The sequence below is a fragment of the Zosterops lateralis genome (genome assembly GCF_965231275.1).
Source record: "Zosterops lateralis genome assembly, chromosome: 12".
NCBI lineage: Eukaryota > Metazoa > Chordata > Aves > Passeriformes > Zosteropidae > Zosterops > Zosterops lateralis.
This window is the reverse complement of record NC_139772.1, coordinates 15974674-16046762: the sequence shown is the minus strand read 5'-3', so window position 1 is coordinate 16046762 and position 72089 is coordinate 15974674.

Below are 72089 nucleotides of genomic sequence, written 5' to 3'. Positions count from 1 at the left end.
AAGGCAAAGTATAAAACCCCTCACAGCAGTGAATACATCCAGCTGGGAATATACAGACAGAGATAATTCTGGATTTTTGAAAACCCTTGGGTCTTAGGGGAAAAAATTTCCCTATAGTTAATTTAATCTATGGATCATGTTCTGTTCCCCAGGTTTTGGTTAATTTGGTAGGTTCATATGTGATTTTGAGGCTGTGAAAACATTCAAAGATAAAAATTGAAGTATTAGTAACTGATTTGAATGAAGGGATGCTCTGGATGTAGCAGCCTGGCAGGAGACTGGAGTCCAGGTGATGGTGTTGTGGTGTCCTTCAGGAGAAGCAACTGGGTTCAGATAAAATCTCTGGAAATTCTGTCTTCTAGGTGGTCTCAACATATACCTGAGTACTGCAGCTTCTGCTGTTGGAAAAGTCATCTTTACTCTGAATTTTTCCAGCATGGTCAGAAAAATGTGGCTATAAATCTGTTTGGAATTTGGAAGAATTAGAATAAGGTAGTGGAGATGTTTAGCTTAGATTCACTCTCTCATTATTGAATACATTCTGTTGGTAGATTTACAAGTATTTGGTGGTGTGGGGTTTTTATTCTGCTATTAAGGTGTGATAAGCAGTATTTAAGGACTGATGTTTGCACAAGGATGAGTTATACTTAGCCTGGGACAACAGACTCTGATAAGAAACTTGATGTCTTCATGACTCTACAGATAACCTTGGAACCTCATGATCTGTTCTAATTATACAGATTATTCTAATTCTAGTTAGCTAAAGGGATGACATTAGCATTTCAGGGTACACAAAGTAGGCCTTCCTGACTGCAGCTCTCAGGAGTTTTGGGGTAAAAATAAAGCAGTTCCTGTGTTCTGAGCTGGGGTTCAGACCACACTATGGCAGCATCGTGCACTAAAGCAGAGAGGAGCAGCAGTAAAAAACACCCTTCTCCTTCCTGTGTAGTCAGCAATGAAGGAAGTTGTTAATTATCAGCTATAGATTTGCTTCTCATTTTTCAAAGCTTACACTAGCTGGTAACTTTGATTATAGAGTATTTGGGGCTTTACATACATTGCCTCATTAGGGAGACAATAAACCAATTTTAATGTGTCTCAGTCTGCTATTTTCAGATGAAACTGTCATCATGGGCCTTTTTTGTTACACTTCACAGCCTGGAATATTTTTTCCTTTAGTTTAGCATGTTTTAGTCTCCCTATATATTGTAGTCTAGATATTAGCATTTGTGGCATTTCACTTAATGACTCTGTGCAATATGTCTTTGGGTAAAATACACAGTATATAATGCAAACTAAGCAGATATTCCATGAGATATCTTAGGAGTGGTACCTGAACGGGCTCTGAGTTACTCCATTCTGTAGGCACAGTGGGTCATAAATGGTGTAAATGTGGAATAATGAGAATTTATCACACTGGAGTTGAGTTCAGTGAGCATTAATGAAATAAATAAAAGCATAATATTTTAACATTAAAATATAGCTTAATTTATAGCTTAGATTCAGAACAGATATAGATACAGATATTGCCTTTTCTACTGGGTCTTGACTTCCAGGAAACATTTTTAGGAGAAATAGGGAGACAGAAGCCTTGCCCATAGCAAATATCTGAACAGGTGACTCTCCCTGACACCCACTGCTCTCCATGGATTTGTGTGGAGTTCTGTTAGCTGACACTTGGATGTTGCATGTTGAAATAACTGCAATTTAAATTAGCTTAATCCTCCTCTTAATACTCCTTCATATCTGAAGTATTATTTTTGGGTCTAATCTTTAGGTCAGGGAAGTCAGAGCAAACCATGGTGGTTACTGCTGGTGATTAATGTCACTTACACAGGACTCCAGAGGGCTGGTGGTTTGCCATACCTGGCAGCTCCAGCTAATTGCTCTGTTAATGGAGCCCCCACTGAATGCAGAAGGGCCCTGTGTACATGGCCAGGAGTAGGGGAGGAGGAGGGTCATTTTAGCATTGCATTACATGGCTTTTTAATGATTACTGGGAACTCCCTTTTTGCTACTCCTGGCCTGTCACTGCCATCAATGGAGTTCAGATGCTTTGTTGTTGCAATAGCCATAGGTAGTTGTGTTTACTGCTGAATTTTAGCTGCTCTTCACACTTAACATAAAACTCTTCAGAGAATTTTTGTGGTTTTTTTTTTTTATTGCTTGAGCGCTTTGTGCTTTTTCCATTTGACAAGTTGTGGAGAGACAAGTATTGGTGAGATTAGGAAAAAAACCCCGTGTTTCTCAGGCACAAAATGCACGTGGCATGAAATTGAGGAGCTGGAAACCTCCGAGTGGAGTGGGTGGTGAGATCCTATCCTTGCACCAGCCATTCCCATGGAATTCCCGTGGTGAGCTGCTGCCCTGAGCTTTCCTGCCACAATGGGCTTAAAAAGAGAGGGCAGCCAGCAAAGGGTCCCAGCTTAGAAGTTGCAATAATTTAAATACAAGCTTAAGTTCCTCTGAAGCTGTAATGTATAGTTTGGGTGTATCCTAAACATTTGAAGATTTTACAGCTCTATTTTGATGTCTAATTATGGATTTAGAAACTAATTTTAGGCACATGAGTCTAAATATGTATGTCATGGTAATTCCAGTAAAACTTCCTGAACTTTCCTGAAATACCTCTTGCAAATAAACTTATAGGCTGTGATTGAGTGGATTACTTCAATGTGCTTTTGGGAAAACTTGCATATTTAAAGGTAATGAACACTGGAGGATTGTGTGTGTGTGTGATCATCTGTTCAAACACTTTAAACCAGAGTTCAAGCTCTGAAAGTTTTGCATTCTGTTTGTTCTGGTGACCCTTATGAAGAAAATATGGAACCTGCAACTAAAGCCACAGCAGCTGATGCTAAATGCAGCTCCTTTTATGCATTTATGTGTAAGAGCTGGATTTTGTTATAAACAAGCAATGATTTACAGTGATTTAGACCAGAGATAAGGACCAGTTCAGTCTTATTTGACAGAGGTTACCATGTTACAAAATTTACAACCACTAAAGCTGTTGGGGGGAAAAATGAATGGAAATAGGAGGAGGAAATTTACCTTATATTTAAAATATGACAGCTTTTTATCGAATTGAAAAGGCATTATTAGTATTTTTTGGAGTTGTTGAGGAAGAAATCCATCTGTGTTACATGTTCATTAAAAGATTATGGTTAGTTGCTTGGCACCTATGTGCAAAAATATTAGTAAATTTTGAGTTTTCTGATGTTTTTGGGTAAAAAGTGTAATTTTCCTTTTGCATCAGTTTAAGGAATCTGAGTGAATGTGAGCAGTTTATATTAGGAATTATAGCTGGAATAGAGAGTAAATTTTCTAGAGTGAAAGCCTGCATTGAAGTATACAGTGATAATAATTTTTAATATAATTTCTGGTTGCCAAAGGTAGTAATTTAGTAAAGGCCCTTTGACACCAGTAAGATATTCCAGTATCTAGCTGGTAAGGGGATAATGCCAAAAGATATAAAAATACCCAATAAACACCAAAAATTTTTAATCTTTCTGCATAAAAATCTAGAAATGTTTAACTTCTGACTCATCAATAGAAATTTGATTCTTTTGTATAGCCTTGGATTACATATTTCTGGCTTTTTAATTTTTTTTGTGGAAACAAAACCAAACACACATAAACTTTTGTTCCATTAGCCAGTAGGTACAATTTTGGATTGCTGTACCACATTTATTCTTCTATATTTATAATATATATCCATCTCTAAAAAAAAGTGGACTGTAAGTCATGGTTGTTTAAGCAAGAGAAAAAACATCAGAATCACTGAACCAAAGAATTGTATTTTCTATTATATTTGCACCGAAAATGGATTCAGGTTTAAAGGTATACATTAATAGATTGTGTAAATAAGTGTATGCTGACCTGAAAGAGAACTTCTTCTGTGCAATGAGTTAATCCATTTGGATGAGGTGAAATTTCATTAAATGTAGCATCCCTCATTTGATTGTTTGAATCTTTATTATTACTGCTGTTTCTATTATTATTCCTGCTCTTTCTCTCCAAAAGGAAATAGGATCAACACAGTTGGGTCCTGGGCATGCCAATAAATTTGGAGTACAGCAGCAAGGCTGGCACTTCTCCCTTGTATTCTGACTGTGCAAATGCTGCACAAAATGCTGTGCTACTACTTCTGGTTTATTTTTTAGCAGAGAAAAGGCTTCTCTAGTTTCAAATACAGCATTTCCAGCTGTATTGCTGAGCAGAGAGGAGGTGAGCTTGTAACAACAGCAGACAGATTTTGAGAACCCTTTGTGCATATACACGGTGCAGGAAACCCTTGTTGTGCTGTCATTGTCACTGCCTGTGACACAATTTGCTTCCTAGGTTGTGTTTCTCAGCTCAGAGCTGCTTGAGGCTGCTAAATAGTGAACACAGCATTGCTGGGAGGCTGAAAAAAGCTTGGAGAGAAAGATGTGCAGCTTTTGGGTAACTTGGGACAGAAGTTCCATCACGAAGCATTTATTTAAATGTAGCTTGGACTCAGTGGAGGGAAAATAAATCCATTTAGAATAACTTTATATAACCTTAGTGGGAAAAATATTGAACAGAATGAAAACAAGATGGTCTGATGTACCTTTTCTGACTCCAATTCCTGACAGCACAAACATTAAAAACCCCACAACCAAACAGTCCAAACAAAACTTGAACTGAGATTCTCATGGTGGTCTCTGCAACTGCCAGAGCCTTTTATCCCGTGAAATTACTGAGAAATTTTATGTTCCTGAAGTGAGAAGCTTCAGGTATTGACAATTTAAATGAAAGATGGATTATGACTCAGTGCATGTGTGCAGTTTAAATTGTGAGTTATGTGGAGTACAAAAAGAGCTTTAGGTGGTTCTAAGGGCAGACGAATTTACCTTATTTCCCCTCTAGAACAGAATTTATAGTGTAAAGAGTCCTGTCCTTGGAGGAAAACATTCACATCAAAGCAGGGAATAGGCGGGCCACAGTTTTTAAAACTGTGCTATTAATTTGAGAAAAGTCAGATTTGTGAAAGTATTCCCACTCAACTTTATTTTTTTAAACTTTTTTATTTTTATTTTTAATTTATGTGTTGTTTTTATTAACGTAAGTTTCCAAATACGCCAGTGTTAGAAACTGTCTGCTCTTCTGGTCAAATCTATATCACTTGAGCCAGAATCTGCATAGTGGCAATGATGACAGTGTAGACCAGCAGATAAATAAGTAAAATGGCAAAACAAAAATCCCTTCCACATCCATCAACAGCCAAACTTAAAACAGGAATTTGTGACTCTTCAAACTCTTTTAATAGATTAATGTCGTTGGGATATTAATCTTCTTTACCCTACAGGAAGGTTCAATACTAGTTAATAATGGTTAATCCCATGGTTACACCTGTTTCCCCCTCCCACTTTTAAAAAGGTTTTAAGGAAATTCTTCTGTTTAAACATCCCATAAGCACGAGCTGGAGTTTATTACTATACTGTGATACTCTTTTGTAATGCCCTTTCTTAAGGTTACCATAGCAGTGTAATACTAAACAGAGATTGAGTTTTACATAGTTCCAGGTCTAAGAGGTCAGCTGAAACTAAAAAGACTCTTATTGCAAATTAGAAAATGCCTTTGAGGTGGGCAAAGGGTTCTTAGGAAGAAAAGAGGTTGTTTAAAATTTCTTTCAGTTTGTTACCTCAGATTACCTGTGGTCATAATCATTGTAGTGATGGAGAAAGTTTGACAAAGTTGCTGAAAACCAGGTTTCTTTAACGAAACTGTAGTAAAAAGGGCTGGAAATAATAACAAAAATCACCCTATTTCTGAAAGAGGCCAGTGAAAAAATGCTGGAGTCAGTGAATGAAACATGGAATCAGAAATGTCACTGACTTGGGCAAGTCTTTTTCCTCCTGGTTCCTTTTCTCTCCATGGGTCCTCAAGTCAGAGCTGAACCCTGTATCCCAGCCTGAGCATGCATTGGCTCACCCCCTTTTCACTCTGTCCTTATACAGCTTTTGGGATATGTTTGACTGAAATGTTCTGGAGAAAAAATTACCCAGGGCCAAAGGAAAGTGTTTTTGTCAACTTGTTATCACATTTGAGCCCTGAAAGTTCATTTTATTCCAGATGAAACCATTAATTGGAAATCACCAGCAATATGTTTCACCTAAAACAAGATTTTGATGTGTCTTTGACAGAATGAAGTGTGGGAAATAAATTAGGAAAGAGATGCCTAAATATGGAAAAAATAATTAAAAAATAATATTCATACTTTCCCCAGTAAAACAAACTTCTCAAAATCTGAGTCACTATTTTAAAGCAAGGAAAATCCCTTGTGTGGGTTGGTTTGGTTGGTGTTTCTGTGACACTTGAAGACTTTAAAGTATCTTCCCTCCTCCCAGTAATAACAGGGCCCTAAACCAGGCACTTTACATAACTCTGTCTCTGACCCAGGTGGATGAAAACTGCAGGAAGGTGAGTGGTGTCGGTGCCAAGTCGAGCTGCACTGCTCAGATCAGAGTCAGGAAGGAAGTGAATGCTCCTGTCAGGGTTGAATTTAGATGCTCTGAGGATTTCCAGTTTGAGAAAGCTGAAGAATGCAGTCACAAAAGGACAAATTCTGCCATTGTACCTTAGTTCAGATGCAAACTAAAAACTTACTCCTGTCGCCACCAATCCAGGAGGATTTGCAAACCTGACATTTTAAAGAGATTTTGTCCATTGGGCTAAGTAATGTAGGAAATTATTACATCAAAAAGTTTATTTGTCTTACAGGGGAACTTTGACATGAATTTGCTATTTCATGTGTAGGTTTTAAAGTGCCACAATATGTTCATTGCTTCCAAGGTTCTGCCAGCAGTCATAGTGAGGCAAGAGCTCATTTTAATTATTTTGTTTACCTTGTTCTTGTTGTTGAAGCACAATGTTTCAATTTTTTCACTGCTGGGTTTGCAGGCTACTTGAAAACCTCTTGATTTTGGGAATGGTAGTTGCATTTTAAAGCTGTTGATTAATATAATTTATTTTTACCAAGTATGCCAAAGTAATTCCAATTTTATATTTCTATCATCTGTGTTGTTCAAGGGTCTGTTCACATAATTATTTTGTGCCCAGTGCCTGAGGCAGGACCCAGTGTGTTAGGCACATACTCACATATGTAAAAATCCTTGTTGAAGGACCTTGGAAAAAAAAAGTGTTATTTTATCATTCTGATTGTCAGAGTGGAGCAAATAGATTTGGACCACTGTCTCTTATAACTGCTGTGTTATTTTTGGCCTTTAATTCTTATGAAGGACACATGAGATGGTCAGCAGCTTCTCTGGGCAGTGTTGTCTGTCCCCTGGTGTTGTCCCAGCCTGGCTCAGCCAGGTTTCTTCAAGGTGTGGAAATTTGGGCCAACCTGGGCAAGGTGCTCAAGGGGAGGTGAAAGGGAAATGAAGGATCTCATGGAAGTTTGGAGATGGTCATCTTAAGTCATCTTAAATTTCAGTTGTGCTCTGCATGGTGTCTAAAAGTACATACCTAGAGAATATTGTTGTTTATTTAGAATCAACGTTTTGAATGTGAATAGTCAAAAGTAATTTTAAATATTTTTTTCAAGATGAGAGTCACAGCTTCCACCTCAGATTTATGGCCCTCAGAGGTCACATTTTCCTGGGCTTCTTAGGATTTCTGTTTGTTTTTCATGATGGGCAAAGAGTGAGAAGGAACATCTTGACAAAATGGTTCTTTTTATGGGAGAAATAAGAGTTTATATATATATATATATTTTTTTTTTTTTTTTTTTCCTCTCAGAACTCTTCCAGTATTTATACCTAGTCTCCATTTAAAAACCAATGATCTTTATTCATGTGAAGAATTTCTGTGAGAAAAATCAGCAGTATCAGTGTTATCTGGCAGGTCTCTACTCTGCAATTCTCCAGCAAGTCCTGTTTTGAATTGGCAGTATCAGAAGAGATGACGTTATCTTTATATGGCTTTGAAAAAAGAAAACAAAAAGTGTCATCAGTGTGAAGGTGAACTTTGGTTGTGATGCCTGTAGGAGGAGTTTTCATGCCATTTTATCTTTGTTCAGCAACTCAGATTGTGTGAACACTGTCTGAAGACAGATCTGCCTGGCATGAGAGTGTAACAAATGGATATCTCATAATTCTGTTTTTTGTTTGGTTTCTTTTTTTTCCCAGCCAAACAGTGTGGCTTCCTTCTGTAGTGAAATATATTTTTTTTCCTGCTGAGATTCATAAATTTTACTAGCTTATTCAGAAAGAGCCTTGGTAGTGATAGGAATAGACCTTACATTTGTGTTTTTTTTTTTTTTTTTCCTTGTGTTCTTTCATTAGAAATAACATCCCTTAAAGTCAATTTTTTGGAGTTTTCTGTGTATAGCATCCTCTTGCTGAAATGTGTTTTTATTTCACAGTGCAAATGTTTAATTTATGTATTTAACTTTCTTAGATAAGAATTGTGGGATTGTGTGGTCCGGTTGGATTCTGTTTCTAATTGAGGAAACACTGGGCTGCCTTTGCAGTGGGCTGTGCTGGCTCTGTTGGGGAGGGTTGGGAGCAATGTCTGTGTGTGTGGGGGTTTTGCTTTCCAGCACCTTTGCTGCTTCCCTGGTTTGTATTTCCCAGAGCTGGAGGCACAGGAGAGCCTTGCTGTGACTCTGATGTCCTTGTACAACTTTCCTTGTGACAGCCTTGTTACCTTTCCAGTGAAATGGTCTTGTCTCCCCAAAAGTTTGAGTGCTTTTTGATTAGGAGCATGAAATATTGCCATAAATCACTTTGAGATTAAAAAGGGGACCTTCTTTAATTCAGTTCTGATGATAAATAAGTCTTGGGGAAAATTGATGAAGTCACTCCTTCAGCTGGATTTTGTCTTTGATTGGATGGACTAGGCAGAATGATAACGAAAAAAAATATACTTTATACCATAAATGCTTATATGTATCAGATCTACTTTTATATCTGTGTTGTTGTATTTGTCTTTCATCTTTTATTCATGTCTCTTATACATGTGGATATAAACGTTTGTTGATTGCCATATCAAAAGGCAGAAGTAACATCATAACAGTCTGGATGATATGCACAGTAAGACTTTATGATACTCAGAAATTTGCAAGAATTATGCTCTTGATATTTCCCTGCTTGAGCCTAGATCTGGTATGTGAGATCACAACGACTCGCAAAGCACAAAAGGGGTTGGTTTAGGAAGATGTTAGTTGGAACCTTTCATGCTTTTCACTCTTGACAGTGATTATAATGAAGATAATGAAGTGGTTGACAATGGAGTTTGGAGGAATGAAATACGATAAGAAAGGAACTGCACAGTAGATGTAGGAATGGTAGCTCCACTGGTAGGATGTGGATAACCAAAAGAGTGATTTGGAGAGACAGATGATGTCTCAGAATCCCAAAGTCCTCAGATATCTTTCCTTATAGTTCTGTGACAGAACTCTGTTCTGTATATTTGAACTAAAACTACAGGCTTAAATCTCAGCAGGTCAGCTCTTTTAATCCTTTTAGAATAGAGAGAAATGGTTGCAATGCACCTTCCTGGGTGAGATAGTGCAGAATTAAGAGCTGCAATCATCGAACTTCCTGACTTCTGTGATCTGGAAGCTGTCAGGGTTAACATCTGGGTTTATTTATGTTGTTTATGGAGGAGGAAGTGTCTTTTCTCTGTTGGGGGTAGGAGCTGGCTGAGACAAGGTGAGCAACAGACACACCTGAAGGTTTTTTTGGGTTTTTTTTTAGGCTATGAGAATTATCTTATTATACTTGAACAAATGTCTCAGTAGATCGGCCCTTGATAAGTATCTGCTAGAACTAACAAAAATATTTTTGAGAGGAGAAAAACCTTAAAAATATGGGTAGAGAAAATGGCAAACCAAGTTTTACTTTTAAGAGTAAATGAAGCAGAATTATTTCTCCATTCAGGGAAGTGGTATGTGTTTCAAACCAAAAATATGTGTCTCCTTTTGTCCTGGAACAACCCCTAGTGCACAGGCAGGTGGAGTGTACAGGAGCTTGATTGCAGCTCCAAGGAATCAGGATTGGGCAGGTTCAGTGGCACTTCCCAGGCTGCAGACAGGCCAGAGCATATTTGGAAGATTCTGACATTGTGTAGGTGCTGTGGAGGCTGAAGTTGGGACTGGAAAACCTCTGAGTGGTGGCAAGGGGAACAGGAAAAGGATCCCAGCCTTGCTTTCAGATTCCAGATCCTTTGCAAAATGTGTGATGAATACAACAGGTTATTTTATGTTTATACTGAGTGTGTTTCTTAGGAGAGGGAGTCAGAAACTCAGACCCTCAGTAGGTTGATTTTTTTACAATATAGTCTTTTGAGAATAGAGTAATTTTTTTTTTTTTTATACCTCCCCACCCTACAGTATTGTACTTTTGTGTGCTTAGAACTTTAGGGAAATAGAATTTAATTCCTTCTGCTTCTGGTATAAAAAATTTGTCCAGCTTGGTACTTGTCAGGGGCTTTAAATGTGACTTTGATTTTGAGAAGAACCAAAGTTGTATTTGGCATCTATGGAAATCAAGCAGCTTATATTTAGCCATTTAATTTTTATATCCAAAGCTCTTGGTTTCTAATCCTGAAGTAGAACTTAAAATCATGGCATGGTTTCTCTCTTCGTCCCCCTTCACAGGTATATGTGGCTATTATTTTAATCCTGAAATAGTTAAGCTGCAAATAGTTCTGACTCAAGTAATTGTGAAATACTTTGATATTTGGGGATTTTTGTAGTTACTTATGTTGCTTCTTATATTGATGGTCAGAGTTTTATCTGGTGGGTTCCCTGTTAAAGTTACCCACTTGGCCAAGTCCTGCAGAACAGATACCCCCTAACTTGTGAGTGAAAAGCTCTCAGGGACCCCAGCAAGAGAGGTAACAGCTTGTGACAGAGCAGTGGTGTTTGGGGAGAGCTTGGGGCTGGTGCACAGCTGGAAAACACAGTCCTGCCTCAGAACTGCACACTTGGCTCCAGAAATCACCCCCTGCTTGATTCCTCCCCAAATCAGGGACTTGGATTAAAGTCCTGCTGCTGACCACATGATATAGCCCCAGCTAAAGCTGCACAAATTGAGAATAACTGGACAAGGAACCCTCTCGTTCTATGGTTGAGAGCTTTGTGTTCCCTTTAACCTGGTGTTTTACTAACAAGGGTTCCTTTAATTGCCCATAAAATGCATGACTTTTGCTGAATGAGGGACAGGTACTTCATTACCCTGCACACAAATGAGGGGAGTGGCAGTGACACTGGGCAGGGAGTGCCATGGGTTTATTTGCAAATGGAAATAAACCCTGGGCACAGGGTGCTGCTCTGGGGAAATGGAAAACTACAGTGGAAATTCTGGGTTTTGGAGGCTGCTGATGAATTTGCCATGACACATTCCTTTGTCCCCAAGGTTTTTGAGTCGGCTGCAGGTGTGTGGGCAATTCTCCTGCAGGCAGCTGCTGTCCCAAAGGCAGCACTGTCTTGCCAGCCAGCCTGATTGTGTTAGGGCTCACTTCTGTATGGCTCTGCTGTAGCTCCTCTTTACTGAACCCAATAAAATCAACAGGCTCCCTGCAGATCATTTCATCCCCTTCTATTGCCACTGCTACCAGCTGAAAAACTTTTTTCAAGTACAATTTTGAAACCAATAATTAAGGTACACAGAGCTGGCTCCTCGTTGATTGAGAAACAGACACTGATTTTTTTTCCCTCCCCTTCCCTGCAATCCACATCCCCAGGTAATTGTCTGGATACCTGAAATGTGTTCATAAGTGCAAAAAAACTGTCACTGCAAGTTCCTGTTTAGTTTCTGGCAGAACAAATGGTTGCTAATGGATTAATTCTTTCCTTTGGAATCTATGCTACATAAGGAAATATCCCATCTTTTTAAACTGATTTTAAGTAACGGAATTAACCTTAAATGTGGAAATATAGATACATTTTTACGAGACCTGTGAGTACTGGAATGTTGATGTATATTTTACTAATTTTAAGAAGTCTTTCTAGTTAGAATTTAGATTAGTGATATTTTCAATCAATTTGATATTTAAATAATTTGTTAATGCATGAAAATAATTCAAAGAATTTTCAAAATTATATTGTCTCCAAAATAAAGAACAGAAGCATAGAGGAATTGTTTTCTTTCCCTTGAGGTAACAGGGTCTCATGAGTTCATGGAAGGCAAAATTGGCCTGTTTGGTCAAATGCATTTTTTGATAATCCATCAGATATGAAAGGGAGTTCTATGATGTTCTCCAAAAGCTTACAAAATGAGGCTTTATCAAAGGGCAGAGTGAGTTTCAAAAGCAATAATCTGCTTTCAGTGGCAACCTGCGTTAGTTAGGCTGTGAACTGACTTTAAATTCCTGGTGGCACAGAAGGATGTGAATCCAGCTTCCAGCTCCAGTTGTGTAGCAATTTTAAGGTACAGACTATTCTGCAGGAATGAATCACTAACTCCAGCATGTAGAAATATGCCTTCTGTCATAGGTCACATCCCGATCATTTGAAACAGGAAAAACTTGGCTGTGCAGATCAAATCCTGCCTGGCTGTAAAGGGGCAGGTTTGCCATGAGATCAGCAAAATTAAGGATGTGAGTGGTGGACAATTTCATGGCACAGCACCCACATAATGGCTCAGTCATCACAGCTGGAAGTAACAAACAAGTGTGTGAGAGGAACAAGGAAGGCTGGCATCAGAGAGGGCTTTGGTGATTAAGGAGCACACACTGGGAATTAATTATAACTCAGAAAAGTTCCAAGCCTGTTCTCATTAAAACCAATGGAAGCTGACAGGCAGCAAGGTTGAGCTCATGGGTTTAGTGCTGCCATTCCAACTCCCCACTTGGACCCAGAACAAGTCCAGTGTAAGCCCCATAAAGAGCAGAGCCATGTCCCATCACCAGACTGGCTCAGGGGTGGCACAGGGACTCATCTCCTGCTGCAAGAATGAATTTGTTCTCTCTGTGCTCTCTGAGCTGATCCCCTGGGGTGTGATTCAGAGAATTGTTCTGCAGGAGCCGGGCTGAACACACCAGGGGGTCTGTAACCACTTGTGGTGTTTGCACTCCAAAGCTGCAGTCACAAGTTTGCTGGTGGCTGCTCTCAGTTCAGGGGTGGATGTTGGAATATGTGCTACAAGCTGTCATGCAGTTAAATTTTCAATATGGCGAAGCAATTCAGAGTCTGCCTAACCTCTCTGCATGCTCTTTACCTGCTCTGGAGGAAAAGTTTTTGGAGGTCAGGACTGACCCATCAGAATGTACATTCCAAGCAGCCAATAAGCAATCCTTTATTATTTATAGCACCATCATTCATAAATGTATTTAAGAAAAGGGGTGATCTATTCTCTACATGTTCCTTAAAGGGATTCCATTTTAGCTTCCATTGTAATTTTTACCTTTTCCAGTAGAATTTATTGACACAATGCCTAGCACAAGCCCTAGATTTTGCATCATCCTTTTGTCTGCAAGCATATTCACCAGCCGCTTAATTTGTCATAGCCCTGGAGGTATCAAAACTAATGAGCTTTGTTTGAATAGACTTTTTCCAGTTCATCTAGCACACTTTGGGGTAATCATTCAGTTTCTGTTTGCTTCTGATGTGAAGCATTGTGGGAAATATAAGAAAATAATGGTTAAAAAAAAGGCAGTATAAATTGTTAACAGCCACATTCTCTGAAAAGCCCTAAAGATGTTATATTTTTAATTTCTCTATTTATTGAAGTATTGTGAGTACCTTAAGTACAATCATTACAAGATAATATCAAAGGAGAATCTGATAAAAAGCTATTTTTCAATTAGCTCTGAGCTTAATACTTTGCTTTTTTAAGTATTTCACAGCTAACAAATCTTTAAACAATCTAACCTTTCAGGGTTTGGAAGTGGACAAGATAATAACTATGAATACATAATACTGCAGCAGTGCTAAGGGTTTAAAAATCTATTACTGGGATTACATACAGGAATACCTTTTATTGGTCAGACAATTGCATTTTCATTTTTAGAAAAGCATTTCCCTATACCCAGTATTATACCACAGAGATACACAAAAATGGAATGCAGAGGTGTGCACTGCATAAGTAATTTCTGAAAGTGTCAGATACTCTGTACAACATATGCTTTTGATCTCAAATTCCTGGGAAGGTTTGTCCTTCTTGCTGATTAGGACAACGTTTGGCTTATATGCTTTAGAATGATGTATCTTTAACTCGTAGCAAGTTTCAAATTATTGCATAAGGTATTTCAAATTATTTTTCAAGTTAGGGCAATGAGGAATGATGCCCTAGAACTTTTGATTAATTTCTTCTGAAAGAAAAAAAAGAGAAGACCCTGGTAGGCCAAGCTCTAAATTAAGCAGCTCAGTGAGTCATTATTTTCAACAGGATATAATAAGCAACTGAAACTTAACTGTGCTAAGTGCATCAGTAAAGCATAACACTTTGAAATAGTCCATTACAGTCCAAAAAGGGCTGTTTCATATGAACAGTCCCAGTACCTTTTAGTATATTTTCACTTTTCTTATTATAAATTACTTGCTGAAGAGCTTTTCTGTTTTCTACTTTTTCAAAGCAGAGTCAGGAAGAGAAGGAATGGCAGGAGTTATTTGCTTTTTAAATCAATCTCCTTTGGAGCTTTTTTGGTAATGTGTTGTCATACTAAGATGACTTGGATAAACCACTAGCAGGAGAGAGAACAAAGTAAGTTAGAGACTCAACCTACTAAAACTGAAGTAAGTAGGAACTGTGGTAAGGGTTGTACCTTTCTTTATTAACAGATTATTTTATATCAGTGCAGTGCACTATGGAGATGCCCATGCTGCTGTTGAATACCACACCCTGAGTATCAAAAGCTGTTTAAGTTCCTCACGAGTTCATGTTCCTAAGGTTTATTTTACATCTCAGTTGGTGCTCGTGGAGTTTTCCATGAGGCAGCTGCAGTGTTTCTGTAGCTGCTCTGGGTCTCCTGGCTTTGAGCCCTGCCAAGCTGCCCTGAGCTGTGCAGACATGCACTTAGTGACACAAATCAGTTTGCAATGCGGGGCTCCTGCAGGTTCCATGTGTGATATTGAGCTCTTAGGTGGCATTGACAAGCAGTGTTTGTCTTCTCAGAGATAGAGCTATAACTTGTGCTCGTTGCCTTCACTGTCCTATTGAGGCTTTCATCACTGGTGAATTGGATTGCTGCTGTGAAATCTCCCCTCCTGGAGGTCACTGGGGAGGCAGCTCAGAATACAGAATGTGAAACATCTGCTGGAGGTGGCTAAGTCAGGTTCAACAAGTGCAGTATTTCACACAGGTAAGAGAAAAAGCTTCTGATTTGTACATTACTTTATGGCTTTGCAACACTTCCATCCCCTTACCCTGGGGGAAGGCACCATCCCTTCTCCTCCCTTACTGTTGTTTAAATGTTCAGGCCTAAGTTGGGATTTTAGGTCACTCTCTTCTTACTGCAGCTTTTTTGAACTTTTTGTTCTAAACAGTGGCCTGCTCACAAATCTCAGTCATTTAAACCAGAGCTTGGAGGGGCTGCATTCAGAGTGGACCAAAATGTGTCTAGAACTTCTTGAAATGCTTTGTCTGAGAAGAATGAGATGCTGGATCAAGCTAACAAATAACCCTGAAAAACAAAACAAAACAAAAACAAAAACAAAAACAAACAAACAAAAAAAGTTTTTGAGGCAAACTGTGTTCTGTACTAATTGTTTTCAGAATTATATATTTTTTTCTGCTCTCTTCCCCCCATAAACTCTGCTCTTCATTATTTTTCCCTCTTGTTTATTTTTCTTATACTTGATTCTTTTCATTTACTTATTAATTTAGTATCTCTCTACTATGTCTGGTATATTCTCAATGATAAATTCATTCAGGTAATCCATGTGGTTTTTCATATTCTAAACTGTTTATGTAATTTCTTGGGATTAAACTGCTGATTTATAGGTTGGGTTATAAAGTGGAACTCCAAGTACAGGGTTATGAAACATGTCTTGAAAATACATCCATGTTATAAATAATAAAATAGTAGTTTTATGAGAAAGGGTGCTAAAATATTAAATGAGGCTGTCTATTCTCTATCATGACATGTATTTAATGCACTTTTTATTGTCTCCACCACTTTAAAAAAATGGCTTGCTTGAAACTTTTAATTACAGCACAAGACCAGTTTTCTTGTTGTAATTGTAAATTTGGACTCTTTCTTTAGTTCCCAGTGTTCTATAAACCCTTGCCCACTAGTTAAAGCTTATGCAAAATTTTTGGGACCCCTTAAGGTATTGTTGAAGCTTTCAGACAGATTTCTGTTACTTCTCCAGAAGTTTGTCACAGGAAGAATGTTAAAAGGTTTGTTTTTATAGTTTGCTTGATATGTAGAATGTTATTGAGCTTCAGTGCTAGGCAGATACTTTAGTTTATTGTAAAAAAACTGCATGTTTCTTTCTAAAGCACATAGCTGGGATAAGAGCAAGGCTCATCCCAAGCAGAGGGACTTGTCCTCACTGTGCCCTCAGGGATTTAGGGGACACTGGCTGGAGCTGCTCTGGGGGAGTGGCTGAAATCCAAGGAGGCAACACAGCCACAGGGACCAAAAAGCCAAGGGATGGGGTAGAACCTTGTTGGATCCTTAATATTTCCAAATAATGGTACAGGACTGCTGGGAAATGTTCCTTGTTTCCTTTTCCCACAGAACTTGACTCTGAGAGATGCTGAAAAAGCAATTCTGAGCTTTGCTACAGTTAGACAGGAGATGGGGACTGAGAATAAAGACTTCTGTGTTCCTTGTAGATAAACAGAACTGCAGCAGAGTAACTCTGTCATCAGAGTGTGCTTCTAAAAGAAAGAGTCTGCTGGAACTTTAGCTGAGCACTCCAGGAAGGGGAAAATAAATTACATTTGGAGAAGTATGTACTCCCTGTTTTGAGGGAGTGCCAGGCAGTGTTGGGTCACACAAAGCATTTATTCCTCAGGAGACCATGATGACTGTGTGAAGTATTTACCTGTCCTTTTGGGCTTCAGAGAGGTCACTGTTTTTGTCAAACACTTGCTCTACCCTTCCTCCTCCTTTGGTAGATGATGCTTGTGGCATTTAGTCTTTTGGGGTTTATTATGGTAACTTAATTTTTGTACCAGTGGGTGCAGCAATTGTTTTTGATACACTTGTGTGAACCTCAGGATGGGTATTTCTGAGGGGTTTGGCAGTCTGAAGTAGCTCACGTTCCTAAATGCTTCTGTACTGATGAGTTTGAATAATCTGTTGAGTGCAACAAACAAATTTGGTCAAATTGACTATCTGTCAGCTTATGTTAGAAATTTGGAATATCTGTTTTGGCATATCTAGGACAAAGTTGCTGAAAAATGCTGGTAAATGCACCAAACCTTTTCTGATTAGAAGCCTGGGTTTCAAGAGCAACAGAAAAAGTCCCCAAAAGGAACAAATTAAAGGCTGCAGTTGACCTTAGCTTGAATTGGTACCTGGATTAATTATTTTTACAATGACTGAATGGGGCAGATAAGATTAAGTATTTTTGATGACTTTGCTTAAAGCTCTAGATGGGTCCCCTTCGCTTTCAACATTTGTATTTTTCTGCTACAAAATAAATTTTTGTTTCAGTACCCCAGAATGTTTATATCTTCTGTGACTGGATGGTTCTGCCTCAATCATGCTTTAATTTTATGTTTGTTCAGTGAATAAATTTCCGCAGCTCTAAGTAGACAATTGCTTTACTGTTAAAATATGTAAGGTTTTACAGACTTTAATTAAAGTTTTCTGATTAGTATAAAATTAATTCCAACTTTTAAAATTAGAAATATATATATATATTTAAATTATGCTGGTGGGATCAGTGGGGTTAGTGAGAGGTGATCCAGGTATGGGCTGTTTCCTGGAACTGATGCAGAGGTGCAGCCCTGGGGGCTGGGGGTTGGATTGCTGTATATTTGGACATACAGTGGTATAATACTTGCTAGAGCAATTTGTACCTCCCCTAAAGATGTAAAGCAGCATTGGATCATCCTCCAGAGCAGCCTGGAAAGCTGTGGGCACGTGGAAATGTGTTCATTGGAGAGAAGCAGCCGAAGAATGGCTGAAGGGAAATATTTATTTGTTTATTTAAAATGAACTTGCTGTGAGATGTGAATGTTTGACAAGGCAGTGGACTTAAATCCTATAAAAAAGAAACAGTTTATAGCAACATTGTTTAGCTGACAAAAATGTATCGAGCACGGTGGACACTGACTCACATTGGCAGGAATCAGCTTTAGGGAATTCTGCTTCACCAAACAGATCTCCTCACTCCTGATGTTTGACAGCAGAGCCATTCAGAGGAATCAAAGATGAGAAATATGAACAGGGAGGGGTCACTTTGGAGTAACTACCTTCATCTGGAAATGAAATCAGATATTAATTCTTAGAGAAACAGAAAAGTCAAAACCTCTGAAAGAAGGGAAAAATACAAATGTATTTTTTATGAAGACTTGTGCTAAAGCCTTGGAGGTCTTCCTTCATTCTAACATCTAAAGGTGAATATGAAATTTGTTGCTAGAAAATTATGGATCATTGTGGAACTCATATAAGATGCACTCAACAGTTAAATGGATTTTTTTAATCTGTAATCTTACAGAAGATTTATATAAATTAGCTTATAAAAACATGGTAATGGAGAGGGAAAGGGGGAAAGGGTATCAAAAAGTAATAGTAGAATTGTCAGAAGGCAAGAGGAGGCTTGAATAGTATGTCAGATGTATTCTGAGTTTTGATTATGCTACATGTGTTTTAAAAAATTCAAGCATGCCTGGCTACATGCATTGTGTAATTTCTGGTGCTAGAGGGAATGCTCAAGGAGGAAGGAATCCACTGCTCTGTATTTGATGCCAATTTAATAAAAGAAGTTTAGAGTTCCTGAAGATTTTTCAGCCTTTGTGTTTCTTTTATAATTTGAGGCATTTGTTCTCATACCTTATTTATTCAGGAACAATGAGCTTCCTAACAGCAATTTGTGAGAAGGAGTGGGAAGGTTTCTGGTAAAATACAGGTGTGTCATAGCTGGGTTGCAGCAGGTTGTGGACAGTTGTTTCCTGTTCTGCTACAAGAACTCACTGCATGTTCTGTGCTCTGTGGACTTTGGGTTTCCCATCAGGTTGACACAGTTTTGCCATCCTCTCTTAAATTTGCCATTTCAGCAGTGGTTTCTAGCATTTAGTTTGGTTTTCTAGTAAGAAATAACAATGCTCCCACTATGCAGCTCAGCAAGAGGACATCAGCAAGAGCACCAAAATAAAGTTCCTCTGGATCTTGCAGTAGAACTATTGATTGCATCTCTACTGCTCGTGGTGCTTCATTAAACAGTTACAGACAGATTTCCCTGACTGGTGTCACTCTGGGGGCCTGCTGAAGACACAGAGCCTCAGAAGTGCCATCATTGCACCTTTCTCTGGTCCTATTTTCTGGTGATCTGGCTAGAGTGGCTCTTTAGTGAAGAGGGTTTGATCTCTTGCTGCTGGAAGTACCTTCTTTTACTTGTTCATCCCAGAGGAAGAGCACTGATTTGAAGAGGGGAATATCAGTGTTTGAATAACATTTCCTTGCATCTTTATAGATTTATTTACACAAGAGCCAGGGTTAGAATTGTCACCTGTGGGAGCTGGAGTTACCTCTGATATGGATGTCCTCTTCAATAGTTGACTTTTCTGCACAGTTCATTGGGAATCCTCCATGGATTTTTTTTTTTTTCTAAGAATGGATACTGGACATATTATCCACTGAAAAACTAGTGGAGCAGCTTCCCTCCAGGCTGGAATGTAACTGAGTTCCAGCAGTGCTTGTGCTAACGGAGAATCCAAGTAGGGCCAAATCCTGGTTATAGTTTGGGTCAGAGTGTGTTTGTTCTTGTGGTACAGGAGCTGTTTGGTGCTGTTTTGTTCACACTCACTTGGAAGAAAAGGGAATCTTTATATCCTTGTTGGAACTGGTAGGTAAAATCAAGTAGCTGTTTTTGTTATAGTTAGTTGCGTGTTTTTGTTTTCCTTTTACATGTTTGAATTTAATCTGTAAGGATGTAAGGTCTTGTTTCTATTGAATTATGTTAAACTACACTGAAATGGATGTATTTTTTGACTATTGATATTCAAATTAAGTCAAAAGAAAAAATGGCTTTTGGCTATATATACATGTAAAATAAAGCAAGATTTTTGGGGAAGCTTGAATAGAAAGTTAAAATGTGTGTTTGAAATAGTCTCAATCTATTGCATTAGACAGTTCTAGATGCAAATGAAAAGAGATTAGAATTGTAATATTTTAGACACCTGGGCAGCTTTGCCTTGGTTATCCTGCTGGAATGGCAGTGTTCAGTTGTTGTCACACTGGAATTTGATTTCAGTTGAAGCATGGCTGAGGGATGTCACCCATCCAGGTGCTGCTCATGTTCTGTAGTGTTTGTTTGGGGTGTAAGCTCCTCTCTGATCTAGGAGATAGACATTAAGTTGTCAATAATGAAATGAACTGGCTGATGCCATCACCTCTCTCAATGACACTGGAGCTTGGGAATTGCAGAGATGGAAGTTCTTGCTGTGATGCCCAGCACCCAGGTGCTGCAAAGCTGCAGAGATGGCTCTCCTGGATGTTTGGCTACAGAACCTGGTGTTATCAGTGTCTTCCAAATTGTATTTAAATGTGTGCATGCTCTTGATCCACGTGGGATTTTTGTTTATTTTTTTCCTGGGAGAATCAGGATAAGCATTGAATCTACTTTCCCCCCCACTTTTCTTTGTTTTGCCATCCTGTTCACTCTCAGGTATGTTTTCATAGGGGAGTTTAAAATGAGCCTTATGACATATGTATTCTTTACCTAATTCTGAACATGACATAAAAAGGAATCTTCTTCTGCTACAGTAAATATTTTTATAGTACAGAATGCTTATTTAATGTAAGTAGGTTTCTGAGATACCGTGCAAAATGGGACCCAATTCTATTAGAGTAGCCTAAAGAACAGAATAAATCCTTTAAGCCAATTGTATAAAAATGCAAATTTAAGTCAAGCAATTAAAAACAGATAGAAATTAGAGATTTGGATTTTGCAGAGCAAGCTTTCCACAGCCACTGCCAGATTACTGTGCAATTTATCTGGATTCTGTCAGCGATAGTCGGAGCAGATTTTGATAAAGAGCAGCAAATCTGTCCCTCCGTAGCTCCTGTGACTTGCCGCAAATTTCATTCAAGTTGAAGCGTCTGTACAATCCCTTGAATAATTTGGAGTTAATCATTTGTACTTCACAGCCTCTGATAGGCCTTAGACTTGGGGGGTGGGAACAGATTTGGCTTTTTAATCGCCTTGTATATTGTAGAGCGTGAGATAAATGACACGGACTGTCTGAAATCTACATTCTTGCTTCTGATGCAAAACTGTAATTAATTTTGTGCAGTGTTTCAGAATTGATCGTGGTCACTTGAATTTCTAATTTTTCATTCACTTCAAAGACCTTTTTTTACAAAGAATGTGCTTAGAGTGTGTGAATGCTGTGTGATGCTAGTGTACTAAATGACTATTTTACGCCTCTTTTTCAATAAGGTGAAACAGAGGTCAAGGCGTGTGGCTCGTGTTTATCTCTGTCCCAGCCTGCTTCAGGATGTATTTTCTGACTTATAGGAAATGCAATCAAACTTAGGAAATTACATCTAAATACTTAGGCTGCAGTGTGTTCACTTCTGTGCCTTATAGAAATCCAAAAGACTTCTTTCAGAAATCCTTTTCAGTATAAAACAATTAAGTACAATTTAGGCAATAATTACCCTAATTAACTACACTATAATGTTTGTATTCAAGATTATAGAAACATTGTATCTGTTCTCCGCTGCAATAACAACAAGTCTTCCTAATTTCTCTGTATTGATAGTACTTGTATGTGCTTCTTTGTTTGGTATATTTCACTGTAAAAATATTTGTCAGTGAAAGATTGAACAATATGAATGAATTTGATTATGCCATTGTCAAAAACCCCATGCATCACAATTTCTTGTTTTTAATCACTACTGTAAACCTCACAGCCTGAGGGCATAGTTTTAATTTGGGTGCCTTACTAATGAAAAGAAAAAAATAATTGTTTTGCCTGGATTTAATAATAAGCAATAAAATCAGCCAACCAGATTTTACCTCTGCATTCAATCTCTTTTTTATTATAAAACATTTTTGTCCTTTTTTTTAGATTACAGGCGTAGATACCGAACATTTTACTAATAAATATTTCAGTTTGCTTATGAAGGCTAATGCTGTCATCTGAATATGGAATTATATTTCTTTCATGCTTCATTATCATTTCATGGTAGTAATGACAGTGAGGCGATGGAATATTTACAGGCTTTTCAGAAGACATTTATCCAATACATTTCCCTGAAGGGCACCTAGGCTTAAAGATACATTATCCTTTTATAAAACACTGCCCAGAATCCCAATTTCTGAATCAACCAATCAGAACTTGTTTTGCAGCAGTTACTGCTAAAACCCTCAAGCCAGTCTCATATTAATCCTGTGAATCTGGTGGTGGGGGGGTGTGAGTGGAGGGCTGGGGAGAGGGGGAAGAGGGAGCACTCACTCCTTAATCATCAGGCTTGGTACTTTAAGTAAAATATGTTATTTCTTCTGTACTGATCCAGTTTTTCAAACCTGTACTTGGAACATTTCATTGAGATTGGGTGAACTGCAGCAGTGAAGGCTAGTTGTTCAAATTTGGGGTGATTTTTTTTTTTAATTTCAAATTTATTAGGCTTAATTTGTGTTAATTGATGGCGTCTTTGTCTGTTGGACTGTTTCATGAGCAAGATTCTTTGGATCTCTGTTCTGGTACATAAATACATCACACAAATCCATCTCAGGTTAAACTCAGGCATTCATTCAATCTGTTGCTCAGTAGTTTGGGCTTTCTCTGAGAGTGCCTTTGTACTTTGTGGTAAAGCAGCACTTATTTGTGTCTATGTAAGGGTTCTTATTTTTAAATAAGAGAAGAAAGCAGAAGTTTTACACTGCTCTGACAGCAGTGATTAGTGATTAGTTGTTGGAAGAGGTAATGGAATCAGGGTTTTGCTTCTGCTGCTGGCCCTCTGCATTTGGCAGAGAGATTTCTTTTGATATTCCAGAAGAACTCGAGCTGAGGTACTGCAGAGCTCTGTAGGAGCTGATGGACTCTGTGCCCTTTGTTAAAGCTAACCTGAGGATCTCTGCTGTATGGCAGTAAGTGATTTAGACATAACATGCACTGCACTGAAATTAATACAGTGGAAAGATCCCTGTACTGGCAGTCCCTGGTGCTCAACGTACTCCAAGGTAGACAAAGGTGAGGTTTTTTTAGTGAAAGCTGTAGAACAAAACCTTTATTAGAAAAAACCCCTGTGTAATAACAATGAAGAATTATCTAATCTGAGAGATGCACATCCTGAGCTGCATGCAGCTTATGTTATCCTCCTCAAAAGTGATGATTTTAAATTTCTCTGTCCAGGAGTTCTAACTTACAGCTTCAAAATCCTAAGGTATTTTGAAGTGTGTGCAATATTTGCCACTAAACCAATTGGCATATACCATCTGTTACCACATGCACGTATCCAAGATACTGCATTTTATCCCCAGAAGGGGTGTAGAAAATCCATGTCTGCCAAAAAAGTTGAGTGGCTGTGGTGAAGGAGTCTGCAGTTATGTTTATGCTCTTTGGCAGCCACTCTCAGTGCCTCTGGTAGTCCTGGGAGCAGGCACTTCTTCTCCTTTTCTGTCTTTCCTAAAATGTGAGTTTTTAAATTCACATGGGCAAGTCACTTTGGGGCATGTTTTTAGTGGGCTTGAGACTTGGTTCTCTTTCTGACAACTTGATCTTCATTTTTGCATACAAATTTCTGAGCAAGAGCAACATGAAATAAATACCTGTGTATTTTCTGCTCTAACTGCTTGTTTTGTGCCTGAGAATAGATAATTAGAGGAAAATGTGCTCAGATGTGCACCTGCATATCAATTTGGCTGCAAAAATAATTTCAGTTGTTCAGTTCTTAGTGTCTATCAATGTAACAGCCACTACACAAAGAGGACTGACCAGGTCTTGAGCCGCAGCTGTTATTAAAATAAAAGCAAAATTCTACATACACAGAGTGAAGATCTTCAGATAAGACTGATACACTCCCTCTGACTGGATTACAAAATATGCATATCATAAACTGACCACTGATTTGCAAATTAAAAGTGATTCTTGTGCTAAAGTCAGCATAGTTTAGAATATTCTTTTGCTTCTGCAGTCACTGAGCCTTTTTTTCTCTCTATCAATATGGGACCAGTCATGCCCAACATTGTTCTGGTAAAATGAGAATTCCCCGAGTCCCTTTTGTTGGCACTAAGCACTTCCACTTATTTTCACAACATTAGGAAAGAAGATGCCTGACGTATTTGAGCAGAAATCAGTCCTGGTGGCTGTTAATCTCAGCAAAACCACAAAGCTGTTCTACAGTACAATTAAATTCCCAGTTAACAATCGTGTGTATATCTTCACTAATGCCGTTGTTTCCTCTGTAATCTCCACTGAAATGCTTTAATGATTTCTAATGACTTCTAGATCTAAAGCAAGATTTATCTTGTAGACTGTGCATACTTGTTGATGCTCTGTCTGAAGCTGTAGATACAAACATAATGGTGAGTCACCGTTGTGCACAGGCTGTTGGTGCTGGTTTGGAGGATTTCAGCACTGCTGACATTCCAGTGATAGTAAAGTTGGTGTTTTGCATATCTGCCTTTGTCTGGAATGCCTGTGGCTGTGGTTGTTTGGGCTGTTCACCTCTTGCTGCTGGATAACAGGTCTAGAGAGTGGTGGCTGTGCTGCTGTACGTCAACATTGGAAGAAACTGCTGGAGGTGTTTGGAGCAGTGTCTGAGGAGGATGTGACAACCTGGTGGTGGAATGTGGGTTCATAATGCTCATCGTGGCCTGAGAGAAATGTGTAGCTCAGTAGAAGTGGCCAATGAAAGGAGCTGGGCTGATCCTGAAAACCCAACTTCTACTTAAAAGCCCCTGCCCATCTCACAAACTCCAAACTGAAATAATTGGGCTAAATCTCAGTGCTTAGATTCAGGCTTTTGGGAGGTGCAGAAAAAACAGATTTGTGTACAATCATCTTAATAAATAGCCTCATATTTTATCCCTGTTGGTTCCTCTCCCCTCAATGTGCAGAAATGTCTGTCCTTGAAGATGAGATGCTTGGAGATAAGATACTCTGGCTGCATGCAGATCCTGAGCTGCCATGGTGAGAAGGACAGGTCTGCATGACAATTGCTCCATATATTAGATACATATAAGGGTTCACTTAGTGTCAATATTTCTGAGAATTAATATCTGGAAGCATCAGCATGAGCTATTTGTAAGATCTTTCACAAAAAGCCTTTCCTGCTTATGATTTACTTTGAAGAATAACACTCTCCTTCCAGAACTTGTTTCAGTAGGTTGGCTTTAAGAGCATCAAAGGAATGAGACCTCTCTAAAGTGAATGCTAAACTGAAGATATATTTGATTACAAAGGAGATTGTGCATAACAGTAATTTGTATCTCTAAATAACCTCTCATGCAGTAGATTTACAGTTGGGATGTGTGAGGGGGTGTGCCTCATGCTGCAGGATCATAAAGCTTGTGGATAAAATGCGAGATATTACTGGAGCGTGCCTTTCACCCCTGTGAGTGCCAGGTATCTCATCTTACAATAAAGCACTTTATAATTTTGTTTTCTATTTTTTTTAAGTTTTGTTTGGTTTTGGTTTGGGTTTTTTTAAGTAAAAAGAGCCCCCACCAAAATCACAACCAAATTTGTCAGGCAAAACATCTGGAGCAGATACATTTAAATTTAAACAATCAGGTTGAAACAATATTTAAAGGAAAAGGTGTTCTTAAAACAAAATTTTGCAATTACAATTCAGTTCTTCCTGAATAAGGTAAAGATAATAACGAATAAAATCCAGTAATGCAACCTACTTTCAAGCATAGGTAAAAAAAAAAGAAAAAAAATTTGCATTGCCATTAGCACAAAATTGTTCAAACACATTGGGTACTTTTTTAGATCATTAGAGAACCAGGCAAAGAGAGAAAAAAAAATAGTAATTGTTATGGTGTTTTCAGCAGAAATATCTGTTGAGGGCTGTGAAAGATATCACTCCATGCCTGAGCAGGTAAATTACACGTGAATGCTGTGGGGTTGTTGTGTTGGTGTCACTGCTCTGGCATAGCCTGTGTCCAGTTCTGGGATTGTTGCAACTTCCTCCCTCCCTCCCTCTGGATGAGCCCATTAACAGGCATTCACTGCCCACTGTAATCTTGATTTTCTTTCTAGTTGCTGATAATAAGAAAAATGTTATAATTACACCAGACAGGTTTCTGAAATTGTGATTATCTAAGTAATAATCTTGCAGCGCAGGCTTTCTTTGTTTTTAAGAGCCAAAGACTACTTTTCACCTTGTGATTAACCAGGAAAAGGGGGTAACATCAAGCAAATGCACGTGCTGTCCCCATCCCTTAAGCCTCCTGCTAAATCCTAAGCAGCTGTGTATGACTGTTATTACTCAAGAGATTTTGAACTCATAACATTTGAGATGAAAAAAAGGACTCGGAGCTGCTCACCAATCAAGAATGAAACATTTCCACTCTGCAAGAGTTGCCCCGGTAGAGAATAAATCTGTAAATCATTAAGCATGTTGTGTCCCCCCCCAAGTGTGTGTCACTGTGCAGGGGTTTAGGGCAAACAACCCCTTGTACACTCCTCGTGGCTGGGATCTGATACAGCACTTGCTTTAAAATCCACTTTGATCAGTGAACATTAACCAAAGTGTCGACAAAAGGTCATTTGGCCTCAGGGAGGAAATGGAAAATTTTATGTACAGAACACATTGCAGTGAGTACAGGGTCATTATAACGATGAGAATAGCTGTTGTGGCTTTTCCTTTTTTTTTTTTATTTTTCCCTTTTTTTTTTTTTTCGCTTGGCTACTATATGACTTTGAACTTGGCATGGAAGCAGGGGCTGCTGAAGCAAGAACTCCTCCCTCCAGTGATGATATGAGCCCCTGTGCATTCCTGCCAGGGCCAGTGTAAAGAGCCTTGTCCCACAGCAGATATCATATTTTGACATAGGACTTCAATTGCAAAAATGTTGATGACCAGTGCAAATGTATCGATTTGTGTTTCTTTCTCCCCCCCCTCAATAGACCAAAGTGTTGTTTGTAGTTAGAAGAGGAGAAGAAAGCTAGTGAAACAGAGTTGAATCTACTTCTTAGAAGCCTGGGTTATCAAACTCATTAATCTACATGTCAAGAGGCTAGGAATGAATAATTGTGTGTAGAATTTATCTGCCAACATGATAGCTACTTTTCAGCTCTCTCTTCAGAGCTCTTTCATTGTGCTTGGCTTTATTATATGCTTTGTCTTTTCTATTTCTAGTCTGTTGGGGAGGTATAGAAATATGTACCTCAGCACTACAGAGGACAGTTGCTTTGAAACATGGCACTGGTTAGATTTTTTGCATGCACATTTTTTCTTACCTAGGTGTTTAAACATCAGGGTAGCTTGAGAGATTTACTTTGTTCACATATTAATTCTTAGCATTATGAATATTGTTCCACAAAAATAAAGAAAAATCACCTTAAAGGTAACATCTTTGTGGTGCCTTTTTTTTTTTTTTTTTAAAAAACAGCTTTGTGGTCAATATTGGCTGTTTTATTAGAATAGTATTTTTGTTAGTAAAGCTGTAAGTGATGAGGATTCAGGGCATTTTATAACAATGGTTTTTCAGGAATCTCAGTCCTGTAGAGGTGTTCTCTCATTTGCTGTGTGGGTTTTCATTGCCATGAAGGACAAAATCCAGAACCAAAGCTGGTGTGGAGAGACTGGTGGAAAGCAGCTTTGGTAGGGATGTGATGGTAATTTGAGTTCAGGATATAACTCACTTTCTAAAAGAACCTTGTTTTTTTGATCTTGAGGGTTTTTCATGCCAGTTTGGCAGTACAGTAAATAAACTACTACAGTACATAAACTACTTTATCCAGGACTACCTATTTTATTTATACCAAATCTGCATGCCTTGGTCTTGCTTACTGTGGCTGTTTTCAAGACAAAATATTCACATAGTTCTGTTGCCAAAATTTAATTTCAAATCTGTAATATCTAGGAGCTGTTTCACTTGATTCCTGGAAAATTCTTGGGGGTGTGTGGTGTGAGTCACTTTTTTATTTGCTTTTCTTTACTGGGGTAAATGATGTATCAGAATTTTGTCAGCAATCAAAACCATCATCTGGACTAGTCTGTATCTGCTGATACCCAGGAATTCATAGGGAGAAGTAATAATTATTGATACTCACAGCAAAAATCATCCCTGCTGCTCTTCTTTTGCCTAAGCTCTCTCTGGGGCATCTGTCCTGTTTCCTGGCACAGCCAGAAAGCTTCACAGGGATATTACCCTGGTCTTGCATTTCTTTCCCCTTTCCCAGGAATCTGTGTGACACTAGCAAAATTCAGCATTTGGCCCTTGTTACACTGGCATTACACCACTGTAAATTGATTAGTGGAGAGGTAAATAGTGTATTTTTAAAGGGTCATGAACAATGCCTGCTCATATTTTCCCTGTACCATTCGATGAAATGAAAATGTGTAATGAGAAAGGGAGGGAGTTCCTATTCAGTGTGTGTATGGTAAGCCAGAACTCTGTTTATTGTAACAGAATGAAAGTACTGCAAGTCTAAGTGGTTTCAACGATGTTTCCTTCATCCCAGGAGCATCTGAACCCAGCTTCTGCCTTGTCAGCCACATTTATGATGTGTTCATAATTAAATGTCCACGAAGCTCACAGCATGCTGACCACAGAGGGGCCATAAGCAGTAAAGATAAATGAGAGAGAGAGATGTAATATTGCTTCACTTGTGGGTTTAGTCTGATGTTAAAGATTGTCAGTGATAATTATTAATATGTGACCTGGTTGAGTCTTTATGTGAACAATCACAATTTTAATAAAGTGGTAAACTCTGCTCTCTCTATGTGATCTCCCTCTATACTTGACTGTTTTACAATTAGTTCTAGAATTTCAGAAAAAATTTCAGTCATTGAAAAATATGGTAGCCTATGAATGTGAACATGCTGCTACTGATGTTTTTATTTGAAGCTTAAGTAGGACTAAAATTTGAAAGAAATTGAAAAGAAAAGCTATAGTCTGTGGTATGGATCAAGTCCAATTTGACCAATTGCTTGTTGCCTCAAATGAGTGTTTGGCATCCTTCTTGTTAATACCAGTAAAAACCAGCTGGATGTGGTATATGGTATTTTATAATTCCATATCTGTTTTCACCCAAATTTCCAATTTACTGCAGAGGGTCCACTCACCTGATTGTTACCAAAAATATCAGTGTTGTGGAACTGCAAAAATGTTTTGTTGTGGCATTTGATGTTTAAGACTTGCCACTTATCTTCTGCTTGTATCTCTCAATTGTATTTATTAACAATTGAGCAGGAGATATATTCCAGTTTAGAAAATCAAAATAACGTTGAATGTCATAAATTTGTAAAGAAAGGTTGCCCCGTGACTGGCATGCTGCTAAAAACTGCCCAATGAATATTTAAAATGTATTATCTCTCAGGTTTTCAAAATGTGATTGCAGGAGGAGTGCTGTTGTTTAGTTATATCAGGAATTAATGATCCAATACAAAATTATTTTTGAAAGAGCCGTGAACATACCAAGGCAACAAGTTACTGTAGGTAATGCTGTTTTGGTGTTTGAAATTTGGAGCTGTAGGAATGCCAGATATTTACAATGGCATATCTGAACTTTGTTTCTTTTTCTCCATCATTGTATAGGTGGAATAAAAAAAGTGTGAACTGCAGAAATCAGGTATTAAAATATTTTTCAGAGGTGGTTACTTTTTTGTTATTTTAAAACAAATAATTTTGCAAATTTTCACACAATGGATTGTTTAATTTCCTACCAAGAAGTAAATGTTATTTTGGAGTGTGTGTGTTTATCGTTTAAAGGCTGTTTTACAGCTGGAATTCCCATCTATCTGGCTGTATTTTCGCATGCATGGCAGCTGCAGTTGCTGGTTAAATATATATATATATAAATAACCAGTATTTACCTGGTTACCAATTACCCCCAGAGCTCCATAAATTCAGGATCTGATTCTGACACTTTCACAAATATTTCTTCTTCACTTTATAAGTCTTTTCTGAAAGGTGGATGGAAATTGTCCACCTGAGGGATGGTAGCTCTAAGGTGGTAGAGCCAAATGAAGTATTAGGTGTGTTCCAGCATGCACGTACTGAGGGATTTAATGGGTTTATTTGGGAAGTAAGATACTATTGTAGCCTTAGTAAAAGTAGGAGAAACTGATTCAGAATTTTTTATTTTAATTTGGGAAAAAAGGTGTGAGCTGAGAGGTGAAAATTCTATTTCTCTGAAATGACTGCAGGGAATAGTGTGAGCACAAAATACTGCCAGACCCTTTTCCTCTGCTGATACTGGTGCCTGTGCAGGAACAACTCTGTGCTGTTCTGCTGTGTATTGAAATGTGCCTCGATTGTCTGTGCTCTAAAATGTGCAGTTTATCCCTGAATCCAACCATTCCTTTAACTCACCAGTGTATGCAAACTGTTAATGATACTTAAGTGATGTGTACATCACAATGGATGGTAGTTTTATGATGTTAATAAAAGTAATTATATGCACCAATATGGTAAAAGAAAAAGAGGAAAATTCAAGGAAATGTTTATTAAATGCAATCATTTATTGGAAACAAATGCTGCAGTGTTGCCTTTGTTTGGTTGATCAGCCCAAGCATTTTATCAAAGTTTGCCTGTCAGCCTTGCATGTCTTTGCAAGCCTAATTGACGCTAATAGACTTGAAAAGAGGAGGAGTAAACTTAGAACATAATGCACATATAAAGATCCAGAGAATTGGTAACTAGTTATAAATGCATCAAAGTGCTTTCAAATGAAAAGCTTAAACAAAGGAATAACATTTGGATAATAAAGAAGTCCATTACGCTTTAATGGCTACGAACAGGTGAAAAAAAAAAGTGTTCTGTCAAATCAATACTTGTAGTGCAAAATTAATCACACATTTGACAAGACATGATTCTGTGTTATTTCCACCTACTGTATCTGATTCCATCCGAACATCCATTATTAATAAAATAGTCTCTCTCAAGAAATTTATTATCCTAGAATAAATACTTTAATTTTTTGCTAAAATGTAGATTTGAAATGTTATTTCTCAATTCACTCGGTACTGATATTTTTTGTGAATATTTTTCTCCATCTTACTTCAATAATTGTGTCCCTCTCCCATTAGTTCTGTTCACATGGTACTTATCTTTTTCTGATTTTACATGTGACTCCAACTGTGAAACTGTGGCCTACATACAAAATGTCACTCAAGCTCACAGAGGCTGAGCACTCTTGGTTTTAGGAGTATGTAATATCAATCTGTTTTCTACAGATTCATTTCTTCATTTATTTATTTTCTTTTTCATAAATATGAGAACCACAGTAATTGATTACTGCTTTTGAATTCTACAGAGATTTTATGAAAAATGTTGTTGGTGTTGTAAATGGTGAGAGCTCTGGCTGGTGAGGGGACATAAAATGAAAAGGTCTAGTCTGGTTCTTGCTGAAGTAAATGAGAAAAAGTATTGAGGGGAGGCAACAGCCACAACTACTTGGATTAGGATGTTCAAGAGTTTTGTGAGTGAGACCAGGATTGGAAGATTTGAGTGGGTCTCCCAAAGGTAGGGACGGTAAACTCTAAACTACATTGCAATGTTACATTTGAAACCTGTGTAGGAAAGTATTTTTCTTTGATAATTTTTATTTTATATCTGTTTTCCATACCCTTTTGAATTATTTTTATAACATCCTATTGTGATAATCTGCATTTCTGTCTTGTTAGCTAAAGATTTTAAAAGAAATTGCAGAACTCCAACATTAGGTCAATATAACTATAGAATTTTTTGCTGTTCTCTTGTGTATAACTTTTGAAATCTGAAAAGAACTTGAAAGAACACAAAAATTGAGTGCTTACTTCTGAGAAATAAGTTATTTAAAATACAGTCATTCCATAGCTTTTGAAATCAGAATTATTAGGATCCATTATTCAGTAGGAAAGTTAATTGGACCATAGCTACCTCAGTGGATTGCTACTCTTCCATTTTTTTGACTATCTGGGTAATAAAGTCTAATGACATAATGAAGGTATACTTTCCTTGAACATATTAAGTTCTCATTGACAAACTTTAGAATGAAAATGTGAGTGTTAAACTCCATTCCTTTGTAGTAGACATTTGCAGTTACTTTTACATTATTTTATAATGTTGACAATTTTATGCTAGATATTCAGAATTCATTGAAATAATAGAGCATTGTTCATAAGACACATTTGCCTATGTGTTAGATAATGAAATATGATAATATGCTTTGCAAGGCTGCAATATAATAAAAGAGTTCAAATTTGCCATATAAATGTAAAGGAGTAAATAAAATCACTGCAGATGATGCACATTTTGTTCCCAGTGCACATTATAGACCATAAGAAAAGTGCTCATGGTGAAAGTTTTGAAAAGTGAGCAACTGACTTATGAAGTTTTACTGGCTTTAAAACTGGTCTCAGGAGACTTGTGATGGGTCTTAAATTTAGACTGATACAAGTACACGTGCTATGGACTATCAACATTTAACTATCAAAATTATTGGCTAACCAGGTGCTGCTCAAAATAAAAGCTCTCCTTTCTGCTATTGTGGCTACCTGATAGTTTTCTGGGCAAGTAATCTTCAGGGCAAAAGGCTGAAATTATGGATGGCCTTGTTGAGGTTAATGACATCTTCCTGACTTAGATCGAGGTGTAACACAGGGCCAACTTGAGCTGCAATTTAAATTGGAGCAGTTGGTGTCAAAATCAATAATTAAATGTACTTGGAAAAAAAACAACCCCCAAACTGGCAGGTGTAAACTGTCAGGGACTGGCCACAGTGGCTGCAGAAGGGAACTGAGTGGAAAATCAGTGTTTGCAACTTCCACTACTTGATCCCCTGTGGCACCAAGAACGTGTAGGGTCTACAGGCAGTTGTTTCCTAACCCTGAGGAAGGGCAGGCTGAGTACTGGATCCTTAAGAAGGAAAGAAAGAAAGAGAGGTTTTTTGATTCAAACTGCTTTCAGCCTTTGAGTGTTAGCTCAAGGAAATTTATTAGAGGAAGAAATGCCTTAAATACTTTGATTATGCTAACTTTAGACAGATCCATTTGCCTATGTATTGTTGTCTTATTTTTTCTCCTCCTATTTTAATATTCATAAAGTAGCTTTCTTTGTTTTTCTGTATGTCATTGAGTAACGTGTCACTTACTCAAATTCCAGAGATGGTTCAGCTGTAATACATGCCAATTCTATAGACCTGTGAGTGCAGATGAAAGACATAAAAGGGGATGTTTATTTTTAAGTTAATCTTTCTTGCTTTCTGTATGTAGTTCTTGGACCAACTGCATGGAAACGCTTGTATGGCAAAGGATACTCTTTCATCAAATTTTGGACTGTATTCAGTAAAAGCAGAGGAGAGCTGTTCTGTGATGAGGTGAAGATGTCCACCACCTTTTTTTCATGAGTGGTGAAAATGTCAGAATCCTTCAGAATCCTTGTGCTGCTGAGTAAACACAAGTTCTTGACCAAGAACCAAACATTTAAAGGTAGTGTGGCCTTTGGAGCTCTCTGAGTAATTGAGTGCTGGTTGCTTGAACCTCTCACTTAATCAGCCACGTGTTCTCTGAAAGCCTGAGGAGCATTGACTGAATTTACCTTTTATGTACATTGGGCAGAGGAAAACACCACAGACTGCTGTTTAAAGTGGTGAATCCTCATACAAGGGAGAAACCTGTCCTGGTGCCTGCCACTGCCCTTGTGATCTGGTGCATTCTGAACAGGTGGTTCATAGCATTGGGCACACAGAAATGTCACTTTATTCCTCAAGTCCAAAATAAGGTAGACCTGGAGTGAAGTGGGATGGGAGATTTGGGTAAATGATTTTACTCAGAGTTGCAGCCAGACAGGAATATTTTTCTTGCATTTTTAATACATTCATCAGAAGCCTTGATGTTGAATAGTGGAATGAATTTAAAAGAACTTGTGCCCAGGTATTTTTTTGAGCATTCACAATTTTTTTTCATTTCTAAATACTGCATACACACAATGAGTGACCTCATGCAGAACTGAGCAGAAATGAAGATTAACTAGATTTTTAACATAAAAAAGTGAACTAAAATTGAGACTAATGTAGAAGTTTGGATTTATAAACTGTATCTTCTGTAAGTTGTGTAGTTAGAAAGAAGGATTAAGTAGTTTTTCGATTAGGTTTTTGATGGCATGTTGCTTTTTGCTCTCATCAGAATTGTGATATATTCATCATCTTTGCTTCATCTTGAATGAGAATGCTCTACAAAACTTGTGGTTCTTATTGTCCTATTTTAAGCCTCTAAATTATGACAAAGAGTTTGATTTGGGTGCTCTAATTGTGTTCCTGTTTTGTTCTAGTGACATAATAGAAGCAGATGTTGGGTTAAATGTAACTTTTCCCTTTTAGTACAAGGTTTTTCTCTGTGCCTGCTCATCACGAGGGGTGCAGGAAATAACTCCTCTGTAGTTGGAATTTGATTAATATGGTGGTCATGCCCACTTGTCCCCCTGCTTGAATGGATGTGCTGTCATTATAAAAGGAAATATAAATGGCATTGATCACAGCTGAAAACGTGGCTCCTCCTGGTGCTGCTCTGAATGGCAGTTGTAGAATGCTGTCTGTGGGGAAAGCTGCTGATTCTTGATTCATAAAGCTATTTTTCTTTGTTAGAGATAAGAAGAACTCAAAGTGGAAATGGAACTGGTGCTAGAAAATGCCAAGGGAGTTTCTTGGTTCAGCTATTGGGAAGCTGACAGTTAAATATACTCTTGTCCTTTTCACTAAGTGTTATTATTACCTCTCTGTGCTCTGATGATTTCTGGAGTTTCCAATGTGCTGCTAGGGCTGAAGCTGAGAACTATTATAAATTCTTATTCCAAAATATAATTTAATTTATTCATCAGAACAGATATTTCTTACTTGTTCTGCCACAAATGTTGAGGATTTGTGCAAAGCTTTGTTGTTTTGATCTTAAAATGATAAATAAAGAGGATATTGGTTAACTCTAAGTTTAGATAATAAACAGAACTTTAAAGTTGCTTTTCTTTCTTGAGTGATCACATTTACCTTTTTCATTAAAAATTTGGCTTTGATATTGCAAGAAGCAGTTCTATTCCTTTAAGATACCTCACTCTCTTTTCCATTGTCCTGTTAAGGCTCCATCAGCCTGGCACTTTCCCTGGATCTAGGAATGCAGGTAAGAAATAAGAGAAGAAATATCAGTGTTCTGTCAAGCATGACATATCTCAAACTTATTTGACTGAGACCTGTGATGCATTAAATTCCTCTAGAAGAAGAGTTTCTCACTTTTAATAAACATTAAACCTAATTTTGGTTTTGTTCATGGCCTGTGTGAGCAGACCTTCTTTGTAGCCTGATTTTCCTCCTCTGAATTTGCAGTTCTCCATTCTGAAATGGAAAGATTGAATGTGATTTATTTCATGGGGATGTTTTATGCTTGCAAGAGATGAACAGATGTTTAGAAAACAAAGCTACTAGTCACTAGTTTTGTTACAGCTACCCTAGTAATCAATTGTATGAATTTTACAGCAGAGCTGCATTGGAGTGAATGTTTCAGAGGCATTTCAATCAAATGTGGTGCCATTCTGAGCTTGAAACATAGGCTTAGATTTATTTTTCTAGCAGTGCAATCCTCCAAGATTATACTTCATGCACCATTTTCAGGCATGTCAACATCCCTTACAAAATAGGAAGATGAGCGTTATTTCATGGAGGTGGCACAAAGTAATACAATAAAATGGATTTATTTCATCTTAATTTATTTAAAATGTGCACAGACTGAACTGAAGTAAAATCTGTGAGATGAAATATCTTGTTCATATGAATACATTGGGGGAAAAAAAGTCAGCACTGTTTTAACTTGGAAAAGAGAAGGGGAATGTGTGGCCTGTTTTTACAGACATGGTTGGGTGTTATAGTGATAGGCTTCACAGTGTTTGCAAAGAGATTTAATTTTCCAATGTCCACAGCCACTGTAGTCTGAGCTGTCCTGTAAGCCCTGCTTGGCAATACCCTTCAGTGGCTGTTACAAGTCAGGACTTCTTCTTTCTCTGGCTGTGCTGCAGGTTTGAGGCAGCACACAGTGACATTAAGACACAATCTCTGATAATTAAGATTAAAGACAAAGCTTTCTCTTTAATATCACTAGCATTAAGCACAGTTCTGAGTATAGAGCTGGAGTGAGCCAGTAGAACCAAATATATCCAAGCTATGATTAATTCTCTGCTTAAGAACTGAGCAGTCTGACAGAACAGTAAGGCTTAAGCAGATAAAAAGTGTGGGTGTAGTATAACTTCTTTGTTCTGGGTAGTAACTTGCACAGGCTGGGCTGTGCTCCCTCAAGTGTACCTGACCAGACCTTAGCTGATTTTATCTGGAGCTGGTTCTCTGCATTCACTTTGATATGTGCTTAGTTTGTACTTTAGCAAATGCACCATCCCTCCATCTCCCCACTTACAGCTTTTCCATCTTCCCTGTTTCACTATCTAGGTGAATTAAAATCTAAGCTGTTCAAATGACTGCTTTGCAGCCAGCTTTTGGAATGCCATCATTTTTTAAATTGCAAATTTGTACTACTATTCTGATAAAGATATCACTGATACTTTTAACTGTCATGGTACTAAGTATGAAAAAACAAAGTAAAACCTCAACTTCACCAAATTATTGCATTGCAAGGATTTAGTTGCAAGGAAGTAACTGTGGTGGCATCCCAAGGTTGGGAGGAAGCACTGATGCTTTACATTTTGTATTAAAACTAGTATTTAAGCACTGATATTTTTCAGATAATAGCTTTGGATTTGTGCTTATCAGAGTTAGGCTGAAAAGCTTCAGTACCCACAGAAGCAAATATAAATATAAACTGTTTATTTCTACCAGAGGTAAGTGTAGACTTTGGCTCTGCCTGTCAGCCAGGAGATCTTCCCGAGGAATGCCTTCAGCCTCCAGAGGCTTCTATGGCTCTGAAATTACTTGAATTGTGCCTGAGTGCACTAAAGGGGCTTTAAAAGACCAGAGCTGTAGGTGGGTGGTTGATCTGCTCGCAGTGACACAAGGGTGAGATGCTGTTTGTTACTTGCAGACTATGAAGGGTCACTGTGTCAGCTGTGATGTGTAAGTGAGGGTGGCACTGAAATAATCATGGGATTAATGGGGAGGGGAAAAAAAGGAGAATTATAGAATCAGAGTGTTAAAGGTTGAAAGGGACCTTAGAGATCACCTATTCCCAGCCCCCTGCCAGTCAGGGAGACCTATCCCCCTAGACCGGGTTTGTCAGAGCCCCAGTGTCCAACCTGGCCTTGGACACTTCCAGGGATGGGGCAGCCACAGCTTCTCTGAGGGATGAGCACAGGGTGAGAATCGGCACCAGTGCAGGTGAACAATGCCCAAGAACACAAACAAAAAGGATGTAAAAGTTGAGGACACAATTTGGATTGCACTGAGAGCAGTATCATCCAGCCTCTCTAGCTTTAGGATGACTGCCAGACAAGGTGTGTGTTTAAGCATGCATAATCACCCCCAAATTTGAAAAGCAACTTTAGAATTTCCTCTAAAAATGCTGTGTTTATTGTCCTAAATAATAATGGGTGGCACCAGGATGAGATTACCTTGCTTCATTTGAAGCAAACACTCAGAAGTCAGCAAGGTTTTTAGTGCTCTGATTGAATGTCTATAAATGAGGACAAATATTCAGTAATTTGTTCTGAACTTAGTATCATGCTTCTGAATGTAATTTTTCTTTGGATGGTTCTGTAGCCTTGTGCATCTGGTAATGTATTGGTGGGGAAACAGGAAGCACAGGGAAAGTTATGAAGTATTTAGAAAATGTTCCTTCTGGAGCCCTGTGTTCCTTAGGGTGGACTGATCTTCAGAAGGCCATATAGAGGATACTCTTGGGATACCTTGGGTCAGTGATGTGTATAAAAATCAGGAGATTTTGGAGAGGACTAAAATAATGACATTGTGCCAGACTGAGAAAACAGGAGCTGGGCATGGCCTTGTTTGTGAGAAGCTACAAAATTCCAGTTGGGATATGACAGGGAATTGGTTATTACTCGGGCAGCAGGGAATTCTGTGTTTATCCTGGACATATGAGGTGGTCCAGCTGGGAGGAGTGAGCCCTGGGAGGATGCCTGCAGTGCTTTGTAAGGATTGTAAAGCCCTGTGCCCTGCCTGGGCGTGGAGAGGGGCATCCAATGCCCAGTGACATGTTCTTTGTAGCACAAAGATGGATTGATATTGGTGAAATTTGGGTGGATTAAAATGTTTAAGAGCCCTCTCTGCCCTGGGCTCAGGGACTTCTGTGGGGTTGGGTGGTCAACTTGTGGAGGAGGATTGGGAAATGGTCAGGGAGTTTAAAGCCAGTGATTTACACAACCTGAGCTTCCCTTGCTCCTGGGGAGGGCTCTGAGGTGACGTTACAGGAGCTTAACTGGAAACAAAACCAGAAAAGAGGTTAATAACCATAACAAAATATCCATATTCTCTTATGGAGTTGCTGACCTGGAAGCAGGGAGATACCTGAAAATACCAGGAAATACTGTAACACCACCCAGGGCTTCTCATCAGGTGCTTTTGATCTGGGTGATTTCTCAAGAGGAATATATACTTTTGGCCAAATAGCCTGCTAGCTCTGGAAAGATGCAAATGCCTCTTGCTGCTTGGTCTATTAATTTGCTGCATGAGAGCAAATGAGTAGATTATTCTGTCCTCTATGCATGAATTAACCTGTGAGGGGATAGTATAGATGATTGGGTTTAACCTGTTAGTGTCTGAAAGGCATTCAGAACAAGTCCTGGATTTTCTGTCATCTTCCTTTTTATTTTTGTCCTAAAACTCGTTGATGTTCAAACAAAAAAAATCTGTGTATTGCTTTTTATCCTGAGTATTTAATCTGAATTTTTAATATATACATGGCTAGTACAGTAAGGCAGTAAAATAATTTATAAAGCAGTTAATTTCTATTTTATGAAAATGCAAAAAATGTACCATTTTGGAACTTCTGGAGATATCAACTTGGTATTCCTTCAAAATAGCTGACATATATATATATTATTTAGCATTTAAAATAGAAAAAGCTGAAATAGACGTGACTTCATATTTTAATTGAGCATGCTAATAATCATATGTCTCAATAACAAAAACCATGCACTTTCAAAACAAATTCATAACTTTGCCATTGTTAGTGTGTCTTTCTGAGTGGATATTTTTGCATTGGCTTCAATCTTGGGTTCAATTGACCTTAGAAAAAGAAGTCTGAATAACCAAAAATGTCATGTTGCTTTGGGGAGGCTCTTGAACTTTTCCTGCCCCCCCCGCCCCACCCTTTACACCAGAAAGAGAGAATGCTACTGTACTCTTTCAAGAATATAATGCAGGAGCAAGGAAAACTCTTAGGCTTGCCTCAGTTTTAATCTGGAGTGGAATACAAAAATTCTAACTGGGTATGAGCAGTCGTTGGCAAAAACTTCTATTAGTTTCAGGGATTGTGTTTTTCTGTTGTCACTGAACTACAGGGACACTGGTTTAATGTGATGTATAGTGCAAACAAAATTGTAGAGTTGCACAGGGATGTTGGTTGCATAAATTCTTCTCTGATGTGTCTTGTGCACCCCATTTGGTGGTAGCAGCTATGGAAAAAATAGTTAATTTCCCAAGAGAAGGCAAACTATACATGGTCAGTGACTAAAATATTTAATAGGAAAGTAGAATAACGTGGAATCCACAGGCTATAGTGCTACTCAGTTTGTCACAGTCTTGGCTCAATTTGGCTTTATGCTTTGTATAACACGATGACCAGAGGAATGTAATTAGAAATATTTTAACCTAGTAACTGAAATATCTTTTAGAGAAGACTGTAACACAGGTAGTTAAATATATTATTTTTAATGCTGCCCATCAAATAGTTTATATTAATATTGTGCTTTGTCCTACCCTCAGGATAGCCTCATTTGTTTTCAGACCTGTTCAAGTGTCAATGATGTTGAAAGTGGACAGAATTTCAGTGTTTGCCATCTCATGTTTACCATGCTCATGTATGGAAGCAAAAGCAATGAGGATACATATGAGGATATATGGGAAAACATCAAATGCTCACTGATGTTGCTACCATCTTAAAAGTCATACAGAGACTCCTGGAAATCTGGACAAAATTACTTTTCTAAAGTTCTTTTAAGTTCAATACTCTCAGGTGTGATGGTAAGGTGCTCTGAAATTGAGTTTATTGGCTGTTGGGTTAATTTTATATGTGACTTTCTCATTTGTGGTTTGTTTAAGGTACCGCTGACATTTGTGGTTTGACTTTCCCTCTTACGAAAGGGACTTTGTTTCAGCAGGTCTTTAAAAAATGATTAAATGTTATCAGGTATTGTAAGGGAGAGAGGGTGGGGTTTGTTTGAACTTGGTTTGTCCCTAAACTGTGATTCTTGCCAACAAAAACATCCAAGCTCTGGGGCTACTCCACTCTGTCAGCTTGTCATTCTGCAGGTTTTGTGCAGCAGACTTGGTCCTTCATTACAGTTCACAACACATTTATCATGCAGAGAGTGCTGCTGTAATTAAATTACACAAAACCAGCCAAATACAAAGTAGAAGTTTTAATCAAAGGTACATTTTGCCTACTAATAAGACTGTTCAATCTCCTAATACAGCCTTATCTCCAAGTGTCTTCCCTGGTTTTCTCCAGCTGCTTCTCAGACCTTTTCCAATATTCCCTGTCAGTTTGTTCCCTTCTCCTAAGGATTGGGAGAGCACCTGATGTCCTTTTACTTCCACTCTCTTGTCATCTTTGAGCATGACATGACTCAGTTTTTGTGTGCTGTGGCCTGAGATATCAGGAAAAGTAAAAAAATACCAGAAAGAAACCTCCTTCAAAGAGCTGGGATCTGGAAGTATTACAGACATCATGTCAGTAGTTCAGCAGTTCTACTGTTGCTAAAGTGGGTGCTGTGTCTTGGGTGTTTGTTTCATTTTAACATTCACTTCAAAGGTTTTTTTCTTCTGTTTTTATTATCCTTATTTTCTCTTCCTGTTGTGCAGACTATTAATTGTTGTTTTACTTAAATTTATAATCTTAATTTAACATATTCAGTTTCATTAAGCATTCATGTCATGAATAGGCCTCAAAACTAATTTCTTTTCTGTTTTGGTATATGTAGAGGTGCATTTGGAATCTCGATTTCTCTGCAGCTGATTTTAAATTGAGGCTATGAAAATGGACAAGCTGTGATTTTGCTATTTTTTTCCCCATAGGACTGTATTATCCAGAAAGTGAGGCTTTTCAAGAAGAGGGAGAAAAAAGGCATTGAATACTGGGAAATTAATAATATATTTGTAATATTTGTCAGTCTTGGGAGTTTCATTGTGTATGGTTGGGCTAACACTTTACCATATAATTATAGTCTTGCTTTGCTTGTTTTGCTTTCCATGTTTGATTCTGAGTTTCACAAGGAATTACTTTCTCTAAATCCCTGCTAAGGATAGTCAGATGGCTCCCAGCACTTTTCTGTAGGTCTGTTTTGAATATTTAGTTTCTGTTTGAGAGTAGGGACAGTCTCCATCCTGCAGTGTGGTTTCCTTAGCTTCTCTGAGTGTGTACCTGTTAAATACAGCACGAATGGAACCATCAGTGTTTGGCTGTTCTTGGGTTGTGGCTTCTCTGCCAGTTTCTATTCTGCCTGTGAGTCCATTGGCACACTGATGGGGTCTAGGATGGGATTTGTCTTTTTTCAGCTGAGGTTCAGTGATGGCCCCCTAAAAATTACATAGAAAATCGGGCTGCCTTTGAATGAAGATGCCGATTTCTGGAAAAAGGCATATTCATGGTTCCAAGGACCATTTTCCTCAGTGAGTTGCTCCACCCTCCATTGGCAGCAATCCCAACTTGAACCATCTTTGCATTGCAACAATTTTGCTGTTTGTGCAGTGTACAGATTATTGTCCTTTAGTATCAAACATTATCTTACCTAAACTCTTCATCAGAAAAAAATATACATAAGTAAATCTTACCTGGTTTAAAGTTTAAATTCTTTCTGTACCTTTTACATTACCCTAAGTTATTTATAGGTTATTTATAGATTACCAGCTCATACTCCACACGTACCTAATTCTTGTAGGATTCCTTCCAGGACTTCATGATAATGAAACAACTTTTAGTGGTGGGCGACCTTCTTTAGCAGTAATTTCTTCCCTTGGGCATTGAAATTGATTTTCCTTATCCTGGTAGAAGAGGAATCAGAGTCTGTCCCTTGCCCTGCCTGTCCCATGAGCTTTTGGTGGCATTACAAACAAATCCTCTGAAGGCTGCAGCTTGTAGGGAACTCACTGTGGCAGCATCAGGGAGAGGAGGAGATTTTCAGGCAGTTTCCCTCTGTGTTGTGATATAGTTTTGTTCAGAAACAGCGTTTACTGTGAGTTAGGTTCCCAAAGGTGGTTTGTTTGGAGATGGGAGTAGAAAAGGCAAAATGACTGTGTACCTGTGATGGGCAGAGGCAGCCTGTGCCACATGCCAGGATTCACCAAGCTGGGTCTCTGCCCACAGCCTGTGAGGGTGAGCCCTGGATTATTTTCTGCTCAGAGCTAGAAAATTCTAGCCTCTGTGTCTGTTTATATTTATATATCTAAAGAGAGATGTTTATGGGTAACACCGAGCTGCACACACCCTCTTTGCCTGCATGCATGCAGTCCTGTTTTGATGATCTTACATTCAGTAAATTTAAGTTCTGGAGTGAGAGCCTGCTGTAGAAAGCCTGCAGTGATATCAGCACACAGCCTGACAATGGCAAAGCTCCTTGAGTGAACGTGGTGCCATCTGTTCCCAACAGCAGCTCAGTGTGTGCTGCTCTAGTGTGTGTATGGGGGAAAAGAGGTGCAAGCCTGGAAGTTATGCCCAGAAATTTGTTCCTGGCTTTAGCCTGGGGAGTGTTCAGTATCGTTGGTATACAATGTGAAGAAAATGAGATGTAATATAGCAATAAAGTACATGATAACATGTGTTTGTAGATGCAAAAAACTTCTGAGGATTTACTGAATCAGATAAAACATTACAAGGGGACAGGCCAGTGTGCTTGACTGGGGGAGACTTTGATTTTGTTTGTATTTTGCATGTACAAAAGGTAAGGGGAAGGGATATTAAACAAAATTTGGTACTTTAGAAGATACCAAGGGAAGGTGTTCATCATTTAGTGAATTGTTTCTTTGAAGTTTGGCATTGTGAAACCTCAGTTCTCCAGAGACCTTTCACCTGGTCATGGACACAGTGAGCATCAGTGAAAGTGTTTGTACATGGGGAGGGGTGAGTGTTATTCCACTCTGCTTCACTCAGTAACTCAGTAAAACCAGCTTGAGTGGGGCTTGTGTGTGAGAAATCACTTCTTGGGTAGCAGAATGACTATGGATAGGCCAACTTGTAAGTAATACTCACAGTTCTCTTTAAATTATGTGCATTATAGTTAGAAAAATGAATATAAAATAAGCTGTTAACATTCCCCTTAATTCTAACCAGCAAAACTGAAAATATTTCAAAGGGAATAGTTGTCCTATTCAGCACGAATAAATATTTATTGGTGAAATGTGTGTTTCCATTTAATCTCTGTATTGATCACAAGACAATTGATCAGCCAATATCCTGAAAACATTGAGAAGAAAAACAACAGGGAAAACACAAACTGCACTCTTCTGGCATAAATTAGCAAAAAAAGTGATATAGATGTGATATATATATATTTCTGCTGTAAAGTTATGCCAGTGTAAGAAATGAATTATTTGTGCAGGCAAAACTCCTGCTAACAGGCAGTTAATGGAAAAGAAGGATAACAGAAGTGAGTTGGCAAACTAAATGGGTGAGTAACCTGTGTATAAGGTTTCATGATAAACGAATCTAAACAGCAGTCATTAAGTATAATTTTAACAAGATCTCAAGAACAACAGTATAAGCAATTGAAGAGGCAACAACCCATGGTGGGACTGTAGCAAGGTTTTTCCTTCAGTGCTCCTGATAACACACTAATTGTAATTGTCAGTAACAACGTCCTGGGTGAGCAGGAGAGTTTCACCATCGTCTTTACAAGAATGTGTTGTGAAAGGGCAGCTATAGACAACTCCACAAAGGAGAGAGGCAGGAAAAACTGCTGAAACAGATGGCAAAAGAACTTCAGATGACTTCACCTAACTGAAATTATAACATTAAGAGCCTTCTAGTTGGAAGGCACAGGAATAATATCAAACACAATATATGTTTCCTTTTGAGAGTACAACCCAAATCTTCCCCATGGCAGAGGGTGGAGTGTGATGTTCTCTAAAATCCCTTCCAACCCAAGCTATTCTATTATTATTATTACTATCAATCCCAATACTTGATTTTTGAAGTTGATTTTTACTGGACAATATTAAAACAACCTTCCTGTATAGATGTGCTGAGTTACTTTGAGGGGTTGTTCTTTTATATAAGCTGCTGACCCAGGCTCTTTGCTAAAGGGGAAGCAGCTAAAATGTTGTCTTTTGAAGAACAGGGCTTTATAATACCTATGAAAATGTGGCAAAATCTGTCATCCATAAGAGAAGGCATATTTGAGAATGATAGTTGGACAGTGTATTTTAAAAGTGATGCATTGAATTGAAAACTTGGAAGGCTTCTTTAAAAACCATGTTGTGCCTATATTTTTAGGGGCTCAAAGCCCTGTCAGAGGGGATTTCATACCAAGTTGCATGAATTTGGGAAAAAATAAAGCAAAACAACATTGAGAAGGCACTTAGCTTGTGTTTGTTTGAGGTTCCTGGTACAATGTGACACTGGTGTAAATTCTGAAACAAAGGATATATATAATGAACCTGGGAAAGCATATAAAGTGAGAGGAATATGGGATTAAAATTTTTCTTTTGGTTGGAATTACAGGAACCCATACCAAAAGTCATGTGGGACTCTTGTTTTAGTAGATGTTTTAGACATGCAGGTGGGTAACAAGAAGACCTAGAGTTGTTACTGTAAATTTCCAAGAAATGTTTTGATATCATTCCTCATTTGAATAGAACAGAATACTTAGGAAAAGATTTTTTTTTCTGTTATATTTCATTATGACGTATTAAGAATTTTTATAATCATGAAATGATTTGTAAAGGCAAGTACCCAGGGAAAGAATATTAGGCTAAATTGACCACTGAGGTCAATTATCACCTTTATATTGCTTCTGTTATCACCTTTATGTTTACTGCCTCTGGAAGCTTTTTCACACTCTCCCTTCTTTTGATTTTTCTGTAACAACTCAGGACAAGCCAATCTTTTTGTAAGTGCTTGAAAGGGAATTGTAATGGAGAGAGCCCTACACAAAAGATATGAAGCTAAAGCAAAATGTTGAGTTTTGCTTAGTTGCTCTTTTTTAGTTTCCTTTTTTCTTCTGATGAATATTCTTAGTGAGAAGAAATAGTATCCCCTGGAACTGTGCATGAGACTTCATCCTTTTAGCTGAAGAAGGAATTAAATAAAGGAAGCCTTTCTGAAGGGACCCTATGCTACTTATTTAGGTCATTTTAAACGTCAATATGGGTAAATGGGAGGTTATACATCATCCTTTCACTTCAAATTTACAGGCTGCAATGTGTAAATTTTGCCTTATGGGTTTCTTATAGCAGAGATTTAGGTTTTTTTGTCTAATAAAAAAATTGTATGTGCCAATGTCTCGGTGAAATAACAAAAAACAAATGAGTGTTTGTTTTGAAACCTAGAAAATAGGTTACAAAAGGAAGAAAAGATTGTATTATGATTCAAACATATTTTTCCTAACATGATGGAAAAAAGCCACTGGGTCTCTGAATCTCACTTGGCCTGTATGTTGAGGGAAACTGTGTCTGATTCCCTCAAATCTCACCTTTGTACCTCAAATTTGAAATTAAATGTGGGGTGTAAAAAATCCAAGGCAAACCATTTCAGCCTATCAGTATTTAAACCATATTCTGTTTATTGCAAGGAAATGGTTTTAATATTTTTAAAAAATTATTAGAATCTGTAAAGTTCTCCAGGCATACACAAGTTTCAATAAGTCTCTGTAGCTCTTCACAGTACTGTGTGTGTGCTCCTATAATGGAAGTAGCTGAATGAAGCTTTTGAATCTCTGTTGCATCCCATCAGGTTAGATTATTGCATAGTTCCTGTGATGTCATGTCTCTAGAACTGCACATAAATTACAACCATACAAGAAAGTTGTAATTCTTGCAAGTTCCTTAAGTTTCTCCCTCCACCTCCAACCCCCTGCCCATTTCTCTTGTTTGCATCAGAATTTGAGGTAGAAGGGTATAGGTTAGCTATAGGTTACAAGTTGTGTTTTGTGTGCTGGAAACCCCAGACCAAGTGAAAAGTAAGAATGATGAATAAATTAATTTTTGCTGAAATGGCAACGTGTGAGGCTGGCAAGTCTGCCAGGCAGTGTGCTTTGTGCTGTGCTCTTGGAAATTCCCACCTCAGCCCTTATGATGGCAGCAGCATGGCTTTTGCCACTGTGTAGGAAGAATAACTTGGGTAAAAAAATTTGGTTTGTTTTTTGTTGTTTAAAACTTGCCTGAAATTTCACAAGGTGAATTAACTTTATTTTTTTTGGAACATTTCACATGGAGAAGTTATGATGCATATGATGCTGTGGGAAGTTTCTTCCAAAAGGATTTCCTGCATGAAGCCAAGGGGAAAACAACATATACAAACCCTCCCTGGAACTCCTATTGCAGAAAATACATACATTTAGCTTTTGTTTAGCTTTTTAGATGTTCAATTAATTCCTCTGCAACAAACATTTTCAAAATATAGTAACCTATAAAGAAATGATCTTGCAAGTTACTTGCTTGTTTTATGCAAAAACATGCTGTTTGTGTTTAAATGACAGTAACCAATAATTGAATATCTGTAAACACTATCAACAGAGAACTTAAATAGTATCTTTGGAGTAGGCTAAAATTAGTTTTTATTACAACCTATTTGTAAATCATTTGAACCAAATATCTCAAGCTGAAAATGTAAATGTGTTTTTGTTTTTGCTGGAGAGATGAGGTCAGCAGAAGTCTGCAACAAATATGATTACTTGGGTGGAGGTGACATGATTTACTTAAATCAGGCAGTTTCCCCATTAAAGCATTGAAGCCTCAACTCATAAAGAGACTGCTTAGCAGATGCACTATAATGTCTTCTAGCATTTGTTATATTAGGTGATTTGAAAGAAAAGAACAATTATAAGAATGGATGTATTTCTATGTTGAGTGGGGGGAAAAAAACCCCAGTTTTTACAGCAGGGGGTGGCTAATTTTCAGCAGATAAAATAAGCCTGCTTCATAAAAGCTTCTTTATAAATATTGTACAATTAAATATGTATGTATATTTAGATTTATATTGCCAGGGTAGGACAATGCAAGGATGAATCATGTGAGTGGTTTGTTGTTTCTTACATTTCCCCACTTCCAATGCAGAAACAATTTTATCCCTCCCTTTTTTCCTCACCCAATGGGAACAGCACAGAGACTTTTAAACCTCAGTACAGGTGGAGTTTGGGTTTGTTGTTGAGTTTTTTCCATTTCTTCCCCCCTCCCCCAGTGCCACTTAAAATTAGGAAGGAGTATAAAATTGGCAGAATTTTATACTCCTGCCTCTTGCTTCTCTCCAGTGTCACGAGCTGAGGCAGAGGCCACACCATAAAATGAGATTGATTGGCAAGGGCTGTGGTTACAGGAAGATTCCATATTTTCTGTGCATTCCATGGGCTGAGAGAGCCTGAAAGGAGATCCAGAGCCGAATCCCCCAGGCTGAGCCCACTGGGGCATGAGCTTGCCTTGCAGGAAGTTGTCCAGAGATGTTTTTTCATGGGCTATGTTACTGTTGTGGTTGAAGCATCTTTTTGTTCCTGAGCATTTGTGTCTGCAGTTGGGGTCTCAGGTGCTGCAGGTTCCAGCCCAGGCCTTTGGTCTGATCTAATAAATCACTCTATATCTTGATCTGCTGAGGCAGATGAGATTTGGTAGAGAGGTGAATTTTCTAATTAGGCCAACTAATGGTTTATTTTGTAGTGTATTTTTTGATCATTCCTGTGTTTCCCACATTTACAGTAAACCTGCTCCTCTATTTGCCATGGTATGTGCCTGCATTTGGTCCAACTAAAAACTGGGACAGTAGATCATTACTTCAGTAAAAGTTTGTAGGAAATTCAAATGGTGTAAATGCTCTTGGTCTGCACCACTATTTTAGAAATTGCTATTCATTTTTTTCAGGTGAAGCAAAACCACCCACCCCCATATACTTAATTTTGGGCGCTGTGGCTCTGAGAGAAGACTGAAGTTAAAAATTCTCTGAGATTAGAAGTTCTGATCTCCTGAGCCAGCTGTAAGAGCTGAGTATAATGCTCAAGGCTAAAAAATACTTAGTAGAACCTGATTTTAATGTAATTAAGAGTTCATTTCAGGGCTTTATTTGGGCATTATTTTGCAATAGGGAGAGGTAAAAAGATGAAAACCTCAAATTGATAAAAGTTCATTTTGGTTTTCACGTCACTGAGGTATTCCTTCAAAGGGACCATGAAAATATGCATGAATTGCACATAAGGGGGTCTTGATCTCAGTCCATGCTGCTTTGATTAGAGCTGGTGTAATTCTATGGTGCTTTTCTTAGGAAACAGAGGTTGCTGCAGAGGAAGGGGAGGTGCAGTTGCAGCAGACACATTTGAAAAGAGGTTGAAGGTTTTGACTATCTGCAGTAAGGCAGCTGTGCATCCCTTACATCCAGCTTTTACCCCAAACCTCAGGGCACCTCTCCCAACACTGGGGGCTCTGAGCAGCCCCCAAACAACTGTAGTCTGACATCTTCTCTCTGATCCCACATCTTACTGCAGCTAGAGAGATTCTTGAAAGGTATTACTCATTTAAGTTTGTTTTTTCAGAATAGTGTAAGGTTTCTGGAAGATTTAATAATCTCTCGTTAAAGCACTTTTTTGGCTTTGGATGTAAGGAAAAATGACTGGGTAATTCTGACAGTGAATGTCTCTTGGTGTTGGAGAATGACATGTAAGACCTCAGAATCCAAAAAAAAAAAAAAAAAAAAAAATTCAAAGCAACCTTTTAAATTAAGTTGAGCACTAATTAAAAAATTTAAATATTTGACTACCTCTGGAAGGGACATTATATAAAAACAATGCAGAGCAACTTTTTTTTAATGTCAGTTATAAAACCATAAAGGCAGAGAAGGAATAAATACACTGAAAGCACTGATTAATCCCCCTGTGTTGCAGTGCCACTTCATACTGTTGTAATGTGGACCCTTTCCTCTGATATTACTCAAGAAATACAAACAAGAAGCATTTATTATCTCCCAAGTAGTGTGTGCTATAGAGTGCTGAATAAGGAAGTGAGGTATTGCAGCTGTTATCTTCTGAACTAACTGCTACTGCGTGTTCCATGACCAGCCCTGGCAGGGTTTTTGTTCCCATGAATGAATAGGCCATAAATCTGTCGGGGCTGACACTAGCAGCACTGCTGGAGAGTGTAAAGGGAAAATTTGCAGAGGAATCTCGTGGTCTTTGCTTGCCTGGAAAATGAGTTCAATAAAATGGAGGTGATCAGTGCTTATTTATAGGCCAAGCTGATACATCCAGCATTGGCTGTCAGGGTTTAACTTAGTGTTTCCTCATTTATGCTCACTCTGTAAAGCAAAACATGGCACTGTAAAAAGCTTATATAATGCTGTTATACTGGGCTAGTCACTATTGTCGAAAATAGATAAAGCAAAATAAAGGGAGGAAAAGATAAAGGCCCAGATAAAATGCACAGGAAGGCAATGGAAGAGGCTGGCCAATGCCAACACCCCGAGAAGGGATGAGGAGTTGCTCAGAATCATTCTGCTGGAACCCCAGATTGGAGGTGCTTGGCAATTACTGCTGTGCTAGAACAGCAGATAGATCTTGGGAGATCTGCTCTGGAAAGACAGCATGGGGATTTTATTCTAGTGGAGGAAAGGACTGAGGAGCTGTCTTTATTTTATGTAGAGCTCCTTCTAACACCAAATCCTAAGGTATGCTGTTAGATAAGATACAGTTGTATCTTACTGTGTATTCTGTTTTATGTGGGGGGCTCATACATGGATTAGTGTGATGTGCAGAAGTGTTTAGGACAAATCTTAAATTGTAATTCACTGAAGAAAAGTTTTTAAAATCTTTTAAAACAGATGTTAACAAAAATCAAGTTCAAACCACACCCCGAGCACAGGGTACATAGCAACTGTACCTGAACTGGGACTAGCTGAGTAAGATTCACCTGTAAATAATTAAGATCTTTTATGACCAGCTCGCTGATGGGAAGTAGGAATGGCTCCAGGTAGCCAGTTTGGAAAATTGGCTTTGCTGAGTTAGGATAGCCATGGGCTTGGAGCCAGACCATGGTCACAGACAGTCTGTGACCAGAAATGCAAAGAATCTGAAAATTAAGGTCACTGGAAAACCGCTGTAAAAGACAATTTTTCATCTCTCTCCTAATAATTTATCAATTGCTTTAAGCTTACTGCCTTATAGCTATACTTCTTGCTGTGTTCAAAGGAGTTGAAGTAAATCTACATGCTCATATTCTTTTCTTTGTGCCTTAATTCAATGAAGATTTGTAAACTGGACTCTCTTGCCTTCTTTGATAGGAGTGACCTCTGCCAAGCAGGGGAGAGGTGCAATAACTCCTCTGGGTAAATGAAGGTAATGCATGGCATAAGGATGCACTGGGGATGTGTGGTGTTGTTTTGAATAAGGACTTTAAAAATGAAATGAACAATATTGCAAGACTCTGAGACACTGTTGTGTTAGTCCTTGGTCAGTTCTATTTCTGCAGCCCCAGCTCAGTTCTAAACATGGTTGAAGGCCAAGTATGTCAGAACAGTAAATATTGTTTTCCTTCTATCAGTGGAATTTTGCCATGAAAATGAGAAGCAGAAGAGCAGTGAAATTTTTGATCTTTAATTTCTTTTTAAGATTTTTCTTGATGTGTGTATTCAATTGAATGAGCACTGTAAAAAGCCAGAATTGCAGTATGTTTCTTTAAACTTACAAATCCTGTTAGGTGTAGGTCCAAGTTATAAAATTGAACTGCCTTGCCTTGCATCTCTCTGTGGATGCTAAAATATTTACTGATTTTTCTCTTTTCTGGTGCTCCAAAATTTCTTTCAGTGTCTCAATTAGTGCAAACTTCTCAGAAAGAAAAGTACAATTTTCTTCTGTTATGAAATTGCTTATTGCAGTAGTAATAGAATGCTTCAAAGACATTTTGGGCTTTTTCAACACACAGGCTTTGAAGAGAATTTCAAATAAGAATGCCAAATTAAGTGATAACACTCATTACTGGACTGTTTCACATATCATTCAGACCTACTCCAGGGACGATGCTTGAGTTATGTATAAAAATAATACTTGACCCTTAGTGACCTATTCCATTTCCAGTGTCTTGTATCCTGTGATTTAATGAATGAGCCTGGAAATTTTCTTGGTAAACATAAAAAAATAAAATCCCAACAACCCAAAACACAGCTGAGTGTGTTGTTACATCTTTTTAATTCCAAGAAAATCTGGACTGGCTTTTCTGAAAAGGTCTTTCACTTACATGTTACTGAATTAATAGAAATGCCTTCTTTTTGTAACAATAGCTAATGAACCATATAAACACTTTTCTAGTGTACAGTTGAAGAATGGCTGCATATATTTTGTTAGCAGTGACCCTTCTGCTTCAGCTTTCAAAACAGGTATGAAATGTTTACAATATGGTTATTGGTTCATTAGAACAAGTATTTCCTTTCCCTGAAGCTAATAGCTCTCAGGTCTAAGTGTTTTTTTCTGAAATGTGTGTCCAGATTATCTTTCATTTTGCCATGCAGTTCTTGTTCACTGGGGTGGGGATATTTTCTTCATAACAGGGTTCTGCAGAGGGAAGTCAGAATAGGTTGGAGCACTCCCTCATTAGATGGAAAACCCACAGAGACAAATTCTAAACATGTGATTCTTTCCTATTTGTGCTTTTTTTCAGCCAAGTTTTGGAAGAAACTGCAGTGAATGTTCAGGAGATGAGTTTGTACTTGCTTTGGTATAAAGATGCCTAAGTCTAAGATGCACTTCTGGGCATTTGTATTAGTAAAAATGGAAGACCAATACTTCCAGAAACAAAAATGAAGTTGTCTCAAAGTTAGGAGTTATTTTTTACTTGTGAATAAGTATGTGTACATTTTTTATTATTTTCTTAGAATGTAGCTGCACTGTCTACAGGTGCTACATTAAAAATGGCTGAAACTACTTTGGATCCAGAGTGTCGCAAGTGTAGAATATGGAATTAAAAGAAGCAGCAAGTCAGCTCCTTTTGTTGAGCAAAGCTTAAGAAGTGAGGAGTAAAGAGACTTTTTTTCTAGTGTAACAGGAGTTGTGTGGTGATTATTAGTCACATCAGAGCATCAGAGTGGTACTCTTTAATTACCTACAGCTACAACTGCTTAATACAATAAATCACAGTGGAAAGCTGGTAGGTGCTAATGACAGGCACCTGCTGATGGAGCCTGCAGTAATAAGGGTTACAGCTGCCTCTCTTTCCATGTCTGGGGGAATGGAGGAGGAGGAAGGGGAGGCAGAGCAAACACCTCTGACAACAGACAAGTACCAGGGCTCAGGATGAATTTCACTGCAAAGTTTAGCCAGGGAATGTGGGGATGGATGTTTTTGGTTTGTTTGTTTTTGACTGAGAGAAATAAAGGCAAGGGAGTTCAATGAAGTAAAAATATTAATATTTAAAATATGTATTTTAGTTTTGGCATAACTGCAATTGCTGAAAGTAATTTTGTAGCTACTGTGATCTGGACTAAGTGCAGGAACATATAGTCAACAACATGTAGTCATTTTGAAAATACATGTGTGCAAGCAGGAGCCTGTGGGTGCTGAAGGTAAATGGGAATGTTTGTGGGGCAAGGCAGGATGGTACATTCAAGTGGTACATTCAGTGCCTGGTTGAAAATCCTGGTAATCCATGAGTGCAGCCCTGTGTGACTGCATTAACACTTCACAATAAAGGATGGCAAGTGGGCAGATTTGCATGCAAATTAAATTTTCAACAATATTTCTGTGTGCAACTTCCATTACAGTTGGGCAACTTTACACAATTGAAACTGATGACTAAGAAAAAGCATTTACAATTTAGAAAATTACAACAGCAATGCCTGTAATCACCTAGGTTAGTTGCTGAAGTGCCTCTAGGGGCTTGATTAGAAGGAGGAGAACCTTTAAGAGGCTGATGAGGCAGGTATCAAGCACTGTGAATTGAAACAGAGTGAGAGAAGCTGTTATAGCCTGGATTTAGTGAAAGAAATCTAAGACAAACCTCTGACAATACAGACAACTTCTAATCAGTACAACAGGATTTGTTCAATCAAACCATAAGGAGCTGTTAACAGTGTGATATTTATATCAGAACCGAGGCCACAGTCAACAAAATTGTATATGCAAGACAACATTAAATGCCCAATGAAAATAAAGAGTGGCTGGTGACAGGAAGAGTGTAAGGAAAGGAATTCCATTTATTATTGTCTCAGGTCCTGAGAAGTATAGAGAGTCCACAATCTCCACAGACCTTTCCAACATGTGTCCATGCATTTTTTACATTTGTAAACTGTAACTGTTTTGTATTTTGATCACACACATTGGACTTTGTATGAAATCTGTGTAAAGGGGAGATGAGTAATGCTGAGTAAAAACTCAGAATATACTGCCCTCTCCTGACAGCTGGGTCAACCCCAGACCCTGCAAGTAAAATACTTGGTTAATTTTTCTCACAAGAAAATTTGGTGCTTGATCCTTCAGCCTTTTGGTTATATAACTTTAAAATGTTCTTCCACTGTGAAAGTGTGCTTTTTATCTTCTACTGTGAGAAAATTAATGAGGATATTATTTGCTTATATCCATACTTTGATCATCAACTCTTCCAAAACATATCTTTATAACATTTAAAAAATATTTCCCATATTTTTTGTTGTCAATTTACTTAGTTTCAGAATTGGCTCACTACCAGATTGTTGAAGATATGTAAAATAATGACTGAAACTGCTGCCAAAGTGATAATGAAATTAGCCCTGGTCTTGTCCATAAACAGGTCAATTTTTGGGAGAGACACAATGATCAGTGATAGCTGAAAGTACAAAGAAATGCACGGGAAGTTCTAAAGCCTGGGATTGGATTGCAAATACTGTATGGTTGGGGTTTGGTTTGAAGTGTGTTGTCAGCCAAATTGACCTCATTCTATTTTTAAATATTAAGTCCCTCCACATATTTTGATGCCAGGTTGCATTCTCTGAAATCTCAGTTACATGAAGTAGGACTGGTTTTGTCTGATATTATCTCCTGGCCTATTCTTGGGCAATAGCTGAAAAACACTGAGTGTAAACCCTGCTATTTTTTCCACCCAGTGTGAGAAGTTAGATGATGAGGAAATGAAAACCTTCTTGTCAATTATTTGGAAAACCTCAGTGAAGCTTTCTTTGCCTTCAGCAGGATCTGTCTGATATCCCTTTGAGAGCCAATGGCCCTATTATTTATATAATCCCTTTTCCCCCCTTTCTCTGCCCCCACTCCCCTGCCCCGTATGGGGTTGTCTCTTCCATTTCTGCAGATGAAGAAATTGTCACGGAGTAGAAATTTCCATTTGGAGGTGACTGCATTCTTTTTGTCCTGTATGGAAGACAGTACAGTACCTACAATACCAGTGAAGGAATATTTCTGCTTCATGTATTATATGTGTGACTTTGTTCCTTAAAACTTCACGAGTAGAAGGTGTGGTGTCTCCAAAGCCTTTCTTCATTCAGGGCTCATGACCTGATTTCTAGCAGAAAGCCACAGAAGTAGTGACTAGCTCCAGAAAACAGAGCTGGTCAGTGTTTCAGAACACTAAGGATTAGCGTGGCTGGGAGGGAATTATGAGGAAAACGAAGTTTTTCCAAGAGTGGCAAAGTATAATGGAAAGATGTGTAGCAGCTCTGATATTTTCCAGGAGCTTGGAAAAGACAATTGCTGGTGGAGATCTCAGTGGACTGGATAAACTTGCACACAAGCTTCATCCATTGTACTTTCTAAATTCAGAGCTTCTGTAAGAGGTTTTTGCTTTTCTTCCTTTGCTGAATAGTAAACCATAAAATCCTCTCTTACGTTGTTTGGTATTTTTCATTTTTTTGGTCATGGTTGAGTACCCAGTACATTTTAAGATGTAAATTACTCACCACACTATGCCTGACCTCATGTTTCTGCTGTTGGTACAATACAAGGACATGGATAAATAACCTGAGTTAGAAGTGTGTGCTTTTCCCAGCTAAGGGCTGTTGAGAGCACCTGCTCCCCTTTTTTCAGCTGTACTTTAGGATTGATGTTTGAGTTCTATTCCTAAGGACTGAATGTATCATATTTTCTACAACAAACTGCCAATGTGGCACCTAGTCACACCATCCCTGTCCTTACCCCATCCCATCAAACTAATATTGTCCCTACATAAATATATATATATATTTATAATTGTGCTGGGTAGTTTTATAAATGAAAGTTGTGCTTCGGATGTTGTTGCAACAAGTTTTATTAATCTAAAAATAGATATGTTAAGTTTTAAGTATGTGTCCTGTGATACTGGTATTATTTTTGAAGCCATGGTGTTGGTGTTTTCCCACAAAAGTGCTGTGTATGGACACTGAGGGAATTTGTATATATAATTCATATGCATTGCTTTTGGGCATATTTATGTTAAGGGTAATTAAAATAATGCCCTCTTAATCTGGCACAGATCCTGCTCAATCTCAATCTTAGTTTTGCAACTCAGAGGTCTGTGAGGTGTCTCTGTTCCTGGTACTACAGAGCTGGTGGAGAAGATGTTGATCCAGAATAGACAGCTGAGTTAGCAGGGAGTGGGAGGTGGCATAAAACCCATTCAGTCCCAAATGAAAAGGTGTTTTTATTTAATTAGGCTCTGACATTGCAGAAGTGTGCAGGAAACTGCTGTCCCTTGAGATGAAGAGAATGTTGACAGTGAGGAAAATTACTTTGAAGAAATTCTAAAAAAATATTAAATTCTTATCAAAATAAAAGATATTTCTCATTGTTAGGTAATTCTGTTTTTTCAAGAGCCCATAATTAATGGTTCTGGTAACTAATTTACCACTTCTAGCAAACAGTGAGATGCTGGACTGGTGATGGGTCAGCATTAATAGAGTTAATTGTGAACTGCGCGTGATAATGTGATTTGCCATGGCACACTTTTCACATTTAATCATTTGTGCAAATTGCACTAAGAGATGCTGTAGCATTGGTTATGCAGATTCAGTACAAGCAGCATATTGGTGCAAATACTGTTTAGGTGCAATTAAATGAAGGATTTTTATTACTCATTCAGAAAGGAATTGATTGTCAGGTTTTATGAATCCTAAAATGTAGCCAAGATGAGAACAAAAAACACTGAAAAGCTGGAACACTGATCAATGCAAGTGCTATATCTTAATCCACCGCTAATAATTTTATTTAATTGTCTCAAAGCTTTTTTGATCAAAAGAACTGGGCAAATGAAAGGTGTCTCTGTGCTTCTCAGTTTTATTACACATGTAAACAAATCATCATGAAATGAATAATATGTTAAATTAAATGGATATGTGAAATAGCTTTAACTCCTGGTTAGTCCTTCTGAGCTCCCTCTAATTGATTAGCAGGTAATTGGAAGGGTAGCACCATGTGATCTTTCAGCCATGTAACCACTGCATTGACACTATTAATGAAACCTCAGACTAGAGATTTACTAAGCCTGGACAATACAGCATAGAACATAGAGGAGCTATTCCTGATTTTCAACCAAAAATCCTAAATTGTTTGTCTCTTACTTGCTACTGTGATCAATAAGCATAGCAGTGACTAAACAAGTCTGGTTTTGCACCCTTTGTATTTAGAGAGGGGAATACTTTACCAAGCTTTGAGTGTCTTAGGTGCTCTATGGTCTTGTATTTTCCTTCTGCAATGCAACCTTGTCCTCTTTGGGCACAAAGTTGAAGTGCTGAGAGCAGGTGAGATGGGGCTTCAAGATAAGAATAGAGGTTAAGCTGTAATTTGGCATCATAGAAGACAAAAACCACTTGCCAAAGATGGATACAAGCTTCCTGAAGTCAACAGCTCAGCTTAAAACCCACCTGAGATCCTGTGTCAGTGCATTGGTGTGAAGTTTAATGGCCTTGGAGTAACCTTCCTTCTCTGGTCATGGTTCCAAATATGTCCCCTTTGTTAGCTGAGATCATTTCCTCCTCCCTCACATGTAAGCAAGGTTTTGCAGTAATAGATGGTTCCTGCTGAGAGTTTGCCAGGCAACACAATTCTCCAGGGAGGCTTAAAATGTCCTCCTCTTAAAAAATGTCCAATTTAATGGCTGTATTTAGGTGTTTGAGGCCATACAGTGTTTGCAACAACTATGATGGCTCTATTATGATAATGGAAGAAAGCTGCATTATGAAATAAATGCATTCTAGGTTGTCCTTGGCAACATAATGTAAGGATTGTTCTGCGTGTTGGTACTAAAGAATCAAAAACAGTTTAGTAAGTCGATGTGAACACTATTTCTTGTCGTGTGGTTAATGGATCTACTGTTGTATTTGTGTTCTTTCCAGCTCTGCTGCCTTACATCAATGAAAAATTATGTTTTTTCTTCTATGCCACAACACTAGTCATCTTTATATTCAACATATTCCCCTTCAAATCTTTCAGTGTAAGATGTCTACCATTTTACTGGGTTAGACTCATTTTCCTGGTCATTTTCTTGGCAGTAGAAAAGGATCATCTTTCTTGGTTACTGATGTTGTATTTAATAAGCTCAGTTGAGTAGAGTCATGTTGATGTCTAAACAAATGCACTGCTACTTTTTTCTCTTTTTATTTTTTGTGTGTAGAGCTGGATGGAAACATGGCAGTCTGTAATTACTCTGGTTATGCTTCTGGTTAAAGCAACAATAATTTTTTTTGCCCTTATGGTATTTATACCCTTTATAAGCCTTTCTTCCCTTTCTCGAAATCTGTTGCTTATGATTGGTTGGGTAAATTTAGGAAATGGTGAAAATTTTTATGATTAGCAGCCAAAGTATACATGAATAGTAGGCATTCTTCAGATTTAAAGAGGTCAAATTGATTTGTGTGTGTGTGTGTGACAGAATTTGTTCCTGGGGTGAGACTTTGAAGTAAAATTTCAAAGCATTGACTAGGGGTGCAGCTCTGCAGCTTCTTATTGACTTTGTTCAGAGATCAGGAGCTAAAACTGCATGCTGCACTTTGAAAATTTACCCCTAAGTATTGAGTTCTACCTCAGAATAATTTTTTTCCAATAATTTAATAAACCCCTGAGAATGTGGTTTATAATGGAAATGCTGACATACTTAAACTTAATGCTAATCACTGAAAATTAGTAAGAGCTTAAGCAGAACTTGGGCAAAACCTGCAACTCTTAAGTATCCTGTAGTTAATTAACAGGAAATGTCTCAGAAATGCATAATCCTCAGAAAACACTGTGTTGGCAGTGGCCCTGTCAATAGTAATATCATATTTTGTTTCATTCCTCAGACTTGCCATTATCTTTAGTTCATAGGAGAGTACTTCAGAGCACCTGGCTCTTTCCCAAACATGTATGTGCTTTGTGGAGTTGAGCTTGTCAAACCTGGAAGCTCATGGTGAGGAACATTCATACATAACAACATGATGGATTCTTTAATATAAAAGTGTCAACAAGATTAGTGCTGTTACAATCTTGTTTGTTTGAGTAGGACCACAGGAAAGATCATCTTCCAGTCTACAAATTGTATTGACAATATCCAGAACAGTGATTTTGAGTTCCAGGAATATTTGCTGTGTGACTTCCTCTTGCTTCTTCATATTTCTACTCTACATTTCTCCATGGTAAAATCACTGCCACGACCATCTGATAAATATTTTTGAAAAGAGAGGTGGGAGGGGAGGAATGTAGGAATTAGGAGAATGGAAGATGAGTTTTGATTCAATGGGGCGGAGGTTTGGGAAACAGACCTAAATTTCTGAGCCCTGCTAAAAAGACTGGATTTCTTGCCTGTTATGGTTGCTTTGTGCTGTGGAGGTGGTGGCTATGTTTTGCTGTTCTGGTTTGGAAGGAGATTCTCTGGATGCAATTGTTGGCTGTAGGTCTGGTTACAGCTTTTTTGCTCCCTCTCCTATCTCCCCTATTGTGCTACCCACAGAGCAGCCAGTGAAAAGACAACAACAATAACATCAATATCTAAAATTTTGTATCGTGGGTTGGTAATCTCAAGTTTTAGCGATCTAAATCAAAAGATAGTATATGATATAGCATCTCAGCAAAGCATTTCAAAGAAGAATTTGAAGGAGTATTATGTGTGTGACCTGTGGGTTTTTGCAGACCTTATGTAAGGCAGTGTAGGGAGCAAGCTTATAGGTAAATTTGAAAAAGGAGTAAGTGCTTGTGTTTTCCTTTTCAAAAACCTATTCCCCAAATACTAATGTTTAATATTTTTTAGTCACAATGGAACTCATGGATGCCACAACCAATTTATACAATTTTCTGTGAGAAAAACAAACAAAAACTGTGCATCTGGACTGACAAGCTGTATGCCAAGATTCAGCCAGATGCAATTTGAAATGTCCAAGACATTAAACATGCCCTGAAATGGAGCCTTTAATGAAAGTGCCATCTCAGTCTCAGCTCTAGTGAATGCCAGTATTACACTGCAAGGAATTTATCATGCCTAGATATTACCAGTAAGTAGGCTACACTAATCTGAGAGTAAATATACTGCAGAAGTTAATGCTTGGAGGTGATGTTTCCATCACATATCCTATCCTGCTGCACACTTGTTTATAGTAATGTATTTCTGATAACTACATAAATTTTACCAAACTTAAAGCAAAAAAAAAAAAAAGTAAAAAAAAAAAAGTTGTGTGCTTGGTATGCATTGTTTTGCTTCTTTCATTAATTCTTGCTGGCATTGTGGATGCTCAGATGAACAATAGAGTAGCCTGTAAGGATCAATACCAGATTGCTGATAGTGCCTATCTATTCAGAGTAGATTATTTGATAAATGGTTTGGTCCATATGTTTTGACATTTGTTAGCTGTATAGCCCAGACCAACTGGTAGAACTGTAGTTTCATCATGAAAAGGAGGAGCAACAAATATAATATTTTCCTCTCTGTACAAAACTGATATACTGTAGTTTTAAAGCTGCAAATAGAAGATTCCAAGAGAGAAAAAAATAAAAAAAGGCTTAAGCTGTTAAGAATTCACATGTATTTTTCTTAAGTTTTGTAGTTAAGGTCTATGAATACAGTATATATAACTTTTACTTTATGGCTTTGGGGGTGACAGGATTCAGATCTCATAAAACTGTAGTCTAGCCATTTTATATCAGTGTCTCTGTAGAGTGGAACAAACAGGTTCCTAGGAGAGCAATCCCTTCTGTGTTCCCCCCAAACTTGTTCTGCTTTAAAAGTCTGGGAAATTTAATGAAAGCAGACACGAACATCAAGAGCAGGCTCGAAAGTCAATGAAGCTTCAGGCAAACATCTAGAACTTTGCAAGAGCTCAGATTTCAGTTCCTAGTATTTAGGTCAAAATTCTGTGTTAGTTTTTGCAAAACCTTTTTTCTTTTCTCTCAAATTCCATATAGCATTTGCTCAAGTGCAAAGTTCTGCACTTGATATCCACTTAAACAAGGGACATTTTCCATTTAAATAGTTGTAGTCATCCAACTCTTCTCTTTTGTCCAGCCTCAGAGTAACAAACAAGTCTATTTGCAAAAATCATACAGCAGTATGTTCTGTAGACTGAATTAAAAGAATTTTTTATAGTTAGTGTCTTTATTTCAAGCTGTTTATGAGAGAAATTTATTAATCAATATTTAAGTAAAATAATAATTTAAAAATTGTAGCTAAGCTTTTAAGTAAAAAAAGGAGCCAAATTTAAGGGCTAGAAAATGTTATTTCAGAAGGGATTTTTGGTCCTTCTACAGGGAGACCTTGTACAGGTGAAAAGTAGTACTGTAATAGATATAGCAGGAAAAATAGAATGAAAATTATACTTGACATGCTTCAACTTTAAAAACTACTTTAGAGCCTTTGATCAAGTAAAAGAAAACGTTTCTCTCCCTCTTTCTCCATTTTGTGACTCTGTTGACTTCATGCCATGAGGGAAGGGATGGTGTTGGCTGAAGTGCCCCATGTCTCTGGAGGTTTCTTGGGGTGCAGTGCAGGCATTGCTTGCTGAGCTTGTGGTGAAGGGGATGTAAACCTTGATCCTTTCTCCCTTGCCATGTGTGACAGCCCCTCCTGGGCCAGGAGCTCCTCTGGCTGCTGTGAGTGCTGCTGTTCCTGTGGGGAACAGGAAGATTCCCTGTGTCCATGCCAGGATTAGGTTGGTCCCTACAGGGAAGTGGAGGGGAAATCACCCAGCGGTGATTCAGCACCTTGTGGATACCCTGGAGTGGGGCTTCAGTCTGGATCTCTGGGAGAGCAAAATAAGCTGGTTTTAACTGAGATAGACTTCAAGGAAGAGAGAGAGAGTGGGATTAGAATTTCTGGAATGTTGGGTTGAGAACAATAAAGGAAGAGTTAGAGGCTGACAGTTTTCCTCCATGAAATGTAGATGAACACAAAGGGAAAGACAGTCTGAGCTGGAAGAGATATTTCTGGGTAGATCCAGGGGTAGATTTAACATAGTTAATACTATCCAGTGAATATTGCTCTCTTCCTACTTGTTCTGAACAACCAAGGGTAACTTTCCATAGAATGGCAGAAAATGGGTGTCTCAGCAGGGGCTGGATTGCTCACTAGAAGGTACACATGTATTATTTGCTTTTTAAAGAATGGTGACAGGGTGTTTTACAGTGTGCTATCAGAGGATAATATTTGTCCTGTTTTTTTTTAGGAGTTGGAGGAAGAGAATGTTAAATGTCACTTTCTCCTGTAAGTAATTGGCAGTAAGTACATGCAAGACTCCTGAACCACTGCTCTCAGGATAATCTTAAAATAGCCACTTTCTTGTTTTCCTGCTCTATACATGAAACAGGTGTATTAACATATTAATGATCAGATGTTATATTTAGCTCTGCATTTTAAGAATCTTTAGCAACGTGGAAAAGGATGATTTGACAGGTTTAATTCAACACTGGGCAACAAATAAAGCTTATAATGAAATTAACATAAATCATTAGCATTAATCATTCAGCATTATTGATAGCCATATAGAGAAATGTATCACAGCCCTGGAAGTAAAGAAGAGAAGAGCAATGTTTCTTGCCAGCTGTCCTGATGAGCTATGAGCCCATATGGTAGTGGTACTGGCTTTCCTTTCTAATTTTCCTCCTCTGCTTGAGCTGTCAGGAGCCCCTTTCTCCCCTTTTCTTTTTCCACAGACTGCAGAGATAGCTTCTATCTCATTTTTTTCAAAATGCCAGCTTTTTAGAACAGGTCAGACTCCATCAACATCTGACTGTCACTAGCCATGTGACCAACATGAGCAAACTAGCTGGGTGACAATTAACATGCAGTCTACATTCATCGTTTTCAATTTGCTAACCTTCACTTCTGCTTATACTTTCATCAGCTCCAAGACCTAGTAAGAGTTTTCCTCATTGGGAAACAAAATATTCTTAAAGTAGCATTTGGAAGTCCTTTGCTGGGAAATGTGTGGATTTAAAATGTGATATAGAAAAAATGAATAAATGCAATTGTTCAGTCACTATTCTCTGGATAGCTTTTTTTCTGCTTGTGTGCTGTCCTCACTCCACACCCTCCAGTTCTCTGTGTGTCCCCCTGCCCTTTTTCCCCCCAAAAAGGTGAAAGAATTGAGGTTAAAAATAATGAACACTGCTACTACTGTTTGTACTTGAAGCATTTGAGAGTCTGAAGTTACTCAGTCTTCCTCATTTACCCGAAGCTCAGTGAAACATTAAGTAAACTTGGCTGCTGGGATTGAGGACAGGACTGACAACATATCCCTCGAGCTATAGTCTCACAGGCACTGCATACTTTCTTCATAGTTTTGGCATTTTTTCAAGTATTAGACAAATCTTCATGATCAGCAGGGCTCAGGCTCAGTGCTGTGAGAACATGAGCAAAGTAGGTGCACTGGGGAGGTATCACAGAGGTGGAATCTTTGCATGGCAGTGATGAAAATTGCCTCCTTTTCTATTGTTTCATATCTTTACCTGGTCCCATTCATTTCTTTGTGTTGTATGAGCAATTGAAATAATTCTGGCTCTCATGAGCATCTCCATTTTCCTGGTTAAAAGGATGAATAAAAGGGCTTCAAATTTAGAAAACTATGCATATGCAAACAATACATACACTCCTCAGATTTTTTTAATGGTTGATTCTTTCTATTTACCTTTAAAATGTCCAAGCACGTGGATAATCAGCCTTTTTTTGTTCTCAATTCTGGATCACAAAATATCTTATGGTGGTTGAGCACTGTCAGAGCATTGCAAGACAGTACAGTACTGTCAGCTCTCCTTAAAATGCCTTCCTTTTTAAGTGTCTTGGTAAAAAGATCTGGTGTACTTAAATGCGTACTAAATTTAAGTTACTGGACTTTCTGTTGAATAATTAAATATCATTTTTCAAAGGAGAAGTTTCTGCCTTCTATTGCCATAAAATAGTCTTCATTTCAACTTTGTTACCTGCAGAAGAGCATAAATAAAACAGGTGTTGAAGGAAACAGGTATGGACACAGAGAAGAGCCCCAGACTTGGTCACTCTTGGGCAACCATGTGCTCACCTCTTAAATTTGCATGGGGCCTTAATCTCCAATATAGAAATACATGCCATTCCCTTATGCTCAAAGTCAGTGTTGCAAGGGAGCATAACAGCCAGGACTGGGATCCTATAGCACACCGAATAGATCCTTTAATTTCATGGTTTAAAAAATACTTGAGTTGACCTCAGTATAATTCCTATATTTTAGTCATTTAGGTGTCATGGCTCAGTAATCATTCATTAACTATAGTGCTTTTCAAATGAAGAACTGAGATGAAAATTTTTCTTAATGATGACAAGTGATGTAATTTAGTTTTATTCTTATATTATAGTGGTGCCCGCTAGCGCCGCTGTAGTTAAGGGTCTGTCAGTGGTTCCATTATAAACCCCTATTTTCAGAGGGTTTATAATTCAAAAATTGATTTTAGACTTAAAACTGCCACCCAAGGTCTAAGTCCTGGAGCTTGTTTTTATATACAAATTGGCATTTTGGGGAGAAGAGGAGGAAAGGTTAATGGTTACTCAACTATAAGAATAAGATTGAGGGTTTTCTCTTTCAGATTTGTATTTGTGCTTCTATCATACTAAAAAATGCTTCATCCATCTCAAGGCCAAGAAAAAAGGCCACTATCAAGTACTTTATGACCAAAGAAGGGCTGCAGATCTTATTAAGCACAGTGTAAGAATTGAATTGGGCTGAGGCTTGTAAAAGCAGGTCCACAGCTTTGAAAATCCCATGGCATTTGATCAGAGGTCGAAATCTCTTTGAGAGTAGTCATTTAGGAGATTGGGGTAGCCATGAATCAAGGTCTCCCCCTTCTCCACAGATGTGCAGTTTTGCCTTGTTGCCATCAAGAAGCTGCAACAAACCTGGTGCTAATATTGTAAAGGCAATTTTCAAAGGAGCATAAGGTACTTATCCAGCCCTAAATAGCATCCCTGGAATGGAGAAGAGAACAGTAAATAGAGCAGTGGCTTGCTAAAAGCTCATGGGAGGGAAGAGGAATGAGTTGGAGCAAAATGAGGATTGTCCTGGTGGAAATGGGAGCACCAGGAAGGAAACCTCTGTGACTTGGCACACGGGGGTTGGCTGATGAGAGAAAGGAAGGACGGATGAGGAATTAGTCAGGAGTCCTTGGAAAAGGGGGATCTACACAATGGGAGAATATAAGGCCAAGTGCCTCTCAGCTCCTTCTGATTTGTCTCTAGAACCACACTTCTGAGCTGAGAAGAAACAGGGATGATCAGCTTTAAAACTGTCTATTGGAAATGGCAGTGATGCCTCACTGGAATTACACTATTAAAACTAATAATAAATTTAAAATGATGCCAAAGAAATGATGGAGTTATCCTGTGTTTACTTTGGCTTACCTGATGGTCAAATATCCTTCTGTGAGTCTTTAAATATTACCTCATAAGCATGAGAATTTAACAGGTGGAAGCAGAACGTGGAAATACGTAAGTTTTGTTTTTTTCATGCAAGATTTACATTGGATTCTGGAGTAGAGTGGAATTCATGGTGTAGGCTCACTACAGATGCATGTGTTTTTTTCTTACCATTAAGAAACAAAAGAACTGAGTGAAAAAAATCAAATAGTTAATTTCAGTTCTTCTCTGACAGAATTACTTATCCTATATATTGAAATTATTTATGATCAATGGTCCTGGTTTTTGTTTCTGGTCCAGGTTAGCTGTCAGAGATGTTGCTCTCAATTACAGATGGATATATGAGAATTGACAGCTGTTAGATATGCATCCCTCTCCAAAGAGAAAAAGAAGCATGATAGATTTTGAGGATGTAAAGTTTCAGATCAGTTTTGTATTTCAGAGAGACAAAGTACTGGGTTGTCTAAAACAATGTCCTTCAAGCAGACCCATTTATTTCAATACCCACAATTATCCTGTGGAGTCAGTTGATCCTTCTGATCTTTAGTAGCAATAATTTTTACTCTTTTTTCATAATCACAAAATGAAAAATCTTCAAGGTAGTGACATAAATGTTAAAAATAGGTTTTTTTCCATAGTTAATAATAAAAAACTCTCCTGCTAGATCCAAAGGTATCAATGCACAAGAAAAAAAACTGTTTAATCTCATTCTCATCTCTGACTTTAGAGAAATTCTTTGTTTCTCCTGACAGCTTCTGGCATCTCTTCACCCATTTCAATGCGCTGCAGAGAGGATACATTTCTGTGCACAGTGGATATTTCAGGAGATCTGTTTGGTGCTATATCATGTATAAATGCAGACCTGAGTGTGAGCCTTAGTTAGGGAAATTCTGCTTTCTTGGCTACTCGTGGTGGGCTGTCTGCAGGTTTGAGGGATGCTTGGACTGGAGAAGAGGGATGATAGGTGAGAGAGAAGCTCAGGACTGGTGCTTAAAAGCAGATGTAGTTGTGTGATGATAAATGCTAATTAAATTTAGGTTCACCTTTATTTTCTTTAAGTTTCTGCCATTTATAAACCATGGAATTAAATGGAACACTTTCTGCTGGTTTTGGTTATGGCTTTGTGAGCAGGTGTGTGCTGAACCCCAGTGTATTAAACATTTACACTGAGTTTTACCGTGCATTTAAAACAAACAAACAAACAAAAAAAACCCCAAAAAAACAAAAACAAAAAACAAAACAAAACAAAACAAAACAAAACAAAACAACAAAAACAAAAACAAAAAAAAGAAACAAAAAAACCCCAAAAAAACCCAAAAAAACCAAAACAAAACAAAACAAACCTAAAAAAAAAAAAAAAAACAAAACAAAAAAAACCCAACCCTATATTTCTTGCACTGAAAAATTCCATTGGAAGTGTTTTGTGTTTCCCAGAATGGAATTAACACTCCAAGGAAGGTAATCTTGTGTTGTACCTACCAGAACTTAATTTAAGCTACAGAATGGCATTTCCTTCTCTCAAGATGGAATTATTAAGGTTGAAAGAACATAGCTCTTAATTCACCATAAAGTGCCAACTTACAATACTGGCACGGAATTTTGATGGAGAATAAAATTATAAATTTCCCTTTTTTAATTTTGTTGTTAAGAAAATATTTTATCATATAAGGCTGTTTCATGATGAAGAATATTTTATTTTTACTATCTGTCACCATGTTTTCAACTAGCCCCATTATTTTAGAAAAAGATATTTAGTGACACATCCATTCCAAAGGATGAAATCCTTTTATCTTACCTTTCTTTTAGGATAGTTGTGGTAATATCTGAAAAATTTGTGAAGTTATGGAAGTAATACAACTGAAGTAATTTTTGGATAAGTTGTGCTAACTTTTGGATAAGTTGGAATAAAATAATAATAATACTATAATTATGGAATAAAACTAGTTTTGCCAAAGAGTTTAGTATTAATTTGTAATTAATCAGCCATCTAAAGATGCTGTGGAGAAGGCTGTATTGAGGAAAACAAGGTGTCTTAATTTGTCTGTTCTTATTTCCAGCCATTTACATATGCAAGAATTGTGCTGCCTGGGCAGGTGCCCTGCACTACTGGTGGTGATTATAGATGATCCTTCCTTCTCTTCCTGCATATTTAGGTTTGATCAATTCTCTTCTGTGCTCCTCTGCTGAAAAAGGGCACTGACTTCCTCATGATGTGACTTCAGTGCCCACCAAATCTCTTTGCTGAGGATGGGCACCTGCCAAGGAGCAAGTTTCACTGGTTTTCTGCAAGCAGCATTGGTAACTTCCCAGTCCCTCGTTCACTTTTCATTCACGGTGCTGCTCCTGGGTGATGTTGGTGCGATTTGAGAGCAGTCCATCTGAGAAAGCACCACTGCTTTGGAATTAGCAAAAATACTGTTTAAAAATGCTGCCATCCACTTTGTTTGATTTAGTGATGTATTGGCATGATCATTTCCATATTGAGGTATTAATTTGCTTCTTCCCAGAACTAAAAAAAAAAAAAATTGTTGACAAAATAAAAGCATTTTAGGGCGTAGCATGAAGTCACTCTTTTCCTTGAGCATTTAGGAAGTGTAAAGACTAAGGACTAGCACTAGTGAGTGGAGGAAGGTGGTATCCTCAGTTAGTTGGTTTTCAAGTTTGGAATACATGAAATTGATGCTGACAAAACACACTTTGAAAAACTTCTTAAGGTACTTTGGGTTGCAGACCAATTTTGTCTTGCTAGTCTAAAACAAGCATAAAGGATAGGCAAGGCTTAACACCCCTCAACAGCTGGGACAGGGGTCTTTAGGCAGACCCAAAATGTGTCATTAAAGGAGCATATATGTCCATTAAAGGTTCTGGGAATGAATCATGGGGTTGTGAGTCATGGAAATTTAGTGCTTAGACTTACCTTAAATGCAAAAGTTTCATCACTGCATGTGTAGTCTGGTGGGAATAAACAACATTTGTGCTCTGGACCTTTCCTAATAATTAAATTGAATCAGCAATTTAAGATTCAATAATAAAGATGTCGAAATATTCAGATTTCTGCTACCTGCCTCTACACATGGCTAACACCAAAAAACATGTGCTTTTCACTGGCAAAATCACTGGAGAAGAAAAGCCTTTTTTTATTTTTCTTAAGGTTTAAAACCTCCAGGGCAGTTAGAAAACCATGTTTTTCATTGAACTGTGTCTCTTTGAAATTCACAAGGCTGACATGTCATTGGCATGACGTGTCTCAGTCCGTTACACAGAAGTGCCACATTACACTGTGTGACGTGACAGGCTGACAAAAAGGGACATGACGCAGCAGCCCAATGGGATGTCAAGCCTGAGAAATTTAAGCCATGCTGTTGCTTAAAAAAAAAACAACACAGAGCAGCAAGGGGGGCACACTCCATGCTGATACCCAGTGCTGTTGGATTTTACACTCTCTAAAAGGTTTTCTTGGTTCAGTCATGCTTCCCTCGTGTTTGGTAATAAACCATGCAAATCTATGTTTCTGCTTTTTGTATGTTTTATCCTGTGGCACCACAGTCTTGAGTTCCTCTAGAATCCCGGGCAATCTTTTGCAGAAGTTCTGCAGGCTTGGAGTGCTTGTGACAGGGGGATCTGAGTTCCAGAAGTGCTGTGCTCTGCATTTGGGATTGCTGCACGCATAAACAAGGATTGTTCAAAGAGCATGGTGATAACGTTACATGCTGTAAGTCACAGTTCAACATCTGTGAAGGGCTTTAAAATTGTTTTAGTTGTGTTAGGCTTCAGAGAAAGTCTAGATAGAAAAAAAGTCTGTCAAATGGAAGGGTGGGAGAGCTTAAATGAATTAAAAGATCATTAATAGACAAGTTTTTTTTTTTTTCTGGAAATATGCTTACCCTTGATGATACTTGTTTTCCTTAAGTAGCAGCAAAAGTGTATCAGCAGTCTCTAAAGAGTTTAAGAACAATAGATTTAATTCCTATGAGTAATTTCAGAGCTAATTAATGTGATAAATCTCTATAGTGAAATATTCTTCTGATCAACGTGAAATAGATTGAAGTCAGTGCAGATGTATCTTCCAGTTCATTTTACATTTGGTGTGGAGTGGTGAAAATGAGCATTCAGGCATATGTACACATCTTAGTTTAGAATTTGAATATTTGGGGTTGCATCGTGTATATATGATTTTAATGCAGTCATTTATGTGCAGACTTTGGCATGGATTATTTTAATAGGTTGCAATAATGGGATGACTTCAAATAGAAAAATTAAATTTGGTATTCTTAAAAAACTTGGCATGATTGTTCATCTATTAAAAGTAATAATTCACTTACAGGCAAGGAGTGCAAGAAATAAATTGGTGCATACATTTTTGTTAGTTTCTTTGTATTTTATGCATTGTAAAAAATTTATATGAAGATAAACTACAATTAAATTTGTTTTTTCTCAGTTTCTAAACACATAAAATGAACTTTAGCTGGTCTATGCTCTTGTAGTCAAAGTACTTTTTTGTAATGTTAGTGGGATGTGACCTTAAATGTGAGTGTTTCTGTGGTTCCTGATGGTAAACAATATCCTCTCATCAATATGCTTGAAACTGATGAAAGCAGTTGGTCTATAAGTGCAAATTCTGCTTTGCAGAAATATTTTCCATCTTTTTGCTGAAATGACTTTCCTGAAATGTGATAGATTTCTGTTTACGTACACCTTTCCATTGACTTAGGTGTGCTTTGGATTGTATCCAAGAATATACTCTTTTTTTCAATGAGAAATCTGGTTCTAGTTTAAGGCAGCAGTACTGTGGAGAATCTTTTTTCCTTCCTAAGATGTTCATACCCAGCCCCTAAGAGTGGGTGCAGTGTGTGGATAATTGCCCATGGCAGATCCCTCTGACTTTCCACACCTTTATTTCCCCTGTGTGAGAGCAGACAAAGCATCTGAGGTTATGTCCTGAGTGTGTGATTGGGTCTGGTACTGAGGTTCCAAACTCCCACTCCTCTAGGCCATGCTCCCACCAATGGCCACAGTGAGAATGATGAAGTATAAAACCAAAGAAAGGGGCTTGAGCACCAAACACTTCCCCGGAACAGGGAAAAAATCTTGAGGAGGGAAGCAGAGGCCGGGAGTGGGTACTGAGGGATTGCCAAGCAGAGCAATGGAGGTTTGGTACCTGCATTGCCTCTTTACCACTGCATTAAAAATTACACACTGCAGACTGCAATTACTTGTTCTGTGTAGCTGAGGGCCAGCATTTTGGTGAGGGAGTGATCTTTGCCCAAATGCAGGTGTGCATAGATTTTGACATGTGGAACCGTAATATAGAAACCAGTGTGCAATTTCTGCACAGAGAAGTGTAGAAAGATGTGGGTGTAGGATTGTGAGGTCTGGCTAACCAGCACTACCTAAATTGTTTATCTTTGCTGCAAAGGTATCTGGGTTCTGTGGCTGAACTTGATACCACAAAGTTAAGGTCAGCAGCTCAGACTTTTTGTAATTACTTCTGCTTAACGTGGCTATTAAGACTTGCCTGTGCAGCTGCTACTGTGGGACCTCTGGGCAGAAGTCTTCAAAACTAAGTTCAAAGCTATTAAAATTATTTTTTTGAGACACTGTGCATGCAGGCTCACGTGGTAGTGCATCTATGTTACATATCATTGAGAAATGAAAGAACTGTACAGGTATCTATAATTTTCAAATGGAAGGAATGACTCTGATGTCACGATATTTCTGAAGCTGGACTTTCAAACCTGTGACTATTTTTAGTCAGATCCTGTTCTGCCATCCTCAACTCCTCAGTGTAGCTCAGCCTCTGAGCATAATGAACCTATTAGTATTTTATGAATTGAACTCTTTTTCTCCTGGGGGAGGGAGGGCCTCCTGAGTATGTTAAGCAAAGCAGAATTCATATGAATCATATGGCTGAATTACAGTACATCTACTTATGCCCTTGAACTTTATGATCTGCTGCAAAAGGCATGAGCATTGTCAAGGTATGGAAAAGGCAGGGTCTGGGATCAGCACTCAATATGTCAAACATTAATTGAGGTTGAAGAAATGCAAGTTTGTTGTGGAAACAAAGGGAAACACAGAACAAAGTCTGCTGGAACTCAAGTCCCTGAGATAATCAGGAGTCCTGCTTTGAGAATCTTATAATCACCTTCCAAAACATATTGGCTAAAAGTTCTCTGGCATTTTTTCTTTATTTCAAATTCTGTTTGGAAAGTCTAGGCTCTATTTACCTTTAAATTGGACACATATTCACAAGATGGATTTGAAACTATGAAGCTTAATTATATTGCTTTGGATTTTCAGTTTTAATGAATAAGACTTCTTTAATGGCTGAAGATAGAGCTTGATACTTCTTGTATTGTACTGTTTTTACCCCTGTGGTGGTTTTTGTTTTTTTTTTTTTTTTTTTTTTTTTTTTTTTTTTTTTTTTTTTTTTTGTGTGTGTGTGTGTGTGTGTGTGTGTTGTGGTGTTGTGTTTGTTGTTTTGGTGTTTTGGGGTTTTTTTGACTTGGGTTCCTGTTACTGCTAAATCAAATTCTCTGCAGCTGCTTTGGCAGAGGACTTTGGCTGTTTCGAGGACTTCGGTTTTAGCCACATCCTTTTTGTTATCATATTTTGAGGCATAAGATATACTTGGGATTTTTTTTGTATGTGACTTCTGGAATTTTAACATTTTAAACGATATGTGTTCTTGAGTCTGAAGGACTGATTTTTTTTTTTATATATATATTTTTTTATCCAGAGCCTTTAACT